Source organism: Cyprinus carpio, unplaced genomic scaffold, assembly GCF_018340385.1.
Source record: "Cyprinus carpio isolate SPL01 unplaced genomic scaffold, ASM1834038v1 S000006473, whole genome shotgun sequence".
Taxonomy (NCBI): domain Eukaryota; kingdom Metazoa; phylum Chordata; class Actinopteri; order Cypriniformes; family Cyprinidae; genus Cyprinus; species Cyprinus carpio.
Genome location: NW_024879149.1, coordinates 307,790 through 379,878, shown reverse-complemented (window position 1 = coordinate 379,878; position 72,089 = coordinate 307,790). Strand labels below are relative to the sequence as shown.

Here is a 72,089-nt window from a genome sequence, read left to right as displayed (position 1 = left end):
GGTTTACAAAAATAAAATAAATGTCATCCAACTGGAGCGACAGTGAAATTAAAGCACTTCTCCTTATCCGGGCGGATGAAGAAATTTGTCATCCTTAAATATCTGAAAATAAACGACTTTCACAAAAGAAGTGGTAGTGGAAGAATATCTTGAGCAGATTATGACTTTCGTCATATTGGGGGTCCAGCCGCTCCACAAATCCTGTAGCTCTAACTAGTAGCATGAATTCAGAGGAACCCCAAACTAGCGTCGCTGAGGATGTGTGTGATGGAAGCACGTCGAGTTAGTCGGCCGACACTAAGGCACCCACTTGTAATGCAGAGCAGACGGATTGTGTTTTCTCCTATAGTTCAGTATTTTGGTTTGTAGTCGTCTATTATGATGTCTCTGTGACAAAAGCAGCTGCATGAATGCTAAAGTTTGAAACAAAAATGAAACCAACAAAAATACTGACCGCATATACCCTTCCATGTTTACAAATGCAAGCACAGCTGTGTAGAGGTTAATGATGTTACCGAATTTACCAGTATTTTGGAATGGATGTGTGAATGGTGCTTTTCTGGAAAAAAGATGGAATGTCATTGACTGTGTGAACAGCATATTTTTGAATTATTTGAATTTTTTTTTTTTTTTTTGAATTTACCGGTAAAGTCGTTCCGGTAATTTTATGGCAATTTACTGGTATTACTGTGTGAAAGGGGCTAAAGACATCAAAGCAAGTCAGTACATGAAGTGCACATGGCTAGAAAACAGTGTGGCAAGAAAGAAAAACATTACATTATTTTGTCTTGTATTTAAAAAGTATTTAAAAAAATGCAGAGAACCATCTGAGAAAATGTCTCTCTCTTTTTTTTTTTTAAAGATTTATTTATGGGCTTTTTATGCCTTTATTTGGAAAGGACAGTGTAGAGTAGACAGGAAAGTGTTTTTGGTGAAGAGAGAGGGGAGCGGGATTGGCAAAGGACAACGAGCTGGGACTCGAACCCGGGTCGCTGTCAGCACAGTTGCGCTGTATGTCGGCACGCTAACCGCAAGCCTATTGGCGCCAACAGAAAATGGCTCTCAAATGGGAACCAACGCAAATCGTTCATGCAAATCGGCGACTCATAGAGCTGATTTGCGGTTCAATGGAGGAACGCTACATAAATGTGGTCCATGAGGATAAATACATATCAGACAAAACCTTCACCTAAATTGGTTTGGTATTTTGTTTATTATTTAAAGAAGAAGTTCTACATAAAGATACAACTTAACTGATGTGTTTTTCTGAATACGCTAGTAGAGTGTTAGGATGTGTTCTTCATGACAGTCATTAGTTTGGACATCATCTCCAGATTGTTTAGATCTGCCTCAATAACAGAGTCTGCCTTCTGGATGACCTTATTCAGCCGGCTGGCTTCTCCAGTTTAGATCAGGACATGAGTGTTGACAGACTGATGGGATGTGTGAAGTATTTCACTGAACACGTTGCAGGACCTGAAGCTTTACATAAACTTTGCTATGACACTTCATGACACTTATTCAGTGATGCAAACAGTTCAGTTCTACTGTAAAGAATTCAGATGAAATCAGTTCATTATTAATTCAGTCTGGCTCAATAACTGTGTAAAGTCCAAGTTTGATTCACCTGTGAAGCAGCTCTGGAAAGAACAGTTAGTTTTAATCCAAAAGTGTCAGTGCAGTCAAGTCACTAGTCTTGCCAAGTAAGCAAGCCATAGGGTGAATTTTGATTAACTAGTTTATATAAAGCAGGTACAATTGTTATGATGAGCTATATATATACAGTAGGTGGCCATCCAAAACGCTGTTTCTAACGCCACTCGTACTGCCGCCGCCGCGTCTGCAAAGTGCATTTGCAGCTTTTGACCGCTGAGTGGCGCTTTAATCACAAGTTCTCAAACAAGCGCATCAAAGCACATTTTCGCAAATAGACGTAAGTTTTGCCTCACTGATGTGTTACATTTGACGGCTGCAGTCAGGGAAAATGAAAGAAAAACACGAGTTAAAATATTTAATATTCACAGATGAAAGTTTGGTACTTATGAAGTTATGTGCATTTCTTAGAACGAATTCAAGCAGGATAAATGTCAAGCCTGTGCATGAGCCTGTGCTTATATTTTCTCTAAGCTACACAGTATTACACCATATTTTAGATTTGACACATTTAATAGGTGTGCAGTATTATTTATATAATATGAATTAGGTGTTATATTATTCAAAATAAATTGTGGTTTACTTTGCATCATAGCATTAAAAGTGGTAGCCTATTTAGTGAGCTAGGCTACATGAATTTATATGCAAAATGTCAATATTCTCATATACAGGTCCTTCTCAAAAAATTAGCATATTGTGAAAAAGTTCATTATTTTCCATAATGTAATGATAAAAATTAAACTTTCATATATTTTAGAATCATTGCACACCAAATGAAATATTTCAGGTCTTTTATTGTTTTAATACTGATGATTTTGGCATACAGCTCATGAAAACCCAAAATTCCTATCTCAAAAAATTAGCATATTTCATCCGACCAATAAAAGAAAAGTGTTTTTAATACAAAAAAAGTCAACCTTCAAATAATTATGTTCAGTTATGCACTCAATACTTGGTCGGGAATCATTTTGCAGAAATGACTGCTTCAGTTGCGGCGTGGCATGGAGGCAATCAGCCTGTGGCACTGCTGAGGTGTTATGGAGGCCCAGGATGCTTCGATAGCGGCCTTAAGCTCATCCAGAGTGTTGGGTCTTGCGTCTCTCAACTTTCTCTTCACAATATTCCACAGATTCTCTATGGGGTTCAGGTCAGGAGAGTTGGCAGGCCAATTGAGCACAGTAACACCATGGTCAGTAAACCATTTACCAGTGGTTTTTGGCACTGTGAGCAGGTGCCAGGTCTAGCTGAAAAACGAAATCTTCATCTCCATAAAGCTTTTCAGCAGATGAAAGCATGAAGTGCTCCAAAATCTCCTGATAGCTAGCTGCATTGACCCTGCCCTTGATAAAACACAGTGGACCAACACCAGCAGCTGACATGGCACCCCAGACCATCACTGACTGTGGGTACTTGACACTGGACTTCAGCCATTTTGGCATTTACTTCTCCCCAGTCTTCCTCCAGACTCTGGCACCTTGATTTCCGAATGACATGCAAAATTTGCTTTCATCCGAAAAAAGTACTTTGGACCACTGAGCAACAGTCCAGTGCTGCTTCTCTGTAGCCCATTTCCTGCACACGCCTGTGCACGGTGGCACTGGATGTTTCTACTCCAGACTCAGTCCACTGCTTCCGCAGGTCCCCCAAGGTCTGGAATCGGTCCTTCTCCACAATCTTCCTCAGGGTCCGGTCACCTCTTCTCGTTGTGCAGCGTTTTTTGCCACACTTTTTCCTTCCCACAGACTTCCCACTGAGGTGCCTTGATACAGCACTCTGGGAACAGCCTATTCGTTCAGAAATTTCTTTCTGTGTCTTACCCTCTCGCTTGAGGGTGTCAGGTCGGCAGTCTTACCCATGATTGCGGTTTTGAGTAATGAACCAGGCTGGGAGTTTTTAAAAGCCTCAGGAATCTTTTGCAGGTGGTTAGAGTTAATTAGTTGATTCAGATGATTAGGTTAATAGCTCGTTTAGAGAACCTTTTCATGATATGCTAATTTTTTGAGATAGGAATTTTGGGTTTTCATGAGCGGCATGCCAAAATCATCAGTTTTAAAACAATAAAAGACCTGAAATATTTCAGTTGGTGTGCAATGAAGCTAAAATATATGAAAGTTTAATTTTTATCATTACATTTTTATCATTGCCTGCTCGCCTCATCTGGAACATTTATCTATTATTTGCCGCCCATTCTATCTTCCCCCGGGAGTTTTCATCGATCATCGTTACTGCTGTCTACATCCCACCACAAGCTGACACCGGTTTGGCTTTGTCCGAGCTTCACGATGCGCTCAGCGGCAACATCAACAAACATCCTGACGCTGCTGTTATCATCGCTGGGGACTTTAACAAAGCCAACCTCAGGCAGGTTATGCCTAATTTTTATCAACATGTATCCTGTCCAACCAGAGGACCGAATACACTGGATCACTGCTACACTCAGTTTAAGCATGCCTACAAAGCTCGCTCACTACCGGCTTTCGGCAAATCGGACCATGCCGCCATTTTCCTCACACCGGAATATAAACAAAGGCTCGTTCAAGAACCCCCGGTGCAGAGGGAAGTTCATCTGACGTCAGCGAGTTCACGGATGTAGCATTAAGCTTTGTAAACACGCTAGCCGAACAAGCTACGGATACAATATCTATAAGGACCTTCTCTAATCAGAAACCTTGGGTGGACAGTACAATCCGTGCAGCAGTAAACAAACGCACTGCTACTTACAACGCCGGTCTTTTGTCGGGAAACATGAGTGAGTACAAAGCATCGTGCTATGCTCTCCGACGCGCAGTAAGAGCCGCCAAACTCCGATACAGGGAACGAATAGAGTCACATTTCCAGCTCAATGACTCCCGACGCATGTGGCAAGGACTAAGAACCATCTGTGCCTTTGGAAATAAATCCTCTGCAGAGGTGAGAGCAGATCCATCGCTGGCTGACGAGCTAAACACTTTCTACGGCCCGCTTTGAAAGCAATCTGAGCAGCGCGAGTCTGCCGATCAGCGCGTCAGGAAGCAGCATTCAGAGCAGCGATAATCATGTAATCACCGTGTCTGAGGACGAGGTTCGGAGGGCTCTAAAGCGAGTGAATGTCAGGAAAGCAGCCGGACCTGATGGGATTTCTGGCCGTATTCTGCGGTCCTGTGCTGATCAGCTCGCTGGTTTGTTTACATCCATTTTTAATGAGTCTCTTGCTACATCGGTGGTTCCCACCTCCTTCAAAAAATCTGTCATCATCCCTGTGCCTAAGAACAATAACCCCTCTTGCCTGAATGACTATCGTCCAGTTGCCCTCACATCAATAGTCATGAAGGTCTTTGAGGGACTGGTTAAAAACTTCATCAGCTCCTCCATCCCGGATACTTTGGACCCTTTTCAGTTTGCCTATTGCCCAAATAGATCCACTGAAGATGCCATCTCTCACATCCTGCACTCTTCTCTCACACACATTGACAGCAATAACAGGAACTATGTAAGGCTGCTATTTATCGACTATAGCTCAGCTTTCAATACTATAGTCCCCATCGCGCTAGCTTCTAAACTCATGGACCTCGGCCTCAATTCTTCACTATCCAACTGGATTCTTGATTTCCTCACCGGCAGACCTCAAGTGGTGAAAGTAGGCCAGTTCACCTCTAACTCCATCACCCTGAACATAGGAGCTCCACAGGGCTGTGTACTGAGTCCCCTGCTCTACTCTCTCTACACACATGACTGCGTGTCTTCCCACAGCTCCACATCTATTATTAAATTTGCTGATGATACTGTGGTTCTGGGCCTCATTTCCAACAATAATGAGACCGCATACTTGGATAAGTTAGAGAAATTAACATCATGGTGCCAGGACAATTGTCTCTCTCTGAATGTGAGCAAAACTAAAGAGCTGATTGTTGACTTCAGGAAGAGACAGCAGCAGCCCCTATACTCCTCTAATGATCAGCGGGACCCATGTGGAGAGGGTGAGCAGCTTCAAGTACCTCGGTGTAAACATCTCCGAGGACCTGACTTGGACTTCACACATTCAAACTCAGCTTAATAAAGCCAGACAAAGACTGTACCATCTGAGACAGCTGAGAAAATTCAGGGTTTCACCTGCAATCCTGAAAACTTTCTATTCAGGGGCCATAGAAAGCGTATTGACTCAGTGTATATCAGTGTGGTATGGGAACAGCTCCAGTCATGACTGCAAAGCCCTTCAGAGAGTTGTGCGCTTAGCTGAGCGCATCTCAGGGTCTGCTCTCCCCTCTCTGCAGGACATCTACCTCAAACGCTGCAAAAGCAGAGCTGTTAAAATATAATCAAGGACTCCATTCACCCCAGTAACCATCTTTTCACTTTGCTGCCATCTGGTAAGCGTTTCCGTAGCCTGATGTCAAAAACTGAGAGACTTAGGAGGAGTTTCTTCCCCCAGGCCATCAGGCTCCTAAACTCAAAACCAGCCTCTTAACATCTTCATGTCTCCACTTAATATTCACTTTATCAGTAAGACATTCATCATTCACTACCTCACATTGACATACTGTAAGTGTCAACCTGTTTGCACATTTGCCTCTTGTACATTCCTGTGTATCTTAATATTTAAGACTACAGTTTACTTTCATGCACATTATTTTCCACTATATATTTAATTCTACAGTATACATCTCTTTATATATTTTATATTTTATTCTTATATTTTTATTGTTTACTTTTATTTCATTCTTTCATAGCTATATTTATGTATATTTTCATCTGTGTTGTATTCTTTAATAATTGCACTGTCCATGGAGCGGACCTGACTCACATTTCACTGCTGGTTATATATGCTCTATATAATTGTGTATGTGACAAATAAAAATCTTGAATCTTGAATCTTGAAAATAATGAACTTTTTCACAATATGCTAATTTTTTGAGAAGGACCTGTATTAGGCCTATATATTAATTTACATTTTAAAATTCCTTTAATAAAACAACATGCATTTTTGTTATTCGTTACCTGTCCTTTATTTTGACAGACAATTTCTTGGGAAATATATTTGTCTGTACACTGATTAAGAAATTGTTGCGCGTTTTATAAATTATTTTCTTTATTTTAGTAAAACGTGAGGCACTGTATAATTTCGTTCCCATTATTTTAGGCCTAATTAAAACAAGAAACAAATAAATTAAACCTGCATGATTTAGCTAAATCATTGAAATTCTAAAGAATGGACGGATTAATAAAACGTCCTCACGATTAAACTCAAGTTCTCTCATTATAATCACCAAAGTGCAAATGATGTAAAAAAGAGCTTCATTAATAGACAACTTCAGTGATTTTAAAGGGAGCCGCCTTTACTTGCTTACATAGAATTTAAGTTAAAAAAATAAAATTGAAGCCGCATTTAAATGCAGGTGTGTAAAATGTCTGCGTGCAAGATTTGCTCGGCGCGAGTCATGCTGAGTGCACGCACAGCATTTATTCTTATTTGTTTTATCTTCATTACAAATCTTTTTTGGTTTTATTTTGGATAATTGCATGTAAAAAATAATTTACGTTGTAATGCATATGCAAAATGTGAATAACTATTCATATTTAAGTGTTTGTGCGAAAATTATTAATGCACATGCAGGACAGGGAGGCGCCCTCTAGATCACTTGAATTTTTTCCTGATAATGAATTAACTTAAAATTGTGGTGTCTCACATACATGAGAAATATATCTACAGAAAGCTTGAAATGTCTTTTAAACGAATCAAACGAAAACATTATGTAATCTGTGAAGGTTGCATTTCTCTCTGAAGGCGAGTCCATGTGGAGAGAGTCAGCACTGTGAATTTAATCTTGCAGCCAACAAGAAAACATTTGTTTATTAATAAATAATTAAAATGTCAACTTTTTTACAATTATTGGGCTACTTCTGCCTCTGCTTTGGGGCAAACTTAATGCATGTTCTTGAGCGTGGAATATATTAAGGCTCATTATGGATTATAGATGTAAATTTAATATAAACCTGCGATTAGTTGAATAATGACAAATAAACGACTAGTAACTAGAAAAATCTTACATGGGGGGCAGACCAATTAAATATCCTCTAGACATCTCTGTTAAAGTTTTTAAAGCATTTTATATGTGTTTGCATAAATTCTGCTTTCAGAACGGTCTGTAATGGAGAGATGCCTTAACACTGATTTTTCCTCTGAAACACAAAAACGAAAATTTAAATAAAATTGATTTTTTTTTTTTTTGAGAATGGCCAACCCTTCTCTGCAGATATTGTTGCTTCTGGTTTGTGCATTGTAAATAGGCTACAAAAAAAAAAATTAACAATAATAATAATGTCTCCAAAAACTCCAAAATGTTTTTTTGTCATGTCTGTAACGCATGTGTATTCCCAAATCTAAAAAAACCTATAAAACATCATAGACGGATCATACTGATGTCTGGACTCTGTTGGGGATTTAGAAAAACATAAAGAGATGGTTCAATATATTGGTTATGAAAAGGCTACATTCTGTGAGAATTTATATTTCATAGTCTAAAAAAAATAATATTGTTTAGATGAAACAAAATAAAATTAATGAAACATTTTGCGAATTTATTTATTTATTTATTTATTTGAGTTAAGGCAACTTCCTCTGAATTTATAATAACTAATAAACTATATTGCGCTATACATTAGTCAACATTTGAAGTGGATCAAAACCTTTCTTCAAAGTTGCCCTAAAACCAAAATGACGAGTCCTATCTAAACCTGTTCTGCAAGTTTGATACCCTCATAAGACACTGTGCATATGAAAGACCAAGAGATTCACACATTTATATCAACACCCCCACAAGTTATAAAGAACTACCCCCCAACCCCCTCCAGCTGAACTGAATCCGGTCTGTTTCTGGCTGTGAGGAACGCTGTGTTGTCATGTTACTGGGTTGAAACATGCCTGCACTCACAGCAGCCCTGCTCTTTTTATTCATTATTTTCCCGCAGCCCATATTATTGTTTTCACAAGACCATAATAATAACAAATTATCAATTGATAATTAATTATTATTTTATGAAAATCATTGTTATTTGTGAACATAGCGTTTGAGGAACGCTTTAAGACCAAGCAGAGTCGTCCATCAGCTGCTCCCGCTTCACAGCGAGCGTCTCGCGCTAACTGCACTCAGCTTCAAAGTCCGCAAGTTTTGATTTAATTAAATCAATTTGAGCGAATACAACTTACTGATCATGAGCCCAACATTTAGCAAGGCAGAAATACATTCGGTCTACCTGAAGGAAGACGTATTTCATTGTAAGTTAATGCTGTTAAATAGAGAGTTACATAGAGAGAGAGAGAGAGAGAGAGAGAGAGAGAGAGAGAAATAAAAAAAACCCGTGTTGGCTATTCCTAAACTTGGAGCTCATTATATTGAAGTACAAATCCAAACACCAGAAGCAAACTCTCAGTGTTCTTTCATTAAAAAATATGCATTTTGTTTATTCACAGGCTATATGGTTGAAATAATATTTTAGTTCAAAACTTTAAGTGCCATTGTTTAAAAAAATGCTTTATTGGCTAACGTTTCACAGCCCTTCAGTTGTTATGCTTTAAAATCCCATAACATTTGTAATTTCACAGTATTTTCACCTCCTAAATCACTAACCTTTAACGTCACAATTCTATAATGGTCAAATTTACTCAGGCCGATGGCACTTTTAATTACATTGTTTGTTTTTTTTTTTGTTTTTTTTAAGAATAATTGTAACCTACATAAATAGGTGAAGCAAAACAAATATGAATAATATTTGGATCGTCCCTTATTTTTTCCCTTATTTTCTTAAAGAATAAACACATTTTCTACAAGAATAAACATGATAACATATTATTAATTCATAGAAATAATTTAAGCAATTAAAACCTGATAACATATTATTAATTCATAGAAATCATTTAAGCATTTAAAACCTTTTTTTAAAACTTGAACTTCAATACTATTTAACTGACTTTAAAATCTCAAGAAGTTAAAAAGGGTAAAATGTCACAGTGCATGTTAAATAGCCTAAATTAACTTGTGTTAACAATATAATTAGAACTAACAATATAATTCGATTTTTTTTAAATGAACAATTCCTGTATAAAATGGGACGGCAACCTTTATATCAAACATTTTGAAATGAGCAACGCGCGAGGCAGGTTGAGCGTGCGAAGTGAATGTGCTGCACAAAGTCATTTTTAGATGCAATGAAAATAAAAAAAATAAAAAACCCCTGGATAGCCTAGATTAGGCCCAGACTCTGTTCCTAAGTATATAATAATTATAATTACTGTTAACCCACAGTAACACATTTTAACCGATTAATCGCCTATTTTTGTTTGCTGCATGTTATTTTATTTTATTTATTTATTTATTTATTTTTTAAAACAGGCTAAAAAATAAATTAAGTTTGTGAGAGGAAAAAAAAATATATAATTCATGTATAAGTTGCAATTTATTACATTCAGAAATAATAACGGCTGGCCTAATAATGTTATAATGTACCAACAGGATATTTTTAGTTCTCTTCACTTTACAAAAAATCCTTTAAATTTAACACATTTATCAGAACAGAACAATAATTACAAATATATAATTCTAATGGATAAATAAAATTGCAGTATATAATAATATAGGCTTAGCTATAAACAAACAAAAAAATACATGAATAATAATTTAAAGCGAACCATGAGGAAGGTTGGGCTCTCATTCGGGAGAAATCCAAACGTTTCCATATTCGTGATGTTGCCTATTTCAAGCTTAACTGTAAAATAGGCTTTGTAGTTCACGCGTGTTTCAGTATCGATGAAAAAAAATAAAATAATCATAATTAATAAAAATATGCCAAAGTGGACCGCTGCTCGCATTAGATGGCACGGTGAACGCTACTGTTTCCAATGAATGTGCGAGAGGCACCAGCGCGATCAAACAGCTGAAACAGAAAATACTAAATTTTTGGTCACACAGTAAAGGCATAATTCAAAAATGTGTTAGCATTTTGAAAAATCAAGAATAATAACAGAATTAATAATAATTATTGCTAAATGCTGGACCGTTCTCATTTCGATCTGCAAATGGAACCTGAAGGATTTTTTTTTTTTTAAACCAAGAATGAACCGAAATGAAAACATTTAGCTTTTTATCTGTATATATAGGCCTTATATTTAATGACTGTTTAATAACAATAGCATGACTAAGATCCTTTGTGTAAAGGTCTTCTTTTAATTTTTGATGAGTAGACTGTAGCCTAAGACTATCCTACATGTTGAAATTAACTCACTGTACATTTTTTAATGGTTTTTAAAGATGTTATATCATAATGTTATTGTTGTTTTTCTTCCTCATTTTATCTTATTTTACAATTACATTCAGTTCGCAATCCGTCCCTTTGTGCCACTTCATTTTGGGGTTGAGTATCGCTTTAAGTTAATATAAGACAGTGGCATTTTGAAGTGAAAACTTTGAAAATGGGTTTTTAAAGTGCAATTTTTTTTAAACAGTATCATTATTGGCTCCACGTAAACAACAAAAACATGAATTTGTGAAAACTGTGATGCATGCATATTATGTGTTCCGTTAGTATGTGCGTTGGCACATAGTTTTTCTTTACAAAACGACATCGCTAACTACAGGCCCTGGAGTGTATAATACAGCGTAATTTTTGCAGATCTGTGCGAACAGGGTGAATGTGATTTCACCAAGTACAACAACATTCCAATCAACCAATCAGAATCGAGGGATACGTTTTCAAGAAAGGTCAGTTTTAGGCTTACAATTGGGGTTAGATGCTTCTACACCCTATTTCTCTCTGATTTTAGGAATAAATTATGGGTAGGGTTAGGTTTAGGGGTACCCTTACCAAAAAGTAGTATATTTCAAGTTAATTTTATTAAGTATACTTAAGTAAAGTTCAAGTATATTTTTAAGTATATTTTATGTATATTAGACAGTGACAAAGTGACAAAGACTCAACAAAATTACTAAAACTTTAAAATAAAAAAAACAAAAACAGAAAATATACAAATAAAATCTAATTCAAAATATTATCAAAAACTAGAATCGTATATCAGTATATAAAGTAACACTGATACCCGGGTATTATGACATAATACAGGTGCTGGTCATATAATTAGAATATCATCAAAAAGTTGATTTATTTTACTAATTCCATTCAAAAAGTGAAACTTGTATATTATATTCATTCATTACATACAGACTGATATATTTCAAATGTTTATTTCTTTTAATTTTGATGATTATAACTGACAACAAAGGAAAATCACAAATACAGTATCTCAGAAAATTAGAATATTACTTAAGACCAATACAAAGAAAGGATTTTTAGAAATCTTGGCCAACTGAAAAGTATGAACATGAAAAGTATGAGCATGTAAAGCACTCAATACTTAGTTGGGGCTGCTTTTGCCTGAGTTACTGCAGCAATGCGGCGTGGCATGGAGTCGATCAGTCTGTGGCACTGCTCAGGTGTTATGAGAGCCCAGGTTGCTCTGATAGTGGCCTTCAGCTCTTCTGCATTCTTGGGTCTGGCATATCGCATCTTCCTCTTCACAATACACCATAGATTTTCTTTGGGGTTGTGGTCAGCTGAGTTTGCTGGCCAATTAAGAACAGGGATACCATGGTCCTTAAACCAGGTACTGGAAGCTTTGGCACTGTGTGCAGGTGCCAAGTCCTGTTGGAAAATGAAATCTGCAGCTCCATAAAGTTGGATAGCATCAGGAAGCATGAAGTGCTCTAAAACTTCCTGGTATACGGCTGCGTTGACCCTGGACCTCAGAAAACACAGTGGACCAACACCAGCAGATGACATGGCACACCAAACCATCACTGACTGTGGAAACTTTACACTGGACCTCAAGCAACATGGATTGTGTGCCTCTACTCTCTTCCTCCAGTCTCTGGGACCCTGATTTCCAAAGGAAATGCAAAATTTACTTTCATCAGAGAGCATAACTTTGGACCACTCAGCAGCAGTCCAGTCCTTTTTGAAGCGAGACGCTTCTGACGCTGTCTGTTGTTCAAGAGTGGCTTGACACAAGGAATGCGACAGCTGAAACCCATGTCTTGCATACGTCTTTGTGTAGTGGTTCTTGAAGCACTGACTCCAGCTGCAGTCCACTCTTTGTGAATCTCCCCCACATTTTTGAATGTTTTTTGTTTCACAATCCTCTCCAGGGTGCGGTTATCCCTATTGCTTGTACACATTTTTTCTACCACATCTTTTCCTTCCCTTCGCCTCTCTGTTAATGTGCTTGGACACAGAGCTCTGTGAACAGCCAGCCTCTTCCGCAATGACCTTTTGTGTCTTGCCCTACTTGTTGGTGTCAATGGTCGTCTTTTGGACAACTGTCAAGTCAGCAGTCTTCCCCATGATTGTGCAGCCTACAGAACTAGACTGAGAGACCATTTAAAGGCCTTTGCACGTGTTTTGAGTTAATTAGCTGATTAGAGTGTGGCACCAGGTCTCTTCAATATTGAACCTGAAGATACTGAATTTGGGATTTTCCTTAGTTGTCAGTTATAATCATCAGAATTAAAAGAAATAAACATTTGAAATATATCAGTCTGTGTGTAACGAATGAATATAATATACAAGTTTCACTTTTTGAATGGAATTAGTGAAATGAATCAACTTTTTGATGATATTCTAATTATATTACCAGCACCTGTATAAGGACATTGATTAGTACTGGATTGAAATAATAAAATAATGTTGTGCTAAGGAAAATTTACCTTCTTGAGTTTACCTTCTTGTGTTAACCTTTTAAAATTAATGAATGAATAAAAAATAAAATAAAAAAAATCTTAATGACGAAACATATTCCTTCTACTGAAACCTCTGTAAACCAATTGGGAACTGAAACCTCATAACACACATACTTTACAAACTGTCATACAAACCTAAAGATGAAAATGAAGAGCATCAGCAGCATGCAGAATGTGCCCACATTGTCCATGGTCTTCATCAGTACCACCAGCTGCCTGCGCAGTGCTGGGAGGAACCGCACCAGCTTTAATACCCTTAGTAAATGAAATGTCAGCAAAACCGAAAACCCTCCATCCGATTGTCCTATGATCACACTGTAGAAAACACCAGAAAGAACTGTGGTCAAAATACACAGTATTTACAACGATTTGTAGTAGTATACAAATATCAGTGTTCTATTAGTAAACTCGTAAATGTACTTTCAATACTCCTTGGGACTAAATTGGCCCACTTTCTAGTATATAAAAGTATAGTTTTAAGTAGCAAACAGTAGCAAACTTTGAGTACACAACTAGTTTACCTCTATGTTTGTAGTTTGCACTGCAATTATACTAAAAGTGAACTTATAGGTATACTGATAGTTTACTAATTAAATACTTTGTATACTTTGAAGTATAGTCTCAGTAAACTACTAGTTTAGTAGTTTTATACTGCAAGTATTTTCTTTAAGTGAACTTTACATCATACTTTAAGTATACAGGTCCTTCTCAAAAAATTAGCATATTGTGAAAAGTTCATTATTTTCCATAATGTAATGATAAAAATTAAACTTTCATATATTTTAGATTCATTGCACACCAACTGAAATATTTAAGGTCTTTTATTGTTTTAATACTGATGATTTTGGCATACAGCTCATGAAAACCCAAAATTCCTATCTCAAAAAATTAGCATATCATGAAAAGGTTCTCTAAACGAGCTATTAACCTAATCATCTGAATCAACTAACTAACTCTAAACACCTGCAAAAGATTCCTGAGGCTTTTAAAAACTCCCAGCCTGGTTCATTACTCAAAACCGCAATCATGGGTAAGAGGTTAACCCAGAAGGCCATCATTGACACCCTCAAGCGAGAGGGTAAGACACAGAAAGAAATTTCTGAACGAATAGGCTGTTCCCAAAGTGCTGTATCAAGGCACCTCAGTGGGAAGTCTGTGGGAAGGAAAAAGTGTGGCAAAAAACACTGCACAACGAGAAGACGTGACCGGACCCTGAGGAAGATTGTGGAGAAGGACCGATTCCAGACCTTGGGGACCTGCGGAAGCAGTGGACTGAGTCTGGAGTAGAAACATCCAGAGCCACCGTGCACAGGCGTGTGCAGGAAATGGGCTACAGAGAAGCAGCACTGGACTGTTGCTCAGTGGTCCAAAGTACTTTTTTCGGATGAAAGCAAATTTTGCATGTCATTCGGAAATCAAGGTGCCAGAGTCTGGAGGAAGACTGGGGAGAAGGAAATGCCAAAATGCCTGAAGTCCAGTGTCAAGTACCCACAGTCAGTGATAGTCTGGGGTGCCATGTCAGCTGCTGGTGTTGGTCCACTGTGTTTTATCAAGGGCAGGGTAAATGCAGCTAGCTATCAGGAGATTTTGGAGCACTTCATGCTTCCATCTGCTGAAAAGCTTTATGGAGATGAAGATTTCATTTTTCAGCACGACCTGGCACCTGCTCACAGTGCCAAAACCACTGGTAAATGGTTTACTGACCATGGTATTACTGTGCTCAATTGGCCTGCCAACTCTCCTGACCTGAACCCCATAGAGAATCTGTCATTGTGATTGTCATATTGTGAAGAGAAAGTTGAGAGACAAGACCCAACACTCTGGATGAGCTTAAGGCCGCTATCGAAGCATCCTGGGCCTCCATAACACCTCAGCAGTGCCACAGGCTGATTGCCTCCATGCCACGCCGCACTGAAGCAGTCAATTCTGCAAAAGGATTCCCTACCAAGTATTGAGTGCATAACTGAACATATTTATTTGAAGGTTGACTTTTTTTTGTATTAAAAACACTTTTCTTTTATTGGTCGGATGAAATATGCTAATTTTTTGAGATAGGAATTTTGGGTTTTCATGAGCTGTATGCCAAAATCATCAGTTTTAAAACAATAAAAGACCTGAAATATTTCAGATGGTGTGCAATGAATCTAAAATATATGAAAGTTAAATTTTTATCATTACATTATGGAAAATAATGAACTTTTTCACAATATGCTAATTTTTTGAGAAAGACCTGTATGTATTAGACCCGGAAATAATTTCTCTCTCTCTCTCTCTCTCTCTTTACTGTATAAAAAGTACATTATATATTATTATGTAAAGTATAATATTATACAGTATAATATAATGTAAAATAGGGCCCTATTTTAACGATCTAAACGCAAAGTGTAAAGCGCACGGCACAGGTGCACTCAGGGCGTGTCCAAATCCACTTTTGCTATTTTAACGACGGAAAAACGGTTGGCGCGCCCAGGCTCATGGTCTAAACGGGTTGTCCCTATTCTCTTAAAGAGTAATGGGTGTTTTTTTGGGCGTAACGTGCAATAAACCAATCAGAGTCTCATTTTCCATTCCCTTTAAGAGCCAGTTGCGCTCGTGCCAGGACGGATTTGCTATGTACATGGCGGAATGTGGCAAGCGCAAAGACAGAACGCGTCTCCGAGATGAAACGGAGCTGCTCGTGTGCGAGCAAATAGATAGCCTAATTCTGATACATGCGATGACTATCCATTATGACATGTAGGCATTTTTATATTTAATTAGCCTACAAAAAATTCTTAGGCATTGCAATCCTTTAATTTTTAATATTTGGCATGTTTGTGTGCTGCTGTGCGGCCCTGTGTTTAATTGCGCCGGGTTTATGATAGGGCCCATACTATTGTATTGTATTATAGTTATTATATCCAAGTTGTCTGTCTGGAACACAGCATTAGGTTAATATCAATAAACTTTCGTTTACTACAATTAAGAGCCATTCTTTAAGGTGACGTTTCAGCACTTGACAAACGGATAGCGTCTCCTAAGTAGGACTTAAAGCACAGCTATGTGCGATTGCTTTACGTGCATTTTTGGGAAACGCACGTGAAACAATAACGAACAATCTTAAAATTACTCGTAGAAAACGTTCTAAAGCGCTAAGATCAATCGTTATCGGGAAACCCGGCCCAGAACTTTACACACAGGCAAACACGGCTTGTGTAACACAGAAAAACGCATTCCTATAGTCTAGTAAAGTAGTGTAGTTACCAATATTATTAGTGTAATGCGTTTCTTTACTTCGTTACCCGAAAAAGTAATATAGTTACTGTAATCCGTTACTTTGTAACTCTTCACCCCCAACACTGATAGTTATACTAAAGCCTGGTTTTCACATAGATCTGTTTGTGTTACTAAAAATTATCAGATTACTCAGTTGTCAAAATAATCAGATTACTTGATTACCAAAATAATCATTAGTTAAAGCCCTAGATTAGTTAAAATATTACCCAAGCTAAAGAATAATAATGCGCATTTGATCAGATATAACTGCAGTCCAAAATTATGAGATGCTCTACCTCCTTTAGTGCACTTTGCTATCCTAGGTACTATCAAAAGTCCAGGGTTTTGTGACCTTAGGGAGCGTGATGGGTTATAGCGTGGTAGAAGACTAGTTAGGTACGCAGGAGCTAAACCATTTAGGGCCTTATAAGTAATGTAATAATATTTTGTAACTGATACGGAACTTAATAGGTAGCCAGTGCGGAGAATGTAAAATTGGGGTAATATGATCATATTTTCTTGACCTGGTAAGGACTCTAGCTGCTCCATTTTGGACTACCTGTAGCTTGTTTATTGAGGATGCAGGACAACCACCTAGCAGTGCATTACATTAGTCCAGTCTAGAGGTCATGAACGCATGAACTAGCTTTTCTGCATCAGAAACAGGTAACATGTTTCATAGCTTGGCAATATTTCTAAGACGGAAGAATGCTGTTTTTGTAACATGGGAAATATGATTTTCAAAAGACAAGTTACTGTCTAATATAACACCCAGATTTTTGACAGTAGAGGAAGTAACAGTGCATCCATCTAATTGCAAATTGTAATCTATTCTGAGATTCTGTGTAATGTTTTTTGGTCCAATAAGTAATATCTCTGTCTTATCTGAATTTAATAGGAGAAAATTATTGGTCATCCAATCTTTTACATTTTTAACAAACTCTGTTAGCTTAGATAATTTAGAAGTTTCACCTGGTCTTGTTGAGATATATAGTTGAGTATCATCAGCATAACAGTGGAAACTAATCCCGTATTTTTTAATAATATTACCAAGGGGCAACATGTATATTGAAAAAAGCAGAGGACTTAGGACAGATCCTTGTGGCACTCCATATTTTACTGGTGATAAATGAGATGAAATACCACTAAACCATACTAAACCTGACCATCAAAACCATCATAAATCCTTAACCTGAATACAATCAAAGTTTTGTAATCAATCTAATATAATATCCTTATCTATGGTGTCGAACGCAGCACTAAGATCAAGTAAAACTAGCAATGAGATGCAGCCTTGGTCTGATGCAAGAAGCACGTCATTTGTAATTTTAACAAGTGCAGTTCTGTGCTATGATGAGGCCTGAAACCCGACTGAAATTCTGAGATCATTTTTTTGCAGGTAGGAGCACAATTGAGCAGACACAACTTTTTCTAAAATTTTAGACATAAATGGAAGATTTGAAATGGGTCTGTAATTTGCCAGTTCACTAGGATCTAGTTGTGGTTTCTTAATAAGAGGCTTAATAACAGCCAGCTTGAATGGTTTTGGGACGTGACCTTAAGTTTATCTTTGGGTGCGATGGATAAAACTAAAGTATTAGACGCTGTAGAATCTACGTTTGTTATTGTATTTCTGATGTTATCTATTTTATCAGTGAAGAAATTCATAAAGTCATTACTATTTAACTGTGAGGGAATAATTAGATCGGGTGGCGTCTGGTTATTTGTTAATCTAGCCACTGTGGTAAATAAAAACCTTGGATTGTTTTGGTTGTTTTCTTTGAGTTTGTGGATATGCTCGGCCCTGGCAGTTTTTAGAGCCTGTCTTTAGCTGGACATACTGTTTTTCCACGCAATTCTAAAAACTTACAAAATAGTTTTTCTCCATTTGCGCTCAAGACTACGAGTTTCTTTCTTGAGAGAGTGGGTATTACTGTTGTACCATGGCACAGTACATTTTTCTCTAACCTTTTTCAATTTGATGGGGCCAACAGCTTCTAATGTATTAGAGAAGATAGTGCCCATGTTGCCAGTCATTTTGTCTAGTTCATGTGTATTTATGGGTACACAGAGCAGTTGAGATAAATCAGGCAGGTTATTTGTGAATCTGTCTTTGGTGGCTGGAACAATAGTTCTGCCTGGACGATAATGTGAAGCTATATAGTTATTATCATCAATACGCAGAATGCACGATACAAGGAAATGGTCAATAACATCATCACTTTGAGGTACAATATCTATGTCAGTAAGATCGATTCCATGCGATATAATTAAATCTAGCGTATGATTAAAACGAGTGGGCCCGGTGACATTTTGCTTTACTCCAAAACAGTTTAATAAGTCAGTAAATGCAAGTCCTAATGCATCATTTGTATTATCAACATGAATGTTAAAATCTCCGAAAATTAGCGCTTTATCAGCGGTAACCAACAGGTCTGAGAGGAAATCTCCAAATTCTTTTAGGAATTCTGTATATGGCCCTGGTGGTCTGTACACAGTAGCCAGAGAAAGAGATACGATAGATTTCTTTTGTATATCTGACAGTGTAACATTAAGCAGAAGTATTTCGAATGATTTAAACCTGTATCCTTTTTTCTGGGTAACACTGAGAATATCACTATATATTGTTGCAACACCTCCCCCACGACCAGTCTGACGGGGCTCATGTTTATAACAGTAGTTTGGTGGAGTAGACTCATTTAGACCAATATAACCATTTGGTTTTAGCCAGGTCTCAGTCAAGCAGAGTACATCAAATCTATTATCTGTGATCATTTCATTTACAATAACTGCTTTGGGTGTGAGTGATCTAATGTTTATGAGCCCAAACTTTAAAAATTGTTTTTGTTCATTTATTTTATGTTTTTCTGGTTTAATCGTGATAAGATTTTTTCTAGATCCTACATTTAATTTATATTTTGACCTCACTATTCGGGGAACAGACACAGTCTTAATAGATTGGACAGTGCAAGTACTTCTAACATTTAAACGGGTAGAACAAAAAAGCCATCATAGCAGTTATTTGAGAATTGGCTTACTAGTCATATGGAGCATAGAGTCCTGGAGATGTTGTCCGAGAGGAGATCCACTCCGACTCTGCTGGGGTGCAGGCCATAAGCGCAAAAAAGCCTAGGACGCTCCCAGAAAAGATTCCAATTATTAACAAAGAGCAGTTTCTGTTCTTTACACCATGACAATAACCATTCATTTAGAGCAGAAAGTTGACTGAACCTTTCGTGTCCTCGTCGATACGTGGGCAGTGGTCCTGACGCGATGATCGTCGCCGCGGGCATCGTGCTGCGAACCGTCTCGATCAGGCTCCTGAAGTCCCTCTTGTGTGGAGCACAACCGCTCTGGGGCTCTCGTCGGCCTTCAGGATCACAGGTATCTGCACAGAAACTGCTTCTCCACGGTCTCACCGAATGCAGCTCGAAAGTGTCGTCACCTGCATTTAAAGGTAGACAAACATCCGCCATTAAATCAAGTGTGTGAATAGAGTATTACCAATGTACGCGGGTTTAGCGACAACCATGCTGGTGATGCTAATGGGCTATAAGCTACTAGGGAACTCAGGAAATCAAAATAAAACTAGTGATAAGGAGCTCTGATTGTTTTTGTTGTAGAATACGATAGAGGATATATTCACACGTTATAGAAACGAAAATGATGGTGTATAAAATAGATTTCAACAATAAAAAATAGACGATAGAGAAATAACGTGACAGAGCTCAATCTAGAGGCATACGGCAGCAACAAACAGTATTTAATTTCAATGTCATCTGACACTGAAATTAAATACAGCTATTGAAATTAAATACAGCTATTGATTCCAATACATTTTTAGAGAAATTCAAAGACTATTATTTTTATTATTAGAGTTGATCTCCCCGTCCTTCTCGCAACGTGCTTGATACAGTTCAGTCCTCAGCAAACAGCAAGGGTTGGGAATATTAATGGTCTTTAAATATACATATTTAAATTGGCATTTTAATAAACACAACAGTAGTCCATAAAAAATGAACACTATATTTTGGTTTTGATTTTGGATGGTTTTTTTTTTTCTACTTTCAATTTATTTCTCCCCAGACATTGTTTGATTTTGTTGGACAAGATGATTCATCTACTGAGAATTTTTGCCTTAGAGAAGCCACATCAGACATTCTGATTTACAGTACCCTGTCAGGTTCAGGGTTTTCAACCCTCTATGTTCAGTGGACTCCCGCAGAAGAGGTTCAGTGTTTTATTTGTTATTTGCAAGTTTGCCTGTTATTTGTGGTGTCTCTTTCACTGATTGAGGCCCCGTCCACAAGGAGACGTGTTTCACTGTATAAGCATACATTTTGTATCGTATAGGCATTTCGCCCACATGGATCTGGTGTTTTGGGAGAGTGAAACCAATATTTTTTGAAACCGGGTCCCAAAGTGGATAAATTTGAAAACGCTGCCTTTGCGTTTTCATGTGGACAGCGAATCCATATATTTTCTAAAATAATGACGTCATCTGCCCATGTCTCACCCCTAGTCAGACACCGCTACATCACGTAACAGCAACAAAATCATGAACAAACACTGAACGATTGTCTTATTAACTAACATTAAGACAGACTAATAAATGTATTGTTCCATGTTCATTTGTATACCGCTCGCAAGGTTTATGCGCATAGTCCAAGTCTTCTCCGTTTTCAGTATATCTCTGTGGCAGAATTACAGCGCCACATACTGGTCTGGCATATATACTACATCGTATTGTGTAGGTTTTGTAGTTTCTGTGGACAGATGTTTCTTGAGACAAGGGGAAAAATATCGTATAGGGAAAGCTCTGGCTTCGTGTGGACGTGAATAAAGGCAGCTGCTGCCTGTTTTAAAGTGGTATTATTATGCCCTTTTACAAAGTCTTAATTTTGGGGTGTACTAGAATAGGTTGTCATGCATGATAGAAAAAACACATATTTCACATTTTACAGTTCTTCTTTCCCATCTGTCTCGAATGACCTTTTTAGCTCCTGTTTCGAGGAAGGCACTCCTTCCGAAATGCGGAATGTGCTGTGATTGGTCAGCTGTAGGGGTTGGGGTATTAAATATGAACAAATGAATTGCATATGTTGTATCTTAATATTGTAAGTTTCAATCTTCAGCCGATTCAAGTAAATTCACAAATTTCGAAAATCGATGTTCTAAATGTTAATGATGTTATGTTGTGTTTATGTTCACCCAAAAATTAAAATGCCATTTATTAACTCATGTCGTTCCACACCTGTAAGACCTTTGTTCATCGACACACAAATGAACCCTTAAACAGGCACGACTGGAAAATAATCATCCAAAAATAATTTAATGTCATTGGCTGTGTCCGAAATGGCATACTTCCCTACTATATTGTATGCAAAAGCAGTAGACGAGCGAATGAGTATGTTTGAATCCTCCGTGTTCATAAAAGAGTAGGCGAGATTTGCACTAATTCTCGCGAGATTCTAATATGCCTACTTACCTACTATATAGTAGGGAAAAAGAGTATGTGAAGACAGAAATACGTTAGAAACCGCAGTACTCATAAAATAGTAGGTGAGAAATCCTCGGATGTCCTACTGCTTCAGCCCAGATTCTGCAGTGTTCATCGATGGACACTTTTCTATCCCAGGATGGCATGCGAGAGGATATGTCATCATCAAACGTGAAGGAGAGCAGCGGCGAGGGTGTTTACAAAGGTGAGTATTAGAAACCAAAACACGATTCCCGTGTGTTAAAATCATATTTGGTGAGCTACTGTACAGTAAACTGTTGATTTGTTAAGGTGAAAAGACGCTAGCCAGTAACGTTACAGTATATTTATATTAATATATTACAGTATATTTTTTTCTGTAAAAAACATTTAAAAAACAACAGTGAAAGTGAAAGTGACGTGACATTCAGCCAAGTATGGTGACCCATACTCAGAATTCGTGCTCTGCATTTAACCCATCCGAAGTGCACACACACAGAGCAGTGAACACACACACACTGTGAACACACACCCGGAGCAGTGGGCAGCCATTTTACGCTGCGGCGCCCAGGGAGCAGTTGGGGGTTCGATGCCTTGCTCAAGGGCACCTAAGTCATGGTATCGAAGGTGGAGAGAGAACTGTACATGCACTCCCCCCACCCACAATTCCTGCCGGCCCGAGACTCGAACTCACAACCCTTCGATTGGGAGTCCGACTCTCTAACCATTAGGCCACGACTTCCCTTAAAAAGAAGAGCGGAGCTCCAGAAAGCACATGTATGTCTCCAAAGTGGATTTACATGAACCATATACATCTTAAAGACGATTAAATGTATATTTAATATGAGACAGGAAAGTGTTCTAAGAGAATTGCAAATGAGCACATCACAACATGAACAGACATCTGAGTGAGAGGTGTGTGTGTGTGTGTGTGTGTGTGTGTGTGTGTGTGTGTGCTGTTATGTAGAATTCACTGTCAACACTGCTTTACATGAATGTAAGTAATGTAAAAAAACAAAAATAAAAAAAATAATTTACCTTAAAAATAAATTGATAAAATGAGTAAAAAAATTTAGAAAAAAATTTAATAAAAAAAATGAACGAACACATCAGCAGCTCAACATGTAAATGCAGTATATCACAGATAAATCACAGAGGAGACTGACTCTTGTCTGGATCTTACAGGGACACATGAGACACACGTGTGTTTATCTGCTGCAGAGACACTGATGAAGGAATGTAGAGTACACTACTGACATCAATAAAACAGCTTTTAAATCTTAAGTTGCAGTTTATTTTAATTATTGTAATTTCAAACAGTTATTACAGCACTTTTCTGATTCTTGATTGCTTGAAAACTGAAACCAAAATATAAAGTAAGAACATTTTGTTACTTATAATACATAAATCAAATGGCATTGTGTTGTAATTTATTGACTTGACTAAATTACTTGTTTTTGTTTTGTGTTTGTGCATCTTTGCAGGATCTGAAATGTCTGCAGACTGCTGTGTGCACTGAGGATGGAGAAGACCACAGCAGCATCCTGGAGATGGTCCAGTGTCATAGATGAGACGCTCCATCACTGCATCTCCTCTTGTTTTCTCATCAGGACCGGAAGCTGCCGTGGTGTCTTCATCCTCAGTGACCCCAGAGTAGCGAGAGCATCTAGAGAAAGACCAAAAGACACGGAGGATGTGAATTTGGTCAAGTTTGTTCTGCTGGTTTCTGTTCATACAACATCAGTCAATGAAACCCGAGTTTCAGAAGCTTCTAAAGCATCATCAAATAATGTCATGAAGAATCTGAAAGTCAGGCTCCACTGACTGATACTGTATGAACACAAACCAGCAGGAGAAACTTGACCAAAATCACCTTTTCACTTCAGAAAAACACACACACACACACACACACACACACACACACACACACACACACACACACACACACACACACACACACACACACAGAGGGATTGAACAGAATGGAGGTGAGTAAATAATGACTGAATTTATATGTTTAGATGAACTAACCCTTTAAAGCCTGTTGTATTTCTATCCCGAGGGAAATCCACTTAATATCTAATGCACATTCCCTCCTCTCATTGACAGTCATAATTAATCTGTTCTTACCACTGAGGTCCGGATCTGCGATGAGTAGAGGTGGAGTCCTCCCCGGCACCCGTGACTGCTCAGCTGAGTTCGGTCTACTTGAAGCTCATAGGATTATTCAGTTTATAATGACTTATTATTCATAAATGAATTACTCAGAGACTTTATTGTTTAATAAAATTCTTCGCATCACCATTTGTCATGGTTTCGTTTTATTAACCCAGATAGCAAAAATCATCCGGGCCAAGTCGTAAGTTCGTAAGTTCTGGGCCAGATCCGCGCAACAGACTCGGGCCGGTGTCTTTTGGCACAACTGCCCAATACCGGCACGGATCAGTTTTTCCGCATCTGGACCAGAACTGGGCCAGCTCCGGATTCCTTTATGGCAATTTGGCCGGTATGTGGGCCCGATCTGGTCCAGTTCTGTTTTAGATCTGGTCCAGAACCATGCCGGATCAGGGCCAGCTCATTTTGTAGACGTACACACACACACACACACACACACTCACTCGCTCTCTCTCTCTCTAAAGTAGTGTACATATCTAGAATTTCAAGAATCTTCTCATATATATTATCTAATATCTTATGGTCTTATGCCACTGAATATTTTTCTTTAGGTTTTAACATGAAATGCTTAGGCAATAAAACGTTGAAGGAACTGCTTTAGATGTAAAGACAATTAATGTACTTAACACTTTTTTTACACTAAAGTACCATCTGGTAAATTAGTGTTAGCACTAACTCACAGCCACTACTTCACAATAATCATGCATTCAAAAACTAAAAATTGGAAACAAAGTTTAAAACAGTGGTAAATAATAATAATAATAATAATGATATGTTTATTTTATTTAGCACTTTTCATAAAACTCAAGGTCGCTTTACAATGAAGTACAAATAAACATGACATAGAAACATGACAGAAATTATACAAATAAACTGAGAAGGGTAACATAATAGAAGTCAGGGGTCAGGGAAACAAGTGACAAAAAGATATGTTGGTCTTCTTGAGTAGAAAAGAGGCAGCAAAAAGCTGCATCACAAAAAATGTTCATTATATGAACCGCAAACACATCATGAACCAAACAGAATGGGTAGGAAAGCCATGGAACAACAAACCCCTTCACACATGCCATTTAATTCCCATGAAGCATCTGCAAACAAAAGACCAAGAAGAAAACTGTTAGTTTTGTTGAGATCTATTGAAGCAGTGTTCAGAGACAGTCACAGACTAATGATTGACTATAAATGGACCTATATAGACCAAGTTGAGTTACATTGTCTGTATTTGGGCTATTTTGCAAAATATAGAACAAAATAATATAATATTATGACACTGCGTTTTTTTATTTGTAAACTAGTCATTATTTAAGACGAAACAGCAGATACTCTGAATGGTTCATGTAATTGTACCATTAAATGATAAATCTAACTGCTGTGAGAATCAACATATATGTCTCTGATTGGCCATTGCTTTGATACTCTCAACATATGTCTGTGGTTGGCTACAATGATCAGCATGTGAAAAAACATGTCTTCAGCGAACACTTAACTGATAGATGGATCCTGCATTCAAACGCTCCTGTGTGTAAGTGCTCGATGAAGACATGTTTTTGTCTACTGATGAAAAACAGTAATAGCTAAAAACACAAACTGCTACTAAGTGGGCTTTCACACTGGAGGAACCTTTTCATAGTTAGACAGATTGTAATAAAAAAGTCAAAATAACATAATAAAAAAAAAGTCACAACAACAAGCTTGGCTTACATCTCTTCAGAGTTCCTACTGGTGGTTTGAATGCAACCAGGAAAACGTTCCTAATGCTGGGTACACACCAAAAGATAATTGGGCTGATTTTGGGCCGATTTTCCCCCTTCCGACAATCCTAGCTATGTCCCGATTATCTTGACGGTTCTACAGAATATCTTACCAGATTTTCCCTTGGTGTGAGGTGTGTTAAGAATGTCCGAACCTGCTAGGAAGAATGTCGGAGCCGCCCCGGTCACGAATCGTAAATATTCAACATGTTGATAGGGATGGGCGATATATCGCATGCGATTGTCACACGCATCTCGTCAGTAAAGCCGGTTTCCTGATAAGCGGTAAATCTCCATCACCTGCTTTCAGATGGAATGGCATTTAATAGACAGAGCCGTAGATCATCTGACAAGCTACGCAATATCGCGCTCATTATCGCAGATGAATCGCCTTCGATAATGAACGTGATATTGCTTAGCTTGTCAGTGATATATCGTCCATCCCTATCAACATGTTGAATATTTACGATCAGAAATCCTTATGTGTGGGGGAACCCCGAGGACAAACATGCGCACACTCTGGAGATTATCACATGAAACAAAACAATATCCAATCAGAAAGCGAGATGATGGAAGACGGAAGCATAACTAATGCAGTCACAAAGTGAAATTGATGTGGACAGCAGAGATGGAGGATCAGCTTGCTGATTTGTGGCAACAGCACAAATGTTTATACAACGTACCGTGTAAAACCTTTCCAAACACTATCATCGTAATTTCTTCCTGCATATCATCTGCCATGCTTATTCTGAGGTCTCGCGAGATTACCTGTGTTCACATTCGAGACTCTGGTTGAAAATCTGTTCATGTGTGGTGTGCGATCTTTGTCACATCATGGCACACCACACATTATAGGAGCAAAATGGTTAAATCTAAGATTTTTTTGTCCCCAAGTTTGTGGTCTATCACATTTTGAAAAAAGGTAAAAAATCTTTTGGTGTGTACCCAGCATAAGGCGACCATTAGTTCTCGGGAAACCACCCTAATGGCTGGTAAAATGCGAAAGCCCCTTATGCTGTTTATATCTGAAATTTACCTCAGTTAATGCCTCTTTGGCTCTTGCACGTTCTTTCCGGCCGCCACCACGGTCAGAGGCAAGATTAAACCAACGGATGGGGTAAGAATCTATGTCAGTAAGCTCCTGATTGATAGTTCTTCAGTTATACATTGCCTATCAGTTAAGGGATAAATCGGTATATCAACGATTTAAGTATTAATTTAAAGGGAAACATATACCGGCAAAACAAATCCAATACTCCCGATGATACATTGAGGTTTTATTGATTTGTCGGTATATGTATTTATGACTATCAAAAAGAGTTAAGGAAGCATTTAAAGACCAAAATTATAAAGTTTTCTTAATCTATATAATTTGAAAAATTGTAGTCACAAAAAATATCAGATGTTTTATCCCTGCTCTGAAAACATAACTGACTGTGTGTGCATCAATATCATATAAAATTATTCGAAAATTCAAGTGCATTTAACCGCAGCCGCAATTGAGCTTCAGGACAACAAACACAAAGCGCACGTGAAAGTCTGTAAGTGTGCGAGCATTTTTTTTCTCCCACCCCTAGTAATCGATAATGAAAATCAACGACGATGATTGCCATTAGCGGTTAGTCGGGTCTGCCAACCGTGCACGAAAAACTTCCCCCAGTAGTGTCAAATTACAAAAAAAATTCTGAAATAGGTTATGTGTGTGTTCTTTTGCCTGTTAACACTGAGTTTTTGTTTTTCTTTATCTTAATTTATAATGTAGAGATTCAAACTATATTCACTATATACAGTGCTAAACAAATTTATTAGACCAGTGCCACCCAATGTAAGGTTTGTGCCACAGCTGCTCTAAACTAACAGTACTGGTTATTACCAAAATCATTTCTCTGTAATGGGTAATCCACCGGTATATGTAAGTTCTTAAGTCACAGTAGTATTTCTAATGCTAAAATATGAATGTACTGTTTTACAAGAAAAGCTTATAGCCCCCCCCATCCCCCCAGATGACCAATTACTGTGGAAAAGTACTTAGAAATAATGCCAGCAATAGGGCTGAACAATTAATCGAAATCGAATTACAATCGTGATATAAAACATTGAGATTAGCTAATTGCAGAAGTTTTATCAGTTAACGGTTAAAATTAACCGAAATGAGCATCCCTAGCTGTGGAGTGGATGTGACATGAAAACTATGCTGCGGGTCTGAACCAGAGAAAAAGCATGACTGCACCCTTTGTGTCAGTCTCCAATTGAGTGAGCGCACCAAATGAAATGTAAGACGAAAACCTTGACCAAAAACACTCTCTCTTGGGGGGAAAAAAGAGACAACAAATTAACAGACTGTTTGTAATAAGCCGCTACGAATTGTCATGCTTGCGGTTGCCAGATTTCAGCAATTTAAATCCCCCAATCGGAGCTCTACTGTTAAAAGAACGTTTTCTACCCTGTGTTTACTTTATCTTTGCAATCTGGCATCTCCACACTGCGGAAGAAGCATGAATGATCTGAAAAGTTAACCTGCATAGCCATCTCCATTTGAGAACTTTTGCTAAATTGAAAGTGTCCTTCAGTCAGTCTGTGTTCTGTCACGAGTCGCTTCCTGCGGCTGAATCTGCGATCAAACCTTCTCAGAGATGAACTGCAATAAAAAAACATGGATCTCAAATATAGCCTGTTGATTGTGGTTGCTGAATAACTGCTCTCAAGACACCTCTGTATGACAATAAGTCTTTTTTTGCTATTGATTTTGGATTTTGAGTAATTTGGATTTATTGGATTTCACTTTTAATTTGAGAAGTTTCTTATCTTACTTTTTCTTATTTTTCTTATTTTACCAGTAGGCCTATATGACAAATAGCCTATAATAAACCAGGAAACTAGATGAGGTAAAATATATCAAGCCCATGGATTGGCATTCTCTTCATTTGTGCTACTAGGTGAAAGTGCAATAATTCTGATGACATGTAAATGAGCACATTCTCAAAAAATGGTTGTGATCTTAGTTATTGCATGTCAAATAAGAAAGATACGTAAAATTTCATTTCTTAGCATGAGAATGTCATGAGATAAAATGTAATGAGATATAATATTGTATTTTTTAAAAAACTTTTTTAAGGTTTGTTTTAAATGCTACCTACCCTTTGACTCTTCTTGCTATAGTTTTGGAGTTCTGAGTATTTTGTGTGTATCACTCAAAAAAAAAAAAAACTCTAGAAATGCCTTCAGGGCTTAAAGGGGTAATGATTCATATTGTGACTTTGATCCAGAAAAAGTGTGTTGTAGTATAGGTATATATATAGATTATAGGATCCCTTCAATTCATATCTGACTATGTTTACATGAACACTCGCCAAGCCCAGTTGAATCAGGCATTTATTTAGGGAGACATCTAAAATGTCCAGTGCTGTGGGTAGACTACCAGGGTTGGGAACCACTGCTATATGGAATTATTTATATAATATAATTATATTACAATTACTCCCCTCTCTTCCAAGAGCATTACTTTGCAAAATTTTTCCAAAAAAATAAAAATAATTAAAATAATTTTAATTATAAATAAAATATAGGATGGGTTACAAACCCTGGGTCTGCTTGAGGAAATCAAGAGTCAACCTCATGTTTTTACTAACCTTGAAAAGCCACTTCAGGCCAAAGATTTGTCGTCTTTGTTTGAAGTGTGCTTCTCACCAGTCGGAAGCAACAGACGGCAAAAGGAGAACCAGACCATCTGCTTCTGGAGGGACTGGCTTATAGATGTTGAAGGTAAGCATCACATTAGAATTTGTGCAAAAATAGAAAACCATTATTTTAAATTGTAATAATATTTCACAATATTACAGTTTCCTTCTCTTTTTTTGATTAAACATATGAGGCTTCTATCAAAAGTATTCAAAATATTTTCCAAAGTTTTGACTGGTTCTAAAAGTTTGTTCTGGTTCTCAAATTTCATTGGCTGAGAGCCTTTTCCTTTTTTTAATGTAGACATGTATTTAATGTATTAAAGGAGTAATGGAATATAATTACAGTTTTTTTTTTTGTTTGTGCGTGTGTAAGCTATAGCATTTGTGCATTTATACAAAATGTATTTAGGCTAAAGTTTTGAATACAAATACCTAGACATGTGCTGGTATTCAGTAATACAATATATCACGGTAATGAATATGCACGATATTGTTATCGTGGGTACTTCTAAATACCATGAATAATTATATATTACAAATTATTCAGAATTTGGAATGCATTTTAAGAATACAATTCCCATCAACTGGTCAAAATGCACAACACTGCTGTATGCTGCTTGAAAGAAGCTTGTGTGCTCTGATGTAAACAAACACACATGAGAAGCACATGAGGAACACGTGACAGACGCACATTTACTCTCTGACAGCAGATGGCGCTAAACTGCGGAAAATGCAGCCTGGAAACCCAATTAATAAAGCAGCTGCTACTTTCTAAAACATATTTAAATAATTTTAAATAGCCATTCAGATTTGTTTATTTGCTGTGGTGTTCATCACAGAGCCAAATAATTAAATATTTAGACTTAATAGGGTATTTATTTAAAAAAAAAAAAATCATTTTAATCTGGACTATAACATGCCCTAGATATTGTTTGAAAGTGTTTTGATTCTTTATTGTTCGTTCACACTTTATATTAGAGCTTCATTAGTAAACATTAGTTTATTCATTAGTTAACATAAACTACAAAAAAAAAAACCTTTTCTGAACATTCTTTAATCTTAGGTATTCCAATATTTAATAACACGTTGTTAAAATCGAAAGTTGCAACTGTGTTATTTAATGAGCTAACATGAACGAAGACTTGTATTTTTTAACAAAGATTAGTAACTTCTGTAGACATTTACATTTAGTCATTTAGCAGATGCTTACAAATGAGGACAATGGAAGCAATCAAAAACAACAAAAGAGCAATGATATATAAGTGCTATAACAAGTCTCAGTTAGCCTAAACACAGTATACATAGCAAGGGCTTTTAAATAATATAATAAATAAAAAGAAAACAGATAGAATAGAAAAAGAATAGAGCAAGCTAGTGTTAGAGGTCTTTTTTCATAATTGTATAATAAATGAAAAGAAAATGGATAGAATACAAAAAGATTAGAAAGGTAATTAGATTTTTTTTTTTTTTTTTTAATAGAATTAGAATAGTGAGTGCAAAAGTTAGAGGGTCAAATAAAGATGAATAAATGACTAAATGTAAATGTAACTTCTGTAGCAAATGTAGCTATTGTTCATTGTGAATGTTAATGCATTAATTAAGGTTAACTAATGAGGTCTTATTGTAAAGTGATACCTATGGGTCCTTATAGTTCTTTTGCACTTTAATCAGTGTAAAACTTTTAACTTTATATATTTTTCTGTATTGCTTTATTGTATTTAAATGTTCAGTTAATTTTGTTAAGAAAAAAGTTATTTAACCTGTTACACTGTATTATGACCACTTTTTGTAAACTAAATATCTCTACCGTGATGTTCTTGTCTTCCCCTGCACCGGAGGCGACACAATGATCCTCACAGCTCACTCAGGGCGGGTCGAAGCTAAGATGGCCGTGTCTATCAAACTATCATGGGAGGGGCCTCCACAGAACTACATCATTCTGACATGAGTCTCAGAACTGCCTGATTTGAGAAAAGGGATTTAACCTTAATCACTGTTTAAAAAGGATAACGCCTAAGATGTTTGGGGTCAGATTGACTGCAAACTTTTAAAGAGCGATTGCATAAGGAAATATACATTTTTATATGGAAAACCATATATAATTTTTTTTATTTACTTCTCAACTATACATTTATGCTGTTTTTGTGGAATGTTTGAAGTTTTTTTTACCTATTTACGGCACAATTACATAACTAGGCCATAAATTGGCACATGAAATATATTTTTTTTTAAGAAAAAATCACTTAAATGATGATCTTAATCAAATCTAAATAGTTTTTGGACATTGCTCTATGTGTTAGGGATAGAATACTGCCATCTGGAGGTTAGTCGAAAAACTTTTTTTCTTCTAGTTAAGGAATTAAAGTGCAATGACCACATGTTTCCAATAGAGGTCCATAGAGACTCATTCATTTTCACTTCATTTTTCTTGATGCTTCAAATTCTCCTCACAACTTTATGATATATATATTTTGTGAATATATATTTAAACATTTTGAAAAACATAAAAAAAATCTGTATTTTTGTCAAAGTTAGAGTTTGTTGTTGTTGTCTGATATATTTTGAATGATCTGCTTTTGCAAATTATAATACATACATTTGCAGAAACATTACAAGTCACCACTATGACATGACTGTTATCACATACTATTTATTTCAGAAAATTATTTATCAACAAGTATGGAACATGCTTGTTCCATGTTGCATATGTGACATTTTTCAGATTTATGCCAGTTTAGTTGATTTTATTTGCCAATTTCTATAAAAATGCTCTCTGTTGCAGTCACGTGTGTGTGTTTGTGTGTGTTTGTTTGTGTTTGTGTGTGTGTGTGTGTGTGTGTGTGTGTGTGTGTGTGTGTGTGTGTGTGTGTGTGTGTGTGTGTGTGAGATAGAAAGCTCGTTCCACTTTGTGTTTATGCTCTAGGACCAGACCTTGATTTAAATGTAAATTTTTTTTTAGATTTATGCCAGTTCTGTTTATTTTATTTGCCAATTTCTGTAAAAATGCTCTCTGTTGCAGTCACATACATTTGTGTGTGTGTGTGTGTGTGTCTGTGTGTATGTGTATGAGATAGAAAGTTCGTTCTACTATTTATTTATGCTCTAGGACCAGACCTTGATTTATATGTAGGAAATTTCAGATTTATAATGGATTTACTTTTATTTTTTTGACAAACAAAATTTAAAAGAGTCATTTTTTTTCATTTTCCCATTCATTTTCAAACAGCTTAAACGGTAAATTATTTTTTACACACCTTTAGAACAACCAAATCCAATCAACCTGCTCTGTGCTTTTGTTGGTGCTGACGTGTTCAATACTGTTTAAGGAGGTTCGCAGTTCCCGCTCTTCACTTTCTTTGGGGTTGATTTGTGCTAAGCTGCTGTTGGTACAGACCCTTATGGGGCATTCACACGGGGTGTCGCACTGGTGCTTGACGGAGGGCAAGTCTGAAGATTGGTGCTGACGCAATCATTAAAGTGACAACAGCCAATCACATAACTTGTTCCTCTAGGGATCTATAGTGCACTGTTTTTTCTGATACTGTAGCAGATGACTACATGGTTATAATTATCTCTCCGATATTATCAATCTTCTATGGATCGAAAATCATAAAGTCCTTATATCGCTGTGCAGCTGGGAAATATTGTTTGTTAATTTAGCCACTGTATTTAATAAATACTTAGGGTTGTGTTTGTTTTCTTCTAAAAGACTCAAAAAGTAAGCAGATTTTAAGGGCTATAGAAATAGAAATCATTCTACGTGGGCGTCGTATTATTATTATTTTACCATTGTGAAATTGAGTGTATACAATGTCTACATGTGCTATTCTGTGTCGAAACCTCCCCCTGTATGAGATTTTAATATTGGCATGTTCTCATCTGCTTGCTTTCTCTTTAGAAAGAAATTTGTAAGTCGTGTTTGGATATTGTATATATAGGTAGATAGCGTTGATTTAAATATGAACAAACTTGGTCAAGATGGCATGAAAATATATTGAAAAAAAGAAAGACAAAAAAATATATACAGTATATACACATACCTACAGTTGTGCTCAAAACTATTCATAACCTTGGTAAATATGATCAAAGAAGGCTGTGAAAATAAATCTGCATTGTTTATTTACTTGGTCTTTAATTGAAAAAAAGTGGGGGAAAATCACATTATGAAATAAATATTTTTCTCTAATACAGTAAGAGGACGTCTGAAGTCTCGCTTGGCCAGGAAGGGGTTCAAATCTTGTAAATTCACAGTCCTCTGCCCTGTTAAACTCAGCTACTTTGCAGTTTTAGACTAATAATATTGCCCCTCCTGCCTATTATGAGCAAAGACTTAATTTACACACGTTTGATAGCCCCATTCATTTCAAGCCAATACGTTTATTACACAATTATGTTATATTATGTTATACAATAATTAATAAATACACATTATATTCATATAAATAGATTAGTCTATGTGGAAATTTATTTATTTTTTCTTCACCGTTATTTCTAAGCCTTAACTGGCGCAAAACATTGTATCATAGATCACATCAGGTCATCTGTAATATATCTGCATGTTTTACACTCTTTGGCCACCTGTTGGTATTGTGAGCGAATTAAGCTTTGAGAAATGAACCCTTTTGTGATCCACTTGGATGAAAAGCTTCAAAAGGCTTCATCTCACCATCACTAGATAAAACGGTATGTTTAATTGTGACCAATGCGTATTAGAGAAAAACATTTATTTCATAATTAGATTTCTCTCCCATTTTAAATTCTTCTTCTCCAATGAAAGGGGAGGCACAAAATGGGGGTAATGTTTTCGATTTGAATCATAGCTGTCAACCCTCCCGTGTTTTCCGGGTTTCTCACGTATTTTAGCTCTTTTCCTGCTGTCTTCCCGTTTTAGTATTTTCCCGTAAAATATCCCGTATTTTTACACTCTGATTTTGTTAACTCAGAACACGCAACTATCTGTGTCTGTGAAAGTGGCTTGCACTTGGGTTGCTAGACCTCCAGTAAAGCAGGTGGCAGTATACAGTAGCTTAGGCTACAATCGAAGAAGAAGACAGTTGCAGCGGCGCCGGCGGGCGGGAGGAAGAGGGAAAAAGTAGCGGGAAGTGAACTTCGAGAGTAGATGAGTGTGATGTGCGATGATGGATCAGGACGCCGGCGGCCAAAATCACTGAGTTAATCACCAACCAAAACCGAGGACATTATGCCGATATCTGAGTAAATGGGAGACCACCTTCCACTACCTGACAAGCAGCCATGTAGGTCCAAATTATGCCTACTGCAAAATTTGTCGTTGTAATTTCAGTGTTGGTCATGGAGGGAAAAACGACGTTTCGCAGCACGACAAATCACCATAACACAAGCGCGCGAGTGAGTGAGCTAGGCACACAACATCATTATCATCATTCATGGTGAACCGTGCCTCGTCTGAAGCTGATCAGATATTGAAAGCTGAGGTGAAAATGTCGATGCTAATTGCCTAATATAACGTCGCGTTCAGTTTTTTGGACGACTTCAACCGTAGTGTGGCTGACATGTTCCCGGATTCAGCGATTGCCAAGAAATACACTCTGGGGAAAACGAAGGCTACACAAATCATTAAAGGTAAGACTACATACTTTTCATGGAGTTACTAAGCTAAGCTCTTCTAACGTTAACGTTACTACGGGTACACCATATGAGGGGTTTTCACGAATCACAATTTACTTATGCTACCCATACATTAGAAGACTGACAAGTTTTCTGACAGATGCTTGAAAGATTGCAGTCTTTTAACTAATGTCCCACATTCACGCTTTACTCAAAAGACTACAATCTTTCAAGAATCTTTCCCAAATCTTGTCAAAGTCTTCTGGTGTAAGGATGGCTTAAGTTGACATTAAGTCAATGTTAGTTAATGTTAACTTCACGTTTTTGCTGCACAGGTGCCATAGCTCTGGACATGGATGAAGATGTGACATCAATCTGTAAATCCCAGCCTTTCTCTCTTTTATGTGATGAGTCCAACAACAGAAACGCTTATAAGCAATTTGTCATACTTGCAAGGGTATACAATGAGGCAAACCTGGAAGTAGCTACAAAGTTTCTAGACATGCCCACATGCAATGTGGGCAATGCAGAAAATTTGTTTAACAAGCTGGACATAACACTAAGGTCAGTCTCTCTCTCTCTCTCTCTCTCAATCACACACACACACACACTCTCTCTCTCTCTACCTCACTCACTCTCTCTCTCACACACACACACACACTGTCTTTCTCACACACACACACAGTCTCTTTCTCTCTCACACACACTGTCTTTCTCACACACACACTCTGTTTCTCCCTCACACTCTGAGTTTACATACAGTATTTATCAAAGACATTGTGGCTCCATTTTTCTTTTCTTTCCTGGTTTTAGGAATCGTGGCATTCCCTGGACAAATCTGATTGCATTCAATTCCGATAACGCAAGTGTCATGAAAGGCAGGCACAACTCAGTAATAAGTAGGGTTAAAACAAACCAGCCTAATGTGCAAGATCTCGGCTGCATCTGCCACCTAGTCCAGCTTGCCACTGGTTGTGGCATGAAGGCTGCAAAGCTGCCTGTGGAAGCATACTGGTGGGCATTTACACCCACTTTGACAAAAGGTAAAACTCATACATGTAGACATGCACTCTTTTCTCTCACTCATCTGTATAACTGTTATCGTGTTAACTGACACTTACAGAACTCATATGTGTTTGTTTTCAGTGCAAAGAGATGTGAACTCTACAAGGAATTTGTAGAGTTTACGGATTCTGACAGCCTGAAACTGCTTAGATATTGCAGCACCAGATGGCTCAGTCTGCTGAGCTGTATAGAGAGGGTTCTCAACCAGTGGGCTGCTCTTCAGGTAGGGTTTGTTATAGTATATGTATGCCACTCCTAAAAAAATAATTACATAACTCTTGTGATGATGATAAACTATGTTAAAAAAAAATGCCATTACAACACTTTTAAATTTCCCTTTGTGTTTAGTTTTTTTTTTTTTTTTTTTTTATAATATGCAAACCTAAAATTATATTTTATAATGGTGTTTTCTTTTTCACCATATATTCCTATCTATAGGCATATTTTAACAGTCACGAGGGGTTGGAGACGAACACCAAAATTAGGGATCTGTCAAAACATCTCAACGATCCATTGATCAAGGCGTACTTCAAGTTCCTCAGTGTTGCCCTTAAGCCTCTATCAGACTTTAATATTGCCTTTCAGGTAGGTTTAGTCATCATGTCCTAGTTTTCACAATAATAAATTGATAACCACAGATGATAATCCTCATCATTTCACTATTATTTACTATCTACAGTCAGAGCAAGTACAGATACACAAGCTGGACAAAGAGATGACCAGGCTTATCAAGCGGATGCTGGGGTGCCTTGTTCCAGCAAAGGCGATTATGGATGTCCCTCTCAAAGAAGTGAACTTTGGAGAGGGACATCAATTGGCAGACGAGGACCTCTTCATTGGAGGGGACACAAAGGCGTTCATTAGAACTGCAGAGTTCCCTGTTCCAACTAAGAACAAATTCTTTCAGTAAGTGATTTATTTTGTACAATATAATTATAATGTTCATCTTCTGTTCTAACCCACATTGAAATGTCTAACACAAATCCATGTTTTTTTTTTATCCATTTCATGTAGAACTGTGAGAGCTTTCTACGAAGCAGTTTTGCGCAAGATGTTTGCCTGTTTTCCAATCGATTCCCAGCTACTGAAGGACTTGAGAATACTAGACCCTGGATCTCGAATGGAGATAAGTCCAGACACTGGTAGGGATAACATGTATTTTGTATGGTAAATCTGTGATGAGTGAAGGGTAATTTCTAAATGTTTTTAACTAAGAAATCAGAGATAGTAAGCTGGCAGGATCTACCTTGAGGGTTATGATAAATTAATTTGTTTTCTTTCTCAGTGTCGAGGCTAGGTGCCCTGTTCCCACAGTTTCTCATGAATGAGGATAGGCTCAGAGAGGAGCTAATTGATTTCCAAGTCACTGATAGCAAAGATCTCCCACAAGAACCAAGAATAGACAGGTTCTGGGGCCTTGTAGGAAAGAATGACAGCTTCACTGAGTTGGCGAGACTTGCAAAGACACTGTTATGTATACCACACAGTAACGCAAGCTCAGAAAGGGCGTTTAGCATGGTGAGCAAGATTGTTACATCCAACCGAATGGCACTGGATTCCAGCACTGTGTGTGCTTTGCTATCTTGTAAAATAAATCACACTGGTCAGGTTCACCTATACACTCCCTCACAGAAAGTGTTAAGAAATGCAAAATCAGCCACATATGTATACAATAGGGCTCATGCTTCACACCAGGAAGGGTGACAAGGTTGTCTTTACTGTCTCTATCCATTTGTTCAACTGCCTCTTACACACATTCTTTCTGTCTATCTGCCTCTTTCTCTGTTTCTTTCTCACTCTGTCTCACAAAATTAAGCTAAAACACGTTGTAGCAAATTAAAATGTTTAAGTAATGTTTACCTTGTTCATAAATAAATCACTTTTAACATATCCATTGGTCTGCCATTCTTTAATATATATTGTGTGGTTTTAAACTCTTTATACTGTTAATGATTAGTGCTTTTTTTAAGTTTGTGGGTAAGAATCGTGTAAAAAAAAAAAATCCCTTATTTTGGGGATGGATTCCGGGAAATCTCCCTTATTTTCAATGTTCAATGTTGACAGCTATGTTTGAATACCATTTCCTGCAGGACTATGGTGATACAAAATCCATGAAATAATAAAGTTGACTATAATAATAAATTCTGCTGAAATGAATAGTAGGCTACTAAACTTTAAGAAAAAGATGTCTTTATTACTTAATGGTGCCGATTGCCAAGACTTTGGAGAATCATTTTACAAAAAATGTTCACCATTAATGTTTTGTATGTGAATACATTTAAAAAGTGACGTGACATACAGCCAAGTATGGTGACCAATACTCAGAATTTGTGCTCTGCATTTAACCCATCCAAAGTGAACACACACACCCGGAGCAGTGAACACACACACCGTGAACACACACCCGGAGCGTTGAAAACACACACTGTGAAAACACACACCGTGAACACACACCCGGAGCAGTGAACACACACACCCTGAACACACACCCGGAGCAGTGAACACACACACACCGTGAACACACACCCGGAGCAGTGAACACACACACACCGAGAACAAACACACCCATCAAAAAACACACACAACTTTAATACATTTATGCTCTTGATGTCCAGGACACACACCCAGATCAATCTGTATCATTTATGCTGCGGCGCCAGGGGAGCAGTTGGGGGTTCAGTGCCTTGCTCAAGGGCACCTCAGTCTTGGTGTTGCTGACCCGAGACTCAAACCCACAACCTTAGGGTTAGGAGTCAAACTCTCTAACCACTAGGCCACAACTTCCCCTTAAATATTATAAGACTAAATTTCCACTGTTAAACAAACTTTTATTTCAAATCATTTACCATCCCTCTGCATACCCACTCTCTTCCACTTAGACTGCACCTTTTCCATTAATCTGCGTAAAAAAAAAAAAATCATATCAGCGGCATATTCACCGATACGGATATATCGGTGACAGGCTCATATCGGCTGATAATAACGATATATCAGTCAGCCTCTAGTAAAAACTGTGTCTTTTGTCATATGAGCTATGTAGATGCTTTTTGTCCTTTTTGAAGATGAGCAGACATGATCACTTCAGTGTATGAAAAACAGCTGCATTTTTTTTTCATACTAGTATGAAAAGTAATGAATACTGGTTTAAAATGACACAAGTTTCTTGTATGACCGACACGTTCATGATAGGCTTTGTAAGATTCACCTGACTACTTCAGTATGAAATACATTGCAGATGAAGTTAATCCACTCTTTACTTCATCAACCACACACATTTGATCGTAATGTAGCTAAATTATTGTTTCTGGGTAACAGAATAGGCACTAACTATTCTTTGACTTTACACAAGGAAAACCACATTATTATGGAAGCAGATTGGTCTCAAATATAATTCACGCAAAAAACACGATTCACACATGCGTAGACAATTTCACATGCATGAAACCTAATTCACGTACACACAAAAAAAATTCACGTGCGTGAAAAAATATATATATTCACAAAAAAGCAATTCACATGCGCAAAATAAAATTACATATTCATAAAATACATTTCACAAATGCAAAACACAATTCGTAGATATACAACTGTGCACAAAAACCTTTGAATGTTTAAAATGTACGAGTGTCTGAATGTACAAATCGTCATTTACTACGAATCCACTCGGATTTGTGTGTGTGTGTTTTTGAGACTTTCCTGGCAGAGCTCTCTTCCCACGTGGGTCTGTCGTACTCTTTAGCCAATCAGATGCAAGCTTACCATTCAACCAATCATATCATAAGCCACTGAGAGTGCATTCAGAAGCTCGCAGGAATACAATCTGCTTCCATACATTATGACTCCATAATCACATCCTTATTGTCATTATCTGTAATAGTAATTAACAGCAATAGTCATGTAAGCAAATATATATCCTGCACTCATATTGTACATTACCCCCCCCCCCCCCCCCCCCCCCCCCCCCCCCCCAAAACAAAAAAAAAAGTTTTAATGACTATACTTTTGCCTGCATGGAAATTAAGCCTTTTTTTAGGACTTAATATTTTTAGCACTGTGGTTTTCAATTAAATTCAGTACAGATATACTTAGTGTAACTTAGAATTTGTTCTTTACAAGTAAATTTACAAGGACAATTTAATGTATTGTAGTACAGTAAATTAGTAAAGATAATTGATCATGTCAAATTTCGATGATAATGCCGCAATGCAATATTTGTCATTTTGGTTGACATTTTTAATATGAGTGAAATTCACCCTTCCAGCTGTGTTTTTGTTTCACCAGATGATGGTGCTCTTCACCAGATAATGAGAGATGACTGACCAGCTCAATTACACAATGTTTTTGTAAATACATCAAGCCTGCTTGTGGTCAGAAGATCACATCTTTATTGCACAAGTCTTGAAAAAACTTACTTGATGACTGGCAGATGAATGAAATTAAAAAGATAAAGAAAGAGAGAGATTTTGGACAAAGAAGGTGGAAGTGTTGACACAAATTAAGCCTTTTTCTATTGTGAGGATTATAACCTATGTTAGGTATGTTGCTGTGTGTGCTGTCATTCAGTGTAAACAAGCAATACCAGTCAGCAAGTGTTAAGATGGCAAGATATGTTTGGAGTTTCTGAGCACTGATCTGAATGAATGAGTTCATCCGAGATCATGCGTCCCTGCCTGATCTCAGAAGCAACATAAGGACAATGCTTTAGCCCTTTTCAAATGAACATTAACTTTAGATGTGGAAAATCTCTCTAGATTACTGTCTGACCTTAACATTATGTCGGCTTAAAAGGATAGAGACCAGAATCTTTCCACAGTTATTAGAAATTATGAGAGAGACCCATGGCACTGTTTTTGGTTTGAATTGCCACTAGCAAGAATATAGCAATATTGCATTTTTGGATGAACTGTCCCTTCAGAATAGTTAGATGCCAGACTCTTCAAAATAACATTTACGTGTGTACAATGAAACAACAGAGGGGAAAAAACATATTTCTATAGTGTAATGAACACACAGTAATGTTGTTGTTGTTTTGCTATTTACATCATAATGGATCTTTGGATTAAAAAAAAGTCAAACAAATATAAAAATTAGGTAGTGACTAAGTACTGAACATTTTCTTCTCTACAAACACAAAGACACTGGAGAATTGCTTAGTTGTCTTTATGACCATGATTTGTTTGAGGAACTCCATATATATCCTTTATAAATCACAGCTCCAGAGTTATATTTATAAATATGTATTTTAAAGGTTTTAACCAATGAATGAAAAATATGGCCAAAAATGGGTAAATTCATCCATTTTTGCTTGTAAATTTGGGAAACCAGGTCATCCCAGTGGGCTTTAAAATGGAAACCATGTTTGCTGGGTTTATAGTCACTCCTCTTACTCTATTTGTAGATAACACACAGTTTTGAATGACATTGAAACTCTAGTTTGCGGAGCAATGAGCCTTGTTTTTTCAGATGCTGGTTTGCAGGTCTCCATTTAGCAGCGTGTCCCGAGTTTCTGTTGGCTCATTCATGATTCGTGCCTTGTCCTGTTTGCTGTCAGTGTGTTCAACCTCATCCAAAGCAACCGCTTTTTTCAAGAACAGAACCTTCTGGAAGCTCTTTTTGAAGTTCTCTGACAGGAAAGCGTACAGTATTGGGTTTGCACAGCTATTGGCATATCCCAGCACCACCACAAAGGCAAACATGCTCCTTAGAAAAGGTGTGGTGCTAATGGTACCTGTAACTGATGTCACATTGAAGATGTAGAAAGGCAGCCAGCAGAACACAAAGACGGCAACCACAATGGACACCATACGTGTCACCCTCCTCTCAGACTGCCTCCGTTTGCTGGAGCTCACCCTGATTCCTGAGGACTTCACCTTGATGATAATGAACAGATAGCACAGACATATGACCATCAGAGGCAGGAAGAAGCCCAGGAAGAAGGTGTAGAACATGAAGACGGTGTAGTAGGTCTCCTGCGGCTCTGGCCACACAATAGTGCAGAAGCAGCCATCGGGTTTGGTGATCAGCCCACTGTAGATTACGATTGGGAGGTTGACGACGAGCGACACGACCCACACGACCAGGTTGATGGTCTTCGCCACTTGGGGCTTCCTCCATTTGGTTGACTTTATGGGATGCACCACAGCGAGGTATCGATCGATGCTCATCACCATCAGACAGAAAATACTGGTGAACTGATTGAGAGAGTCCACAGTTATGACCACGCGGCACAGAGCTGCACCAAACGGCCAGTGCACCAGCGCTAGCTGGAGAGCGATGAAGGGCAAACTGAGCATGAACAGCACATCTGCCAGCGCCAGGTTCAGGATGTAGACATTGGTGACCGTCTTCATCTTGGCGTATCGCAGGATGACGTAGATGACCAGGGCATTTCCACACAGACCGACAGCACACACCACGAAGTACATGAAGGTGATGATGACTGTCAAGCTCTGGTCGGTCTGGTTTCTCAGGCCTTCCTCAGATATGTTGCCGAGCAGGATGCTATCGTACATGGGGAGTCCGGACAGATTGCTGGGGAGGTTACTGGGTGAGAACGAAAATGTCCAGGAATCCATCATGAATTTCCTTCAGACTCCAATTCCATTAAGTGGGACATACAGCCTAGGGGGGGAAAATGGTAACACTTTATTTTAAAGACCAGTTCTCACTATTAACTAGTTGCTTATAAGCATGCTTATTACTAGCATATTGGCTGTTTATAAATACTTATAAAATACATATTAATGCCTTATTCTACATGACCGTATGTTAGATCCCTTAATCCGACCTCATACAATTACCTCACCAACTATTAATAAGCAGTAAATTAGGAGTTTTTTGAGGGAAAACTCTCAATTAATAGTGAACATGTGTTCCCTATTCTAAAGTGTTATCAAAAAACATATGGTGGTGAATGAAGCATATACTATGGAAGCCCATTTCTGCCATTGAATAAAAAATAAAACAAGGTAATTGTGACTTTTTAATCTCACAATTCTGCCTTTCTTTTCTCAAAATTGTGAGATATAAAGTCACAATTCTGCCTTTTTTTCCTCAAAATTGTGATATAAAGTTTCAATTCTGACTTTTTTCTCAGAATTGCGAGTTCATATCTTGCAATTCTGACTTCATTACATGCACTTGCGAGTTACAAAGTCAGAATTGTGAGATATTAAACTCGAGAAAAAAACTCAGAATTGTGACTTTATATCTTGCAATTCCAAGTTTAAATCACAGAATTCTGAGAAAAAAGTCAGGATTATGAGATAAAAAGTCACAAATTCCATTATTCTGTTTTTTTTTTATTTAGTGGCGGAAACAGGCTTCCATAATATACTGTCGTATATATCCTAATGCAGACAACAGATATTGTCTCTGTTCCAAAACCTAGGATACTGCCTTGTTTGCGACAGCCTACATAGGGAGCTGTCCTAATGCCTAAAACATCACCCTAACTGAAATGGAACCTAATCACACAAATGGCCATGCAATATCACTCTATATCAGCATGGCTGTGATTAGCAGAGATGGGAAGTACAAATACTTTGTTACTGTTCTTAAGTAGATTTTTCTGGTGTAAGTACTTCACTTCACTGTTTATTTTTCACTTCACATTTTTATCTTTTGACTTTACCTCCTTACATTTTTACACAAGCATTTGTACTTTCTACAAATTATGTTTTTCAAACCAGGCTCATTACATTAGTTTTAATCTGTATTTTATAATTTAATATAAATAATAAGGGTATTATTTGATAATAAATCTCTAATAAATCTTGAATCAGTTATTCTTGACTGGCAATCTGTGATTGCGTGTATGGCACATAATTCTACATGAAATAAAACCATGGTTAATTTTCATAAGGGAAAAATATGACTCATGATAACGCAATAACATTCAATATTAGGATTTTTCTATAAAGATATTGTCATTGTGTAGATATTGCTGTACTAATTTTGACATTTAGGCAATTTAGAATTTTTTTTTTTTTGGTGATGGCCATACAAAAAATAGTTTTTGTTGTGGGTGTATGGGACGGCCTGGATGAGTAAAATTTTGTCCCCGTCTGGCCCTGTTCTACATGGTGGACTTTTTACTCAAGTACATGTCAGAGCCCATTCTTCTATACTTTAACTTTTACCAGAGTATCTGTACACCTGAGTATAACTGTGTTGTTTACTGAACACTGAACTAAAAACAATACAAAATCGATTTATTAGGGCGCCGTATTACTTTTTAGTACAACCATTACATTTCCAATCAGATGTTCTTGGACCAAAGAGTGAAAGCTTAACGCCTCCAGTCCAACTGTTTTTTTATGTTGCTCTGTACAAGCACACAGTCTCATAACTGACTCGGGAGAGCAATGTCCTCGATGTCACAATCATCCCCGCTGGCAAACATACTGAAGAGCAAAGTGATCAATGTCCCTCTCAGATCCAGACCCACTTATGACTTTCATTTTATTTAAATTTTTTCTGGGGCATGTGTGCATTAGTCCTAATATTCACCACTTAATCTCCAGGACTGAAAGTGTGTCACTTCACTGACTGTATAAAGCTGACATGTCAGTTCAAGGGGGTTAATTTCTAACATTAATTACAGTCTCTTCAGGAAACAGGCAAGAACTTTAAGCCCGAAAGTGGTTATTCTGTCTAGAAGGTGATAGTCTTATGAAGACAATGACTTGCATTGCTCAATATAACTCTTTCATTTCATGGTTCATTCATACGAAGTGGCCATAAAATTAAGAAAATATTCTGAAACAGAAAACAATGTTCTATATTGATATCTATTGTGATCTTCCTGAAATACTTTTAAATACAGACATAAGCATTAATGTTTAAATTCTTAAATTTTCCGATAGATAAAATAAACACAACATATTTTAAAAACACTTTTTGGAACAGGTCCTTCTTACCTTCATGTTGATGTGCGTTGTACAGTACAGTGGGATCCCGCTCATGGTTCTGCTGATGTGCACATGTGGAATATCCAGACACATGATCTGATCTGAAACTGAGAGACGAGACCCTGTGCCGAGACAAGCCTCTCAGAGAGAGAGAGAGACTGCGTATGTGTGTATTGATGAGAGCATTTCATGCTTCTGTGTCTGCGTGAAGCTCTTGAATGACTGGTGTTTGTTCGTCACTGATGTGTTTGTACATGCTCAGTGCATTTACCTGTACAGTGAGATATATTCAAACATTTTTCTATATACATTGTGTATTATATAGTATTGATATTGTTTGTGTGTATACTGTGATAAGAATAAGCATATTTTTGAAAATAACTTCCCTGTTGAAAAAAAAACAATAGAAACCATCACATTCTAATGGTTTTCATTACAAATACAAACATTACAAACCATCAACTATTAGCCATTAAAACCATTTAACCATTAAAAATCCACCAATAAAAGGCAACAAATTACCAGTAGAGTTACAACAAGTGGTTATGACAAGCCACAAATCAAAGGTGACAAATTAACAGTAAAGACCCACAGGGACCATAATAGTTTACATTAAAACCCATACCCATAAATTCCCATTAGAACCAGTAAAACCATTACAAATTGAAATACATTTTTTTCATACGAAGTATATTTCAAATCCATTAACATATTCATTGACATCACAAGATTTACTGATATAAAATTATAATTAAACTTTATTTGGATTATTTCTTTATTGCACAATGCACATTTCTTAAAGGGATACTCCACCCCAAAATGAAAATTTTGTCATTAATCACTTACCCCCAAGCTCCATTCGTCTTCCATTCGAATACTCCATCTGCCATCAGACGTGCAATATGAAGTGATGGGAACACTTTTTGTAAGCAAAGAAAACAAAAATAACAACTTTATTTAATAATTCCTTTGTCAGCGGTCTTCTTTGTGTCTCTCCATATCACCGTATGCTCTGGCGCGGATGATACAGAAGTGCATATGCTGCATACGGTGATATGGAGAGACACAGGGGAGACAGTTGACAAAGGAATTGTTGAATAAAGTTGTTATTTTTGTTTTCTTCGCTTACAAAAAGTGTTCCTGCCGCTTCATCTGCCATCAGATGTGCAATCTGGATTATATGGAGTATTCTGACGACGACTTTCACTCTTTCCTGGACCTTGACACTGTTATTTATTTGTCAGTCTATGGGACAGTCACAAGCCTCCAGGTTTTCATCCAAAATATCTTAAATTGTGTTCTGAAAACGAACGAAGCTTTTACGGGTTTGGAACGACATGGAGGTAAGTGAATAATGACAAAATTATCATTTTGTGGTGGAGTATCCCTATAATTGTTATGTTTAAAGCAAATCAAATGCAGCAACAGCAATTGCTGATATCACATTGTTTTTTTTTTCTTTTTTCTCTGTTTAGTGTCCTAAATGTATAATTGACTCTTTAACTTAGCTGTAGATTAGGTACCTGTTCTGATTCCCTGAATTGGCTGTATTCAAGTACAGTATATGAGCACAGAGAGTAAAAGAGAAAAAGAAATATAAAGTGGGCTGACATTAAACATTGAATGCAAATACTACAATGACGCAATGAATATGCTAATTAGCACACAGCGTCATCAAGCAACATTTAGTGACTTTTCAAACAGGCATTGGCCACTTTCCATTGAAAGTAGTTGGCAGCAGTGGTGACCAGATTTTTATACCACTAACAAAGCTTGGTAGTGGGAAGTCACTGCTGAGCTCTTGCGCTGCGATTTTCATTTCTGTGCAGCTGTGACTTCTCGTAATAACTGGGGCCAGCTTATGTAGAACATGCCTTCTAAGAGCCACGGCAGGATTTGTCTGAAGGATTACATCATGAGGCACTAGTCAACGATGCATCATTCACCAGCGTGGTGTGGGGGAAACAAATCCTTGTTGCCATAGTTACCCATTCATTTCCATGGGGAATTAAAGAAAAGACTGATTACCCCCCACCCCACAATTTCAACTTATTAAAATATTACATATTTTCCTAAGATATGCTTAGGGTGAAGCTATATACTAAGCTATAGGAATGGTAAGCTATGCCAGAGAGATTGAAAAGCAGAGTAGATAGAGTGTACTTTGTGCCACACTCAACTGTAACCTCAAATCACCCTCGAGGCAAGGAAAAATCCATAGCAGCGGGCTGGTGTTTGGATCAGCCCTTTATGAACCGTTATCTCTTCAAGCAGTTCAATATTCACAATGCATTTTGTTTGGAAAATGCATGAAATCTTTCCAGCCTCAAGAACAGACAGCAGGACGTTACTGTAAAGTATAATTTACAGAACATTTATTAGCATTACATAACAGTTGTAACACATCCGTCGATCTATAAAATCAACAATCAAAACCACATGAACACTTCTGCAAATATTTTCTGATAATATTTTCCAAATGCATTTTTTATAGGCCATGCAATTTTGTAGACCTGACCAAACTATCAATCATTGATTTAACCCTCACATTGAGTTTTCACCATATACTACATCCCTAATCCTACCCAGTGCCTAAATTTAACACCTACCTAACTATTAATAAGCAGCATTTTAGGAGTTTATTGAGGCAAAAGTAATTGTAAATGGTTTGTTAATACAGAGAATTGGACCTTAAAATAAAGTGTGACCAAGCTGTCTATTGACCGAATCAGGACCGAAGCTGGGAGAACATCTGTGTCCTCAATCATTTGTAGACAGAATAGGTATGTAATCAAACAATGCACAGTACACTGTCATACTGTATACTTGATTGCTTCATATTACAGTAATCCACTTGCATTTTACATTATACAGTAAATATACTTTACATAGACATATTATAACATGCATACAGTCATGTTACATCACAATCTCATTGTTCTGTAATTTGCTGACAGGCCAACAATAAACGTGTAACTGTGTAGCATGTCCAGACTCTTTTAAACAATATCCAGTTGTGTAAATCTTTACTGTTAAAATTGATATGCACTACAGAAAAAGTGCAGGCCTGTGCATTTTCAGTCATTGCCATGAAAACCATAGTTTACCTCTGGAGGTCTTTTTGATGACACTGGTATGTATGAGAGATAAGGATTTTGAACAAGTTACAGGCTTTTGCTGGCCAATAATTTTGTGGTGCTGTTTGGGTGAATTGTTTTGAGAAATGCATTCACTGCTTTGCAAATGTTTAAAATGAACCAAAATGACTAAGTCTGATTACACAGTTTTTTTTTTTTGTTGTTGTTGTTGTTGTTGTTGTTGTTTTTTAACACATCTTCTATTCTGGATTTTGCTGAAAGTGTTGCTGGTGCTTTGATCTTTTTAATCCTTCAGTAGGATAACAGATTTATCATTTATTTGAATTTCTCGAATATGATAATACCCCCATGGATTACATGCTTTGCTGGAGAGTAGTGTGCACACACACCACACACTATGATCAACTTTACACAGCCTGACACAAAGCATTTGAACTGAATTAAAAAACGGACAGATGTCTGTCCTGATTGCTTAAACTTACAAATAAGCTGTATGGCCTTCCTTGCTCTGCTTTACCTGCACAACAATACACCTGCTGTGTGGGCTGTTCTATTGTCTATCACAGAGATGTGTTTGGTGTAGAAGGCTTTGAAAGCACAGTGGTGTGGTGTGTATAGCCTGTCTGTAATGCCAAGCTGTTCTCAGTTGGGTTGACATCTCATATACTCTCAAGTGCACCTGGGAAAATGATTATATCATGCATTGAAGTCAAAAACATCACACTGAAGCAACCTAAAAACAAAAGAATTATATTTGTAAAAAAAAAAAAAAATTATGTACATTATTAATTTTTGTCATTTATTTATACATAGTAGGCTACTGAAACTAAATGTTACATAAAGTAAACCATAAAAGTTGAGTGAATAACTTCACACTAATTGTCCCATACATCACATTATTAAAATGACTGAAATACAGCATGTCAAAATTAACTACCAAAATCATTTTAATTCACTACAGACTTATTTTTTACTCAGTTATCTCTAAATATAAATTTTACATCAACACCCTTTCCAACATCACAACTTATGTATCTAGATTTCTTAGTTTCCCACCAAGAATGACTTCTCTTGGTCAATCATGTACACAATATTGTCTGTGCTGGAATCTTGAACAACATCTATCCCTGTTTAACATCATTTTCCTATCATTATGCACATTCTACACATGCCATTTTTCTTTTCAATGTCGCTAAGCCAATGGTACAGCTTTTCCACCGGGGCTGGTACCAGAGACTGGCACTTGTTCAGAAGTTTCCATTGCAGGAAGCAGAACCCTCTACGTCACCAACATGTGACCGGAATCGATTGTTCTCTCTTGTGGAAGAAGATCGCTGATCTCATCTGCTGAACTGACATATTTAACTGTTGTTGTTAATGTTGTCAATAAACCAATTCTGTATCAGTTACAAAATATTATTACTTACTTATAAGCCCTTAATGGTTTAGCTCCTGCGTACCTAACTAGTCTTCTACCACGCTACAACCCATCACGCTCCCTAAGGTCACAAAACTCTGGACTTTTGGTTTTACCTAGGATAGCAAAGTCCACTAAAGGAGGTAGAGATTTTTCACATTTAGCTCCTGAACTCTGGAATAGCCTTCCTGATAGGGTTGGGGGTTCAGACACACTTCCTCTGTTTAAATCTAGATTAAAAACACATCTTTTTGGCCAAGCATTCAAATAATGCATCTCATAATTTTGGACTGCAGTTATATCTGATCAAATGCGCATCATTATTATTTAGCTTGGGTTAAACGAATTAATTTTACTTGGCTGGAACAGCAGCTACGCTAATTATGTCTCTATTTGTTTCTCTGTTTCTGCTGGATTTACATCCCGTGGTAACTAGGATATACACAAGCTCCAGTCTGGATCCAGAACACCTGAGAAGAGATGATGCCAACCCCTCAGAGGACCTCAGATGATGATAACCCAGAGACAACATACAGAACTACCACATTTTGCTATAAGTTTGATTGCATAATTGCTGTTAATAGTGTTAATCGTCTGTTTGTTTACGTCTTTTATTGATTTTTCTGAACATTTCTGCCATATGCACATAAACTGACAGTCACCACTGATAAGCTACTACTAAATATTGTAGAAACTGAATTTTCTGTAAAGTTGCTTTGCCATGATTTGTATCGTAAAAACCGCTATACAAATAAACTTGAATTGAATTGAATGACATCAAAGTTCCATGAGAGCAATTCAAAAGCATAAAGAGTTGTCTGTTCACCAATTGCTCTCGCAGTACTTTGATTTTATATGCAGATCATCTGCACAGCGTGGATGCATCTCGAACAAGCCTAATGACTAGTGATGTTACGTTTGTGAATAAATGGTTCTTTTTGAATGAATCTTTATGGTAAACAAATCGTTCTCGGTCACGTAATCCATTGACTCATATTTCTCATTCACTGATATTCCTCCATCCAGAGCAGCACGGTACTATCAGCAGTGCATGCGCAGATCAGTGAATCGGGTAGTTCTGTGAACTATTTCATCCTGTCAAAAAATGACTAAACCTCGAGTCAATAGCCTTCGAGTATGAGATGTGATGGAGCATGTGATTTGTTGAATGTGGTGAACGAATACGCCCTTCACTGAACGAGTTTCATGAACAAGATCGAGAGATCTTCTCGTTCGTGTACAAAATAAATGAGAGTGAACTGGGTCAGTTGGCCATTAGCATGCGAGTCAATCTCGATCAGCAGAAATCAGATGCAAAGCGCAGTTATAGGTTCTGTGCACATATGCTTGTTTACAGAACATAACTCCAAGTTTAATTAATTTATGAATGTGTAAACGTCTGACCAAACAATTAAAAGGTTAATTATGCAAGAAAACCTTGTGCTTTGGTCATCTGAACAACTTATTTAGACTTTATTTATTTAATGAGTAGATTATGCACACATTTTAACACAAGTCGTTCCAATCCCATAAAAGCTTTGTTCGTCGGCGGAATACAATTTAAGATATTTTACCTTAGCACCTTTTTGGAGAATAAGAGCTGAGTGCAGGCAACGTTCACTCTTCTGTGTCAGCCGTGACACAAGGATCCACTAAGGTGATGTGGGGAGAGACAGAGGAGATTTGTTGAATAAAGTCATTATTTTTGTTTCTTCGCATACAAAAAGTATTCTCGTGTATTCTCGTGGACTATTCTGATAATGCTTTTCATACTTTCCTGGACCTTGCCGCTGTTATTTATTTGGCAGTCTATGGGACTGTCACAAGCTTCCTGGTTTTCATCCAAAATATTTTAAATTGTGTTCCGGAGGCGAACAAAACTTTTATGGGTTTGGAACGACATGAGGGTAAGTGATTAATGACAAAATTTTCATTTTGCGGTGGAGTAACCCTTTTAAGTCGCTGGGCTATATTTGTAGCAATAGCCAAAAATACATTGTATGGGTCAAAATTATAGATTTTTCTTTTATGCCAAAAAAAAATAAATAAATAAAAAATTAGGTTATTACGTAAAGATCATGTTCCATGAAGCTATTTAGTAAATTTCCTTCTGTAAATATATCAAAACTTAATTTTTGATTAGTTATATGCGTTGATAAGGACTTCATTTGAACAACTTTAAAGGTGATTTTATCAATATTTAGATTTTTTTGCACCCTCAGATTCCAGATTTTCAAATAGTTGTATCTCAGACAAATATTGTCCGATCATAACAAACCATACATCAATGGAAATCTCATTTATTCAGCTTTCAGATGATGGATATATCTCAGTTTCGAGAAATTGACCCTTATGACTGGTTTTGTGGTCCAGGGTCACATGTATTTTTTGTGTAAATAGTGTAAATAATTAAATTCTTCAAAATGTAGTAAACAAGAAATCAAGTGTACAATAATAGTTCTTTAACATTGTTTATTAAAACAGACATACACACTACTGTGGATGTTGTGAAGGTAGCTTGAACTCTTGGTATCTATCTGATGGGAGTGTAGATCTTATCTTCTTCACAACACATGGTGGGAGGACAACACATACTTTTGTTCCCAAGTAGCCCCAGCACGATCTCACAAAGGTCCTGTAGGCAGTGTGACAGTATCGTCTAAAGACAAAGAATCATATAGAAAGCTCTGCTTTCAATGCACAAAACTGACTTATAGATATGTAAATGTTCACTTACTGTTCATCAGTAAAAATATCCTGGTCATAGTCACCACAATACTGGACCATAGATGAATATTCAACTTGAAGGACCCATGGGTGCAAGTGCACACAGCTTCAAAACCTGGGTGCTGAGTCATGAATCAAGGTTGCTGTTCTGCTTCTGCACATTTGTCCAAAACCTATAAAAGAAAAATGGGTAACACTTTAGAATAATGTTCCATTAGTTAATGTTAGTTACAGTAACTACTTCAGTTAACATGAACTAAGAACAATCCTTCTACAGCATTTATTAATCTTAGTTAATGTTAATTTCAACATTTACTAATGCATTATTCAAATCAAAAGTTGTGCTTGTTAACATTGAGCTAACTAACATTAACAAAGATTAAGAAATACAGTAATAAATGTATTGTTCATTGTTTGTCCATGTTAATTAATACATTAACTGACATTAACTAATGGAACCTTATTCGAAAGTGTTACCGAAAAATGTAAAATTTAAACTAATTTACTCTTCAATACAAATGTTATGTAAAGTAGTAACACAGACTGTGTATTTCAAATGTTTAAGTTTTTTAATTATGGTTTTGCAGTCATACAGTTTTAACTGTCTTAAGCCCTACTCTGCTGCTGCGTCATTAATAGCCTGGTATATAACATGATACTCCTTCTAGACTTTTGTCTCAAACCTGCCTAACCTCCCTACAGTACAACACAGTCTTTCAGGACCAGTGTCAGGACCAGAAGTATGTCACAAAACGGAAATAAAAGTTGGTCACAACTTCTGGTTTACGCAGACTTTAAACATTAAAGTGTTTTACAGTTCTTTCCAATCGCTATGACAATTTGTTCAATACTTTTAACAATTTTCCTAAAGTCTTAGCGCAGTTAGCACAACATCAGTCTGTGTAGGCTATACAATCAACGCATGTTGTTGCTTTGACACAAAATGCATGCAGTTAACACAAATTTAAAATGCTAGAACTTCTTTTACACACAAGCTCAACCAAGTCCAAAACAATGGATTTTTACTGCCAAATTTACAAATGCTTTCACACTGTATGTAGCTGCCGTCATTCATAGTATGCAGTTAAAAGGTCAATTAATAGTTAAAATGTTCAGAATAATCATTAGAATAAATAAGTAATATATTTTTGTTAATACATGTCAATTAATTTCATATTATTCAGCTAAAACCGTAGAAAAGGGGGGGAATCTATTTTTATTTTGTTCCGCTTGGGCATTATTTAATTGTTGCTATCAGGATAGTTTCCGGTGCACAACAAGTAGAAGAGCCGCACGTATGGCAAGCCAAATTGACTTTTATTCATTCGCAGGATATGAATTCTTGACAATTCAATTTTCACTAGTTAAAATGCTAATTCTTCATATCAATAATTCAGTTTTCAATAGTTAAAATGCAAATTCTTGATATCAGGAATTAGATTTCTACTAGTAACAATTGCTATTTTTGATATCAACAATTTTCACTAGTTAAATGTCACCATAGGCTGCCATTCAAATGTAATTGTTGATATCAAGAATAACTTTCTTACTAGTTAAAATTCCAATTTCACATATCAGAAATACAATTCTTACTAGTAACAATCTTTATTTTTGATATCAGTAATCACATGGTTACTAGTACAGACGTCTATTCTTGATATCAACAATTTAATTCTTGATATCAACAATTTAATTGTCACTAGTGACAATGTTTACTTGTGATATCATGAATGTGATTGTTACTAGTAAGAAAGCCATTTTAGATATCAGAAATTAAATACACAATTGCTAAAACAAGAAATACATTTACATTTACATGTAGTCATTTAGTAGACGCTTTTATCCAAAGCGACTTACAAATGAGGACAATGGAAGCAATCAAAAACAACAAAAGAGCAATAATATATAAGTGCTATAACAAGTCTCAGTTAGCCTAAACACAGTATACGTAGCAAGGGCTTTTAAATAATATAATAAATAAAAAGAAAACAGATAGAATAGAAAAAGAATAGAGCAAGCTAGTGTTAGAGGTCTTTTTTTATAATTGTATAATAAATGAAAAGAAAATAGATAGAATACAAAAAGATTAAAAAGGTAGTTAGATTTTTTTTTTTTTAAATAGAATTAGAATAGTGAGTGAAAAAGTTAGAGGGTCAAATAAAGATGGAAGAGATGTTTTTTAAGCCGATTTTTAAAGATGGCTAAGGACTCAGCTGCTCGGATTGAGTTGGGCAGGTCATTCCACCAGGAGGGAACATTTAGTTTAAAAGTCCGTAAAAGTGACTTTATGCTTCTTTTGGATGGCACAATCAAGTGACGTTCACTTGCAGAATGCAAGCTTCTAGAGGGCACATAAGTCTGAAGTAATGAATTTAGGTAAAGGGGTGCAGAGCCAGTGGTGGTTTTGTATGCAAACATCAGTGCCTTGAATTTTATGCGAGCAGCTATTGGTAGCCAGTGCAAATTGATAAATAGAGGTGTGAGGTGTATTCTTTTCGGCTCATTAAAAATTAATCTTGCTGCCGCGTTTGGATTAATTGTAAAGGCTTGATAGAACTGGCTGGAAGACCTGCCAAGAGAGCGTTGCAGTAGTCCAGTCTGGACAGAACAAGAGCTTGAACAAGGATTTGTGCAGCATGTTCTGAAAGAAAGGGCCTGATCTTCTTAATGTTGAATAAAGCAAATCTGCAGGAACGGACAGTTTTAGCAATGTGGTCTGAGAAAGTTAGCTGATCATCAATCATAACTCCAAGGTTTCCGGCTGTTTTTTGAAGGAGTTATGGTTGATGTGCCTAACTTGATGGTGAAATTGTGATGAAACGATGGGTTTGCTGGAACCACAAGCAGTTCTGTCTTGGCAAGGTTGAGTTGAAGGTGATGGTCCTTCATCCAGCAAGAAATGTCTGTTAGACAAGCTGAGATGCGAGCAGCTACCGATGGATCATCAGGATGGAATGAGAGGTAGAGTTGAGTTATACGAGCCTGTCTAAATGATGAGGGGAAAACACCTGTATGAAGGGATGTGTTAATGATGTGAGTGAGTGCAGGTACAACTGCAGGAGAAATGGCTTGAAGGAGATGAGATGGAATAGGATATCTGAGATGAGATGGAATAGCTGATATCTATGGAAGGTCGTTTCAGCATAAAAACGTTCCAGAGTTACTCGTCGTAATTATATTTTTACTAGTAACAATTAAATTAAAGAGCTCTATAATTTAATTTGTACTAGTAACAATTACAGTTATAAAGCTCTATAATTCAATTTTTACTAGTAACAATTATGATTGTAGAGCTCTCTAATTCGGTTTTTACTAGTAACAATAACAATTATAGAGCTCTACAATTAAATTTGTACTAGTAACAATTACAATAACAGAGCTCTATAATTCAATTTTTACTAGTAACAATTATGATTATAGAGCTCTCTAATTCAATTGTTACTAGTAACAATTTCAATTAAAGAGCTCTACAATTCATTTATTACTAGTCATATGTCTCCATTGACTTCCATTCATTTTTAATTATAGAGCTCTGTAATTCAATTGTTACTAGTAACAATTGGGATTATAGAGCTCTCTAATTGAATTCTTACTAGTAACAATTACAATTATAGAGCTCTCTAATTGAATTCTTACTAGTAACAATTACAATTATAGAAGCTCTCTAATTGAATTCTTACTAGTAACAACTGAATTACAGAGCTCTTCAATTGATTTATTACTAGTAAAAATACACATTAAAGATATGTGTAATTGCAGAGCTCTATAATTTAATTACAGAGCTCTAATTGAATTGTTACTAGTAACAATTGAATTAGAGAGCTCTCTAATCGTAATTGTTACTAGTAACAATTGAATTACAGAGCTCTCTAATCATAATTGTTACTAGTAAGAATTCAATTGTAGAGCTCTCTAATTGCAATTCTTACTAGTAAGAATTAAGTTACAGAGCTCCATAATTCAGTTCTTACTAGTAACAATTAGAATTAGAGAGCTCTGTAATTGCAATCTTACTAGTACAAATTGAATTACCGAGCTCTACAATAGCAATTCTTACTAGTAACAATTGCATTACAGAGCTCTGTATTCGGCGACATATTATGCTAATCGTGCCTTATGCATATTCAACAGGGGTATAAATATAGGCAGGCGGGAAACTTTGGCGCCCGCAGTCGACATGGACGAAGTACACGGTGGAAAGGCAGGGCAGCAATCTGCAATATCTACCTTTGATCGAGTTTTAAGTGCAGTTTCCCGTGTGCGCCAAGAGTTGCAGCGGTCAGGGGAACCCAACCTTTTGTCATCAACAAGGCAGTTATTTCGTAGATCCCGAAGTGAAGGTATGCAAAATCACTAAATGAGTCTTGTCATGATTACTAGAGATGCACCAGTTGACCCGGCCATAAATCAGAAACGGCCGGTTATGTGTTTAATTTTGGCCGATCTGTATAACGTACTGCTTTGAGAAATGTCTTTTCGTTCGACCTCTGTATAACGTTAATGCCTGATAAAGCGTGGTTACGGGGTAACCATGGTAACCTCTCGCTCTGTCTCCGTCTCTCTCTTTCATAACCGTGCAAGCGTATCTGCACATATCAAGCGCCTGCACCAAGGCAAGAAAGCGTGTCCAATGTTGCAAATTTCTGAACTGCTAACGTTATATAGACAGAGAGTTTAAATTTGCCCGGGGCCTTGCGAGCTAAGCCCCAGCACATAGGCTGAAGGTCTCGCTCAGGCCTAGTCCTGGTTTAAGCTAATCCCTGTCAGGGACACTACCCCCAGATGTTCTTTTTAAAATAGTGACACACATTAGTGAAACACACCAGTGGCTTTGCTGTCATTAGTATTAAACATGTTACCCCATCGAACCCCCCTCCCAACAGAGCACCCAAACATAACAAATCACAATTAAACCCCTGGATATAACAGACTTGCATGTTAGACAGAATACAAATGTTTTATGACATCAAGCTGTTCTTTCTCATTCTCTTTCCTCCTTTCTGTTAAATAAATTCATTCAAATGAATTAATTAATCATCAATTCATCCAGAGATTGTGTGCTTTAACTGAATGTATTAATGACGTTCTGAAATTATGTAGTTTACTTTTCATGTTGCAATAGGTCAGCCAGGAAGACGAGTGAGACCAACATGGCATGTCAGTATATTTTTACTTCCAGGACCTGGTGTCTCCAAATTACCTTCAGCTAATGAGCGTGTTCGGCTGTCACAAAATGGATTAGGTAAACTCTTTTATGATTTTTTTTATTTCATGACTTGTATGGCTGCTCGATTCACCATAATTGCAGATTATTCACATTAATATTGTAATTGTGATAATTGTTGCCGAAAAATAGATTTTACATTAACATTTTCAAATGTTTTGTATCTTTCTAAGAAACAGTTTGTATGGTAAATTTAGAAACATTCAAAACTAAATAATATAATGTAAATAACAAATAGTTATGGGAGTTCAGTTGTTAGTTAAAAATCCAAAATGAATGGCTAAAGGACACGTCAACCTGTTTTATAATTTTAAAATCTCTGATTCATCAATGTATTTGGTGCCCAAACATACTCCTGAAACACACAAAAATTAGTACAAAATGACAGCTGTAATTGAAGTGTTTGTAGATTATGTAATTGTTTCACCTGTAATTGCAATCCCAATTAGTTTCTCAATTAATTGAGCAGCCCTAATGACTTGTATGGTTATGTAACAATATCAGCAACAATCAGTTTACTTCTTTGTTAACTCTTGTTGTTAACACTTAAGCTGTAGCCTTTCTGTTACTCTCTAAATTTGTATATAATGATTATGATATTTACCTCAATGTTGTCCACACCAGTTTTATTTATATCTGTCAGATTTCTTTTAGCCTGGAACATGACTAAACTCAGAATCTTTTTAATAGGGAGGCCAGTGCATGAAATGGAGCAACAAAAGTTTTCCATAATTCAGCTCAATTGGAGTATAGCTGAATTTAACCATTATATTTGTCAGTGCTACCCACAAGTACGCCTGAACTTGGTAGGCTTTGAATTGGCCAGAGCTGACAGAGGCAAGAAACTACAAAAAGTTCAAGTTGCCTCTGTTATGGAGCTCAAGATGGCCATTGGAAAGAGCAGATTGTATGTCATACCATTGGCTGAGGTGTATCAGGTATGTCAAGCTATATAAAGGTGCTATTATAATTTCACTCTAAAAACTTTTTCTTTGTTTTTACTTCTTTATCTTGACTAGTAAAGTCAAGGTGATTATTCTGTAGCCTATATACTGTTTACAGTGTATTCAATGGCAACATTTTTTTAGGAATCAGGATCACCAGAACCAGAGGACCCAAGACAACACACAAACATCACAGAGGTAAAGAATATTATTTTTAAGTTTACTAGTAGTTTAGGTTTGCATAACATTAGTTATTTAAAAATAGCCTACTCCTTTTTAAACTGAATTATTTATTTGCAGACCATTGAGGAACGTAGGGCTTTGCGCCAGCAGCAAGATGATGAATTTAATGTGTCTTTACTGGCAGACAGAGAAAGCGTATGTATTTATATGGTACATGCAAATAAATTGCCTATATACCGTTTACAGTGTATTCAATGGCAATATTTTTTTAGGAATCAGGATCACCAGAACCAGAGGACCCAAGACGACACACAAACATCACAGAGGTAAAGAATATTATTTTAAAGTTTATAAGTTGTGTAGGTTTGCATAACATTAGTTACTTAAGAATAGGCTTCTTCTTTTTAAACTGAATTTTTTTATTTGCAGACCATTGAGGAACGTAGGGCTTTGCGCCAGCAGCAAGATGATGAATTTAATGCTTCTTTACTGGCAGACAGAGAAAGAGTATGTATTTATATGTATGTATTTAAATAAATTTGCTGTTCATTTTTTAAGAGAAATCAGTCAACTAAATTTGCTATAATAGGAGATGAGACGTCAGATTTTAGAGACCCAAGAAGAAAGACGGCTTCAGGCAAATGGCTTCCATTAATCTTTTTATTTGATAGATCCTTTTTAACTCTTTTCCCACCATTGTCAAGTTATTTTGTCAATTAGAAGAAAACACAATGACGAGTTTTTATGGCAAGCGGTATTCCCGCTATTGTCCACTCTCATCCAACTGAACACACTGAAGCAAAAGCAGTAAAACTGTGTTTTGATAATCACTCTAAATCCAATCTCTAACAATAGTCCTTTACAAAAATGCAATTATCTCAGCTTTTTGTTCAAAATGTGGTATTTTTGAAGAAACCCACCCATATTTAAGAGGTGATAAAAAGAGAACAAATAAAGATAGGATAAAGCAGGGTTTTTTTTAAAGCAGAGGGTCTGTTCTTTTCATTTGATATATATTGTTTATATATTTAAAGAAAAAAAAATCTGGAAGGGATTAAACTTGTGAAAATCATAAATTCTGGCATGGACTGACAACTTTTTTAAAAAAACGCTGGTGGGTAAAGAGTTATTGTATTTGTTGAAATGTCAAAAAAAAAAAATCAAATAATTATGATTTGCAAAAGGTAATTCAAGAAAGACGACAAAGGATCTCCTTCCCAGAGCCTTCTGATGGTGTTCCTCTTAGGTTTAAATTTCCAACTGGACCGTTAAAAACCAGAAGATTTCTTCTGTCAGAATCAATTCAGGTGATTTTTCTGTTGCTACATTACATGCTATTTACAGTTCCTAACTAAAATTATAACCAACTTCTCTTCTTTATTGAGTAAATCAGCGTGAAACAACTTATTTAATGAGGAAATACTGCAGGGCGGGATTTGATTTTGTCCACAGAGAGTAGTTTTGAATGCAGATAGTGGGCATTGCAAACTAAGTAAACCATGTGAACCCACTTATGTTTCATGTAAGTGACAGGTTACAGGAGGGGAGGGAATAAAACTATTGTCCATTTTGATTTTATAGTAACTTTAAATGTATACTGTTTGAATGTATTTTCTTCCAGAGGTTGTTTGATTTTGTTGGGCAAGACAACTCATCCACTGAAATCTTTTCCATAAGAGAAGCAACATCAGGTGTTCAGATAGACAGCAATACCCTGTCAAGGATCAATTGAAGACCATAACATAATGGGTTTCTCAACTCTTTACATTCTGTGGACTGCTTCACCTGAAGAAGAGGTAAAACATTTGTTTATCATATTTGTAGGGTCTGTGTCACTGATTAGGCAAAATGTGACGGCAATATGAAATATGCATTAATGAATAAGAAAATTTATATCATGCAACCTGTATGAATGGTGCCTTGTCTAAGTCTTGCACATGATTTAGGCTTCCATATTTGAAAACCTTAACATTGGAAACCTATATCTACTTGTGTAACCTATACAGTGCCAACAGATTTAAACAATATTAAAGGTCCAGTTTTTCCTGCTCCCATTTTTCAAACTTTAGTTGGTGTGTTATGTTGCTGTTAGAGCATAAATAATACCTGCAAAATGATAAAGCTCAAAGTTCAATTCCAAGCGATATATTTTCTTTAACATAATTCCCCTTTCAAAGCCTACAGTGAACGGCCGGTTTGGACTACAGCCCTTTACTTCCTTGTTGAATGACGTCAATATTAGCTTCAATATTAACTACACTCCGCCCACAGGAATACGTTAGAGAGTTAAGCTCAAACGGCTCTGGCTAAGCTAAACTGCTGTCCAATCACAACACATTAAACAAGCTACACAATCAGAACTCGTTGCGTATTTCTAAGACTTCATAGAACAAGGAATGCATCAGCCCGTATTTAGAACTGTGAAAACAGTGGTATAGACATAAGTCAATTGTGTGAAAGATTTTTTTACACATGAAACATGAACATGTTATATTCTAGGTGCAACCTTCCGATCTCTCTGATGAAGCCAATACGGAAGTGACTTAAACTGCAATCCATTAACTGGTCGCTAGAGGCTGGCTCCAAATGGGATTCAATCCCCATAGACCTCCATGTTAAAATGGCCATCTTTAGAGCAGAAAAAAATATGCCTACAGCCTGGTACAAAAATTGTTATTGGTCTGTATAGCTAATTTAATACTGTGAGGGGGGTGAATTTTTTTGTAACTCATCCATTTAAATCATATTAAGCTTTAAATTTCTGCATTATTAAAGGCGTGGCCACTTGAGTGATGGGCGAATTGCCACTGCTGTCACTTGATTCGAGCTAGGTGGAAGCGTGCTTTCAGCAACCAGCCACTTCAGCTTTACCCACGTCATGTTTCTTTACCCATTTTTGGATATACGTGAGTGATGGGTGATGATGTGCAGTCAAGAAGGTGACAGCAGGCACCGCCTACTATTGGTTTCAGAAACGATCTTTAAAAACATATGGGTGACGTCACGGACACTACGTCCGTGAATAGAATACATAGATAAAATGAAATTAATATATAACTAATAAACTAAATATTTAAAAATAGTAAAGAAGAGGAAATTAAATGAAATAGTTTGTAAGTTTGTTAGTTTGTAAATATAATGGAAAAATGGCAAGTGCTTTTCAATTTATAATGGTCGTCTTTAATACATAAATGCATGTACTTTTTTCTTCTCTTTTAAAAAAGTCCTGACTAACAATGCCATTTTAGTTGCATTTTAAAGCAACCTTTAAATCATGGTAAATTAACCCAGCTTTTACTTTCCATCACGCATCACCAGGTACCACCTCACATGCAGATGACCTCCTCTACTTCACCTCCACAGACATCTGCTACTTCAATCACAAACCCTAATGCTTCCTCGCCTCCACACACATCTGCTACTTTATCCACAAATTCTGATGCTCCTTTACCTCCATGCATGTCTGCTTCCTCACTTCCACGCACATCTGCTCCATCCGCACTCTCGGATACTCCCTCACCTCCACGCACATCTGCTCCATCCGCACTCTCGGATACTCCCTCACCTCCACGCACATCTGCTCCTTTACCCACACTTTCTTATAGTACCTTACCTCCAGGCACAGCTGCTGTCTCACCTTACTTTACTTACCAACATGATCAGAGGTCTCCTGCACCTTCACCTCCTGGATCTCCTGACATTTCTGGTTCTCATTGGTCTCCTTCTCCTACACCTCCCAGCTGGTCTCCTATATCTGTTCCAACTACAACACTGGAAAATGATTGCACTGAGTATGTTTTTTTAAAATGTTTGTTTTGTATTTCTTGCCGTTACAAATAACTTATTGCAGATTTTTTTTTTTTTTCCTTTACAGAACTCAACTGAAAAGTATTTTGATAAAGCTAGTCAGCAGAGTTGATTTTACTAGCTGTCCTACCACCAATCAAATTAATGTGTCCAGAGACAGAATTTTTCATGGGAGTGTTCAAGCATTCAAACGCCGCCGATTTGACCCTGCTGCAAAATTAGACATTGTTTTTGTTGACAATGAGGGTGTCTCGGAGAGGGCTGTAGATGAAGGAGGACCTTCTAGAGAATATTTCCGGTTACTGATGAAAGCCATACAGCAGTCAAAAATCTTTGAAGGACCTGAACAAAAAAAAACATTTGACCCTTGATACACATGGTAAGCATTTCAAACTTTTAACTGTTTGTTCAATTAATTATTTAAAAAAATAAAAATAAACATCTGTATTTTCTGTTTCAGCACTAGACACTGGGTTATATTCATTGATTGGCATGATGATATCAGTCTGCATTGTTCATGGAGGTGTTGGCCCACATTTCTTTTCCAAACTACTTTTCACGCAGCTGTGTGGGAAGAACACTCAACCTGCAGTCTTCGAAGACATTGGAGACTACTCTTTGAAAGAGAAATTACTCAAGGTAATCTGTTAAAGGGATAGTTCACCCAAAAATGAAAATTCTGTCATCATTTACTCACTCTCACGTTGTTACCAACCCGCATAAATTTCTTTCTTCTGATGAACACAAAGGAAGATATTTTGAGAAATGTTTGTAACCAAACCGTTCGTGGACCCCATTTACTTCCAGAGTATTCCTTTTTTCCTACTATGGAAGTGAATGGGGTCCACAAACGGTTTGGATACATATTTTTCTCAAAATATCTTCCTTTGTGTTCATCAGAAGAAAGAAATTTATGTGGGTTGGTAACAACGTGAGAGTGAGTAAATGATGACAGAATTTTCATTTTTGGGTGAACTATCACTTTAAGATTGTAATAGCACAGACTGCAAAAACAGATTCCCTTTTTTTAGGGCTATATTTATTTTTTATGCAGCTGTTTTTAGTGACTGTTTGTTTTAGATAAAAGCAGCAGAGACTGTTCAAAAGGCTAACAGTGCCATAAGTGAGGCAGCGGACAGCCTCAGTATCATAGGAGCACTTCGAATTGTAACATCGCTGGACGAAAGAGATTCCTTGGTCCAGTCTGCCTTGGATTTCTATACTAATGGACGTACATATGCTGCATTGACACAGTAAGTGATTGCTTTTCAAGCAAGAAGTATGTAAAAGTGCTGACTGGTTAACAAAGAACTGATCATTAATTATAAGCACGTGCAATTATTATATGTATGGATTGTGTATTTATGGCGTGGATATTCAGACAGGATTTAGGTTAAGCCAGGACTAGAACAGACTAGAGTTTTTGCAAACATACCTTACAAAAACATTACGGGTGTGCATCTTGAAACAAAACAATGGTACAGCTATTTTAAGATATGTCAGTGCAAACAGCTTTTATTTAAGACAGATCAAACAAGCATTTTAGTTGGGATTAGATTAGACTGCCCTTATGTTTATTGATGCAATTGTTTGCTTGGCATGCCTTCTGTTAACTTAACAGTTGATTTAGTTCACTAATTCCATTCAAAAAGTGAAACTTGTATATTATATTTATTAATTACACACAGACTGATATATTTAAAATGTTTATTTCTTTTAATTTTGATGATTATAACTGACAACTAAGGAAAATCCCAAATTCAGTATCTCAGAAAATTAGAATATTGTGAAAAGGTTTAATATTGAAGACACCTGGTGCCACACTCTAATCAGCTAATTAACTCAAAACACCTGCAAAGGCCTTTAAATGGTCTCTCAGTCTAGTTCTGTAGGCTACACAATCATGGGGAAGACTCCTGAATTGACCGTTGTCCAAAAGATGATGATTGACACCTTGCACATGGAGGGTAAGACACAAAAGGTCATTACAAAAGAGGCTGGCTGTTCATAGAGCTCTTTGTCCAAGCACATTAATAGAGAGGCGAAGGGAAGGAAAAGATGTGGTAGAAAAAAAAGTGTACAAGCAAAAGGGATAACCACATCCTGGAGAGGATTGTGAAACAAAACCCATTCAAAAATGTGGGGGAGATTCACAAAGAGTGGACTGCAGCTGGAGTCAGTGCTTCAAGAACCACTACACACAGACGTATGCAAGACATGGGTTTCAGCTGTCGCATTCCTTGTGTCAAGACACTCTTGAACAGCAGACAGCGTCAGAAGCGTCTCGCCTGGGCTAAAGACAAAAAGGACTGGACTGCTGCTGAGTGGTCCAAAGTTGTGCTCTCTGATGAAAGTAAATTTAGCATTTCCTTTGGATATCAGAGTCCCAGAGTCTGGAGGAAGAGAGGAGAGGCACACAGTCCACGTTGCTTGAGGTCAAGTGTAAAGTTTCCACAGTCAGTGATGGTTTGGGGTGCCATATCATCTGCTGGTGTTGGTCCACTGTGTTTTCTGAGGTCCAAGGTCAACGCAGCCGTATACCAGGAAGTTTTAGAGCACTTCATGCTTCCTGATGCTGACCAACTTTATGGAGATGCAGATTTAATTTTCCAACAGGACTTGGCAGCTGCACACAGTGCCAAAGCTTCCAGGTACCTGGTTTAAGGACCATGGTATCCCTGTTCTTAATTGGCCAGCAAACTCGCCTGACCATAACCACATAGAAAATCTATGGAGTATTGTGAAGAGGAAGATGCGATATGCCAGACCCAAGAATGCAGAAGAGCTGAAGGCCACTATCAGAGCAACCTGGGCTCTCATAACACCTGAGCAGGGCCACAGACTGATCGGGTCCATGCCACGCCGCATTGCTGCAGTAACTCAGGCAAAATGAGCCCCAACTAAGTATTGAGTGCTGTACATGCTCATACTTTTCATGTTCATACTTTTCAGTTGGCCAAGATTTCTAAAAATCCTTTCTTTGTATTGGTCTTAAGTAATATTCTAATTTTCTGAGATACTGATTTGGGATTTTCCTTAGTTGTCAGTTATAATCATCAAAATTAAAAGAAATAAACATTTGAAATATATCAGTCTGTGTGTAATGAATGAATATAATATGCAAGTTTCACTTTTTGAATAGAATTAGTGAAATAAATCAACTTTTTGATGATATTCTAATTATATGACCAGCACCTGTATTGAACTGCTTCAAACCTTTAGACAAGGCTGAATTTAAATTTAGGCTTGTTCGACTTCATGTGACTATGCAAGAACTTGACAGGCAGATGACATTAAAAAACGCAAAAGCAATGCGAAAAATCATACAGAGGAGTCTGCAGTCGAATTGCTTTAGCGGTATTTTGTTGTCATCCGCCTGCCGGTTCTTGCTGTGTCACATGAAGTCCGACAAGCCCATTGTAATCTAAATGCATGCAGGAAATATGTAATACTACTTTTTACCTGATTTCACCTTACATTTATTGATTCACCACTGCAACACTGTTCAAGATCACTGTAAACTAAATTCTTCTCCTTTAAGTCGGTAATTCCTGTTAATGTGTCTTTAAGTATTTGCCATTGTTCATGAGTCAAGTTAACTTGTGGTGGCTGAACTATTACAGCTCTGTCAAGGTCATCTTGGTTGACTTCAAGCTGATTAAGCTGGATCCCATAACGCCCCAGCATAGCCTCCAGGTTCTCATTGTACAAGTCTTGGCTAAAAACATTGTTGATGGCTGGTGTGTCTTGTTGACGGTTGGCAACCATACCTTCTAGCCATAGCTGGTTAGGGGTACGATTTCTCTCTGTTCTCAGATTGTGATTGTTCCATGCTGACCTAAAAGTGTCCAGTCTTTCCTGAATGACTGGGAGGTAAACTTGTTGTAGTGAACATCTGTGTATGTCATTATTTGGATCCAGCACTTGATCTTCCTCAAAGGAATAGAACAGATGATAAAAATGCTGAATCACATGCAAAAAGAACATCCCCCCACATTCATCCAAATAAATTAAATTCAAAAGAACTTCCTGTGATGTGGCTCCTTCGTTCAGCTCCATAAATTAAATTCATAAGCAGAGCAACCAAAGTGTTTTCACCGCCACTGTCTGACCTTACTCTGGATAGAAGGCCATACTGAAAAGTTGCTCCAAAAAAATTGGCCAACACTGTAAAAGCTGTGTTATCAAGACTTGCTCTTAAAAAGTAATGACCCGCGAGTGTCCATCTATTCCTCCATGTGTCACTATTCCCCATCTGTGTTGGTACAGGAAAAAAGACACAGCTTAGCAAAAACTTTATTAAATGCAGGCCTGGTTTCACAGAAAAGGCTTACCTAAAGCCAGGACTATGCTTAGTTAAATTAAGACGTTTAAGCATCTTTTATAAACATGCCTTAGAAAATAAACGTTACTGGTATCTATCTTGAGACAAATCATTGGCATTGGCATATTAAGATCTGTCAGTGCAAGTTATTTTCAATTGAAAAAGCTCAAACATGAGCTTTAGTCTAGGACAAGCCTTAAGCCCTGTCTGTGATCTCTTATATAAAACACCTGATTCAGCTCATCAGCTTCCTCCAAGAATGTTGGAGATGTCTCGTTAATCAGCACACTAATGCCACGTTCCAGGCAACCTGTAACCTGTAAATTACAACTTTAAAACCATGACTCAGAACTGGGAGTACATCGATCTAGTGCGAGTTCACGGTTGGGAAGTTACGGGTATGACTGACGTTCCAGTGCACTTTCACGGCCAGAAGGTTGGAAAAACACGGGTTACAGGTTGTCTGGAACGCATACTCCCATTTCCGAGTCATGAGTCGTGGTTTTGAAGTCGTGATTTACGGGCTCAAAAACCTGCCTGGAACGCAGCATAAGCTGAGGAGTTAAATCAGGTGTTTTATATAAGAAAATCTCTAAAACATGCTAGGATTGGAAGGGGTGCCACAACAACTTGCTAAATGAAAAATATTTAAATAAGGCTACAGTGCACTATTTGACAATAAACGTTAAATAACTAACAACTATGAAAGAACAAATTTAGCATTTAAGCATGGTGTTTTATTAGATAATATAAGTTAGTTAGAATGTAACAGAAGTACAAGATATAATGTGGTTCAGACTACTTAAACAGTATAATTAATTTCAGTGTGTAAGCACAACACTTAAGCCATTACCTTATTAGACTCATATGCCCATCGATGTGCCAAAGACTGTTTGGAAATGGGACAAAGTATGTCCGTCTTGAAACAGCACAGCTCCACCGCTCAGCTGCTGCTGCTGGGTTAACTTTACTGAGCACACTGCGGACACGTCGTCTCTGTACATTTATCCCCTCAGCTGAAAGGTATGCTTGCATCATCTGTTTTGACACAGAAAGTTAGTTGACTATAAATAGTGATGTTACACATGGCTATGTTACATCATAAACAGCACTGCGACTGCAGTGGAGTCATTCAGGTTTCTGAGCACCTTCATCTCTCAGGACCTGAAGTGGGACAATCACACTGACTCCACTGCGAAAAAGGCTCAGCAGAGACTGTACTTCCTTCGTCAGCTGAAGAAGTTCAACCTGCCACAGGTGCTGCTGACACAGTTTTACTCAGCTGTTATTGAGTTCTGTGCACTTCTATAATTGTTTGGTTTGGGTCAGCCAGCAAATCAGATATAAGAAGACTGCAATGGATTGTCAAGACAGCTGAAAGGATTATTGGTGTGAACCTGCACAACCTTCAGGACTTGTACAATGCCAGAGTGAAGAAACGGACAGGTAACATCGTCACAGACCCCTTTCACCCCGGACATAACCTTTTTGCACTTCTGCAGACATTACAGATCGCTGTGCACTAGAACATCTAGGCATAAGAACAGTTTTTTCCCCAACGATATCTCCAGCTTAAACGGATAAACATAGCAATTCCCCCTGTTTTAACATTCACTTTTAGTACTTGAAAGAGAGTAAAAATTAGTTCTGTGTGTGTATATATATATATATATATATATATATATATATATATATATATATATATACAAGGTGCTGGTCATATAATTAGAATATCGTGAAAAAGTTCATTTTTTTTATTGTAAATTATTTTTAAAAATGAAACTTTCATATATTCTAGATTCCCTACATGTAAAGTAAAACATTTCAAAAGTTTTTTTTTAAATTTTGATGATTAGAGCGTACAGCTCATGAAAGTCCAAAATCCAGTATCTCAAAATATTAGAATATTTCCTAAGATCAATCAAAAAATGGATTTTCAAAACAGAAAAGTTCAAGTTCTTTAAAGTATGTTCATTTGTACACTCAATACTTGGTAGGCAGCACATATTACAGCAAATGACTTGCTCCTAGCACAAATTACAGCATCAGTGAAGTGTGGCATGGAAGTGATCAGTCTGTGGCACTGCTGAGGCACTACTGAGCCTTCAGATCATCTGTATATTGTTGGATCGACTGTTTCTCATCTTTCTCTTGAAAATATCCCATAGATTCAGGGGTCAGGCATGTTGGCTGGCCAATAAAGCACAGTAATATCATAAACTTCCCACTAGACTTCAAGCAGCTTGGATTCTGTGCCTCTCCAGTCTTCCTTCAGACTCTGGGACCATGATTTCAACATGAAATGCAAAATTTACTTTTATCTGAAAAGAGGACTTTCGACCACTGTTCACTGTCCAGTTCCTTTTCTCCTTAGCCCAGGTAAGATGCTTCTGATGTTGTTTCTGTTTCAGAAGTGGCTTGGTAGTCCTTTTCCTGAAGATGTCTGAGTGACTCTTGATGCGCTGACTCCGGCTTCATTTGACTCATTGTGAAGCTCTCCCAAGTGTCTGAATCGGCTTTACTTGACAGTTTTCTCAAGCTTGTGGTCATCCCTGTTGCTTTTGCACCTTTGCCTACCCAATTTCTTCCTTCTAGTCAACTTTGCATTTAATATGCTTTGATACATCACTCTGTAAACAGCCACCACATTCAGTAATGACCATCTGTGACTTACTCTCTTTGTGGAGGGTGTCAATGATTGTCTCCTGGACCATTGCCATGTCAGCAGTCTTCCCCATTAGTGTGGTTTCAAAGAACAAGAGATACCCGGAATGTATACTGTAGGGATGGTCATTTAATGAAACTCAAATGTAAATATTCTAATATTTTGAGATACTGGATTTTGGAATTTCATGAGCTGTACGCTCTAATCAACAAATTAAAAAAAAAAAACAACAACTTTTGAAATGTTTTACTTTACATGTAGATAATCTAGTATAAATGAAAGTTTCATTTTTTAAAATAATTTACAATAAAAAAATTAACTTTTTCACGATATTCTAATTATATGACCAGCACCTGTATATAAATATACATTCTATTCATCCTGCTGTATATACAATACAAATCTGCATGTCTTCTGTTGCATGCAGATCTATACCACATTAGTATTACTATTTATTTTATTTACGTTATTTACTTATTTATTGTTATTACTTACTTTCTTAGTTTTACTTTTTAAAATGTTCTTTCTTTTCTCATTTCATGTGTATGTATGTACCAAGAGCTCCTGAAAACCACAACAAATTACTTAATAATTACTGGCAAATAAAACTCATTCTGATTCTGATCAAGAAGAATAAGAATCTGCCACTCTAATGATGAGTCCAAGGTAGGTATACATTATAAACATGGATGCAATTTTACAGAATATCGCGTAAAGTTACTCTGTATTTTAAAATAAATAACCAAATTTGACACGTCATACTGTAGCTATCCAGACATACCTTATAACCTGATTTAGGATACTGCTGATGAAGCCTTTGTACATGTTGCTCTAGAAAAGCAATCTGTGTAAATTGATCCCTCATTCGTATTCCTAGAGCCTGCAGTTTGTGGTACATGTACGAGGTTGAGCATCCGAGCATCCTTGCCATGGCCTTGGCTTTAAAACCATGCTTTAACAACAGCCCCAATTGTTCCCTTGTCACGTTCAAGCTGGGTCTACCCCTTGAACCTATTGTAAAAACAAATATTATGGAAGTACTGTGATAATGAAGAAGATATTTTGATAAATGATTGTAAGCACACAGCTGATTGTAACCATTTACTTCCATAGTAGGAAAACAAATATTATAGAAGTATTGTGATAAATGAACTCTATTGCGTTTGTTTTCCTACTATGACAGTCAATGGCTACCATCAGCTGTGTGCTTACCATCATTTATTAAAATATCTTTTTGTGTTTATCAGAAAAAAAGATCATACAGCATACAACAATCATACAACAACAGGAGAAAACTATGACAGAATTCATATTATTGGGTGAACTATTCCTTTAAAATTAGACAACTTCTATTAAACACAGAAAATCACAGAGGTCCCTACTGACAGTTTGACTTACCTGTTCGTATGACTGGTGCTGAGATAGAGACAGCTTGTTGATGTCTGGACGTAATGGCTGCCTGTAATGCCACTAGACTGTCAATTGTATTGATCAGGTTCATTGTGGCTGATTCTTTGGACATTATTAAGCAGTGAGTCAATGACTCGTGAATCATTAGCATTGCAGTTCCCTCGAAGATCATTTCTTTTAATGGATAAAACCTTTCTTCGGACTGCATTCATCACAGCCAACACATCCATTATTAAGTAGACAGTCTCACTCCTTTCACATACTCCTCAGCATGCCGCCATCTTCTTCTTCTGTTTTTTTTTTTTTTTATTGCGGGTGCCACCAACGTTAAGGTACATTTTCGCCACCTGCTGTATTGGAGTGTGGACCAGAGTTTACCCAATCCATAATTGAGAAAAAACGAGTTCCGACATCGATTAATAAATAATAACGTTTCCTACATTTTAAAAACATGTAACAAAATTTCTGTGATTTGTAAAAAACAAAGCTTTTAAACAATAAAAAAGCTAAGTACAGGAATTTGGTAATGTACATTTCATTTTATTTTGGTAGGGTGAAATGCCCTATTGTGGGACATTTTTTGCATTTAAGACTTCTGTGACATATTGCGATTTGTAGCCAAAACATTAAATTCAAACACAATACCATTTTAAAATCCCCAGGATGTCTCCTAATAAAAATAAAAAGAGAAAATGCAGATAACATATTCATAAAATAAATTATAGACATATTAGTGCTCTTAGTGCAAGTTGTCTAAAAACAATCTGGTGCTTCCTTATGTGGGACACTGAAAAGTCTATGATAAAAGTCCAAAATCTATGATAATGATGATAGTAATAGTAATGATAATAATAATAATGATATTGATAATAATAATGATCATAATAATAAAAGGTCTGAAAAGGCCAAAGTCTATGATAAAGGCCAAAATCTATGATAATGATGATAGTAATTAATAACGATAATGAAAAT

General features: G+C 37.0%; 2 protein-coding genes across 2 annotated transcripts; one reads left to right on the top strand and one right to left on the bottom strand.

The window, feature by feature from the left end:
* The first annotated feature begins 36,320 nt into the window (after positions 1-36,320).
* LOC122143633 lies at positions 36,321-38,277 on the top strand. The gene is made up of 5 exons (XM_042754195.1): positions 36,321-36,355; positions 36,488-36,629; positions 36,845-36,991; positions 37,086-37,312; positions 37,421-38,277. The coding sequence occupies exons 1-5, from the start codon at positions 36,321-36,323 to the stop codon at positions 37,575-37,577; spliced, it is 708 nt and encodes a 235-aa protein (XP_042610129.1). The 3' UTR covers positions 37,578-38,277.
* Positions 38,278-41,317: 3,040 nt separating this feature from the next.
* Positions 41,318-45,628, bottom strand: LOC109085807 (somatostatin receptor type 2-like). Its single transcript, XM_019100304.2, has 2 exons — positions 45,328-45,628; positions 41,318-43,027 (listed from the first exon to the last, which is right to left on the bottom strand). Exon 2 carries the CDS (start codon positions 42,982-42,984, stop codon positions 41,866-41,868), a length of 1,119 nt encoding a protein of 372 aa, XP_018955849.1. The 5' UTR covers positions 42,985-43,027; positions 45,328-45,628; the 3' UTR covers positions 41,318-41,865.
* Between the last annotated feature and the right edge of the window lie 26,461 nt (positions 45,629-72,089).

Excerpts from the sequence above, each read along its gene's own strand:
- LOC109085807 (XM_019100304.2), bottom strand. The coding sequence starts at position 42,984 with ATGATGGATTCCTGGACATTTTCGTTCTCACCCAGTAACCTCCCCAGC.
- LOC122143633 (XM_042754195.1), top strand. The coding sequence starts at position 36,321 with ATGAAGGCTGCAAAGCTGCCTGTGGAAGCATACTG. Across the intron at positions 36,356-36,487 it reads CTGCCTGTGGAAGCATACTG|TGCAAAGAGATGTGAACTCT; the intron begins GTGGGCATTTAC and ends GTTTGTTTTCAG. Across the intron at positions 36,992-37,085 it reads ACTTTAATATTGCCTTTCAG|TCAGAGCAAGTACAGATACA; the intron begins GTAGGTTTAGTC and ends TACTATCTACAG.